Below are 60,386 nucleotides of genomic sequence, written 5' to 3'. Positions count from 1 at the left end.
AGAACCTCAACAAGTCATCAACATGATCATTGGAGGAGTCGATGTCCCTTAGGGACCAATGCGAAAGCGCACTAAGGTGTCCATCACAAGGGAAAAATGAACCCGAGATTATATCTCAGAAGGAACCATTTCGTTCAACGATGAGGACGCCGAAGGCATCGTACAACTGCATAATGATGCACCGGTAATATATGTACTTATAAATAAATCTCGAGTTAAGCTTGTGTTGATTGATCCAGGTAGCTCGGCCAACATCATCAGATCGAGGGTTGTTGAGCAATTGGGTCTACAAGACCAAATAGTGCCAACAGTCCGGGTTTTAAACGGATTCTACGTGGCATGCAAAACTACCAAAGGAGAAATAACCTTGCCAGTAAATACCGCCGGAACAATTCAGGATACCAACTTCTAAATGATCGAGGGGGACATGAGGTATAACGCCTTTTTCGAAGGCCTTGGGTTCACAACATGAGGGCAGTACCCTCGACACCACACCAGGCACTGAAGTTCCCTACATTGAGAGTAATCAAGACGGTTTAAAGAGAGCAATCAGCCGCAAAAAACACAAAGCCGGTTAGGAAGGAAGAAACTAAATAGTAATCATCGATATCGGCCCCGACCGAGCCGTAGAAGCAAGGAGCAGTCGGGGATGATGATTACGGAGTCCCTAGGTCGCTCATCGCCCCTGTTGATTCTGATGCCACCAAGTCAATGATCGAGGAGCTGGAGCAAGTCATATTGATTGAACACTTGCCCGATCGGAAGGTATACCTGGGCACGGGGTTAACTCCTGAGCTCACAAAAAAACTCATTGAATTCCTTAGAGCTAACATAGATTGTTTCGCTTGGTCCTATCTTGATATGACGGGGATCCCGCCAGAGATAACCACTCATAAGCTGAGCTTGGATTCAAAGTTCGACCCGGTTAAACAGAAGAGGAGGCCTCAGTCCGAAGTCAAGCATGCATTCATCAAAGAAGAGGTATCCAAACTCCTTAAAATAGGTTCAAGAAGTTAAGTACCTGGATTGATTAGCTAACATAGTGGTAGTGCCTAAAAAGGAAAATAAATTAAGAATGTCCGTAGATTACAAAGACTTGAACAAGGCGTGGCCTAAGGACTATTTTCCTTTGCCTAACATCGATCGCATGATCGATGTGATGGCCAGGCACGAGATACTCATCTTTCTCGACGCATATTCCGGGTACAACCAAATCCAGATGGACCCGGGCGATCAAGAAAAAAACTTCCTTTATCACTAAATTTGGCACCTATTATTAAAACGTAATGCCGTTCCGAATAAAGAACGTTGATGCCACTTATCAATGCCTAGTAAATCGGATGCCCGAAGAACAAATAGGAAAATCAATGGAAGTTTATATTGACGACATGTTAGTTAAGTCAGTGCGAGCAGAGGACCATTTGAAACATTTCTAGCAAACCTTTGACATATTGAAGAGATACTAGATGAAGTTGGACCCGGAAAAATGCGCATTGGGAGTCGAATCCGAAATATTTCTTGGATTTATGGTGTCCAACTGAGGGATTGAGATCAGTCTCGATAAAATCAAAGCTATAGAAAACATCATCGTGGTGGGCAGTGTCAAGGTCGTTCAGAGGCTAACTAGGCGCATAGCCGCCCTAGGCCAGTTTATATCGAGGTTCTTAGACAAAATCCATCGGTTCTTCTCATTATTGAAGAAGAAGAAGAAGAACTTTTCTTGGACCCCGTAGTGCCAACAAGCATTGGAAGAACTCAAACGGTACCTTTCGAGTCCACCCTTGATCCATACTCCAAAGGCGGTCGAGCAGTTGTACCTTTACTTGGCGGTATCCGAGGTAGCGGTAAGTGGAGTCCTAATCCGGGAAAAGGAAGGTACGCAATTTCATATTCACTATGTTAGTAAAACTCTAGGCGAGGCCGAAACAAGGTATCCTCACCTGAAAAAATTGATGCTCGCTTTGTTAAGCTTCTCCAGAAAGTTAAAACCGTATTTTCAATCCCACCTCGTATGTGTCGTAACCTCTTACCCACTAAGGAACATTATGCTCAAACCCGAGCTCTCGGGCCGATTGACCAAATGGGTCGTAGAAATTTGCGGGTATGATATCGAATATCGACCTCGAACTGCCATCAAATCACAAATTTTGGCAGACTTCGTGACTGAATTCATGCCGACCTTAATACCCGACGTCGAAAAGGAGTTATTGTTAACCTCGGGGACTTCCTCGGGAATCTAGAACCTCTTTACGGACGGTTTCTCGAACGCAAAGGGGTTCGGACTCGACATCGTATTGAAGCCGCCTACGGGTAACGTAGTTAGGCAGTCTATTAGAACTGTGAAATTGACTAACAATGAGGCCGAGTATGAGGCTATGATTGCAGATCTCAAATTGGCTAAAAGCCTTGGGGCTGAGGTGGTCGAAGCTAAGTGTGATTCCCTCCTCTTGGTAAATTGTAATGACCCAAAATGCCATCTTTAAATTTAATAATTAATTATGTGTTCTAAGACCTCAAAAAATACTATTTATCATTCCTCGACTTGCGTGCATAGTCCGTAAAATTTTCCGAAAAATTTTTATGTGAAAAAAATGGATCAAAATGTGAATTAGAGCTTTAAAACTCAACTGAGTTGACCTTGGTCAACATTTTGAGCAAATGAACTCGGATCAGTGTTTTGACAGTTTCGGTAGGTCCGTATCGTGATTTGGAATTTGGGCGTATGCCCGGAATCAAATTCCGAGGTCCCTAGCCCGAGATATGGAATTTTGATGAAAAATTAAAAGTTTAAATTCAAATAGTGATCGGATGTCGAATTGTGTGCAAACGGACCCAGAGTAGAATTTTGATGATTCCAACGACTCCGTATGGTGATTTTGAACTTAGGAGCATGATCGGAGTTTTATTTGAAAGTCCGTAGTGAAATTAGGTTTGAAATGGCAAAACAATAGGAATTTCAAATTTGAAAGTTTGACCGGGGAGTTGACTTTTTGATATCGAGGTCGGAATCCAGTTCCAAAAATTTTCATAGCTCTGTTATATCATTTATGACTTGTGTGCAAAATTTGAGGTCAATCGGACTTGATTTGATAGGTTTCGACACCGAATGTAGAAGTTGGAAATTCTTAAGTTTCATTAAGCTTGAATTGGGGTGTGATTTGTGATTTTAGCGTTGTTTGATGTGATTTGAGGTTTTGAAATAAGTTCGTATGATGTTTTAGGACTTGTTGGTGTATTGGGTTGAGGTCCCGAGGGTCTCGGGTGAGTTTCAGATGGTTAACGGATTAAAAGTGGGACTTAACTGCTGCAATTTTTCTGCTGGAAATGCTATCAAAATCGGGCTCCCTAACAGATCTCTAAGTTATAAAAATAGGGGACTTCGTCCCATTTGCCATTTTTGACAAATTGGAGCTTAAGCAGAGGCGATTTTGATATATTTTCAAGGAAAAACATTGGGGTAAATGATTATAACTCGGATTTGGTCAATATACACGAATATGTCATTGTTTTCACCATTTAAATAGTGTTTTGAGATAGAAATTTGGAAAAATTTTAGAAATCTCATAGAAATGAATTTTTGAGATTTCGGTGTCGATCCGAAGTCGAATTTGAGTGAAACTGGTATGGTTGGACTCGTAATTCAATGGGTTGTCGGATTTTGTAAGTTTCGCCAGATTCCGAGACGTGGGCCTCGCGGATAATTTTTGAGCTAATTTCGGATTTTATTGAAAAATGTAATATTTTCTTATGAAATTGATCCCTATAATTTTTGTTGACTGTATCGAATTAATTATGACTAGATACGAGTCGATCAGAGTCAGAAAATAGAGGAAAAAGTATATTACTTGGTTAAATTGGAGCAAGTCGAGGTAAGTGACTTGTCTAACCTTGTGTAGGAAAATTTTCTCTAGGATTGGTATTGATGTGATTATTGAAATGTGTTGAAAGTCGTGTACACGAGGTGACGAGTGTGTACACAGGCTAAATGTGAAAGATTATATTTTAAAATTGTGTAGATTACCGTTGCACATTTATTAAATTATTTTATCTTGTTATATTCTTCATCATTGATCTGAGATATATACTTTAAATTTGCTTGACTTTTTTCTGCTAATTATTTTACCTGTTTAATTAAAATTTAGTTTCTTTTATTATATGAAGGTTGATTATCTTTAAATTAAATATTACTAATATGAAGTATTTGATATTTTTAAACTTGATATTGAAGCAACGTATTAAAGATTTTGAAATATTATTTTCCTGAATTATTTTTTCCTGAATATTTTTGTAAGATTTTCATACTCATTTTGATGGATCCGTGAGCTCTTTATTGTGAAAAAATATTATTGATGATTTATTTTGGCATGAGCCGTGAGCTCTTTATTGTGAAAAAATATTGTTGCTCAATTACTTTGGCAAGTTAAATTATTTGAGTACTTGAGGTGCAGATTGTGATATATTGTGATATTGATACGCATGCGGTGGTATAAGGTCTGAGTATTGAAACGCATGCGGTGAGATAAGGGTGGCTTGATACGCGTGGCTAGTAGGGGGAACAACTAGAAGTCATGTGGTGTGATAAGGATAGCTAAAACGCGGGATGCTATTTCGGAAAAAATATTTTCTTTCAAATAAATTGTGAAGGCTCCCGCGGTGAGATAAGGAAATGAGATATTGTATATTTATTTATGATTTGGGACTACGAGGCGGTACCTCGGGAGTGCCCTTGTTGATATTGATTTATGGCCGCAGTTGCCTTTGATTATTGTTGTGATTTCCTTAAAGTTGAAAAGAATTCTGTTTTGTTTTCCGCGAGGTATTAATTGCCATTATTTGGTGTAATTAAATAGTGACACACTACTTGATTCATTTTTATTGTCATTTTATCTATTATATTGTTAAATATTTTACCATGCCATTATTTATTTTCCATTAGGGCCCGACCTGACCTCATCACTACTCTACCGAGGTTAGGCTTGGCACTTACTGGGTACCGCTGTGATGTACTCATACTATGCTTTTGCACATCTTTTTGTGAAAATTCAGGTACTCTTTACCAGCCTCGACTTCAGTAAGTTACCTGTGCACGGAGATTTTGAGGTATATCTGCCAGCGTCCGCAGACTCTGGATTCCCCTTCTATCATTATTATGTTGCTTCTTTATTTTTCTTTGGACCTTGATATATAGAGACATTGAGGATAAAATTCTTGGAAGCTTGTGACTTATTTCTACTAGTTTTTGAGAGTTGTAATTATGTAAAGTTTCAGATTTATTTATTTCAGATTTCTATTTTTATTCCGCATTGATAGGCTTACCTAGTTTTAAAGATTAGGTAATATCACGACATCCTACAGAGGGAATTTGGGGTCGTGACAAGTTGGTATCAGAGCTCTAGGTTCATAGGTGTTATGAGTCACAAACAGGTTTAGTAGAGTCTTGCGGATCGGTACGGAGACGTCTGTACTTATCTTCGAGAGGCTATGAAACTGTTAGAAAATATTCACTTCTTTGATTCCTTATCGTGCGCCTTTGTTGATTTCAAAGTTCTAAATTATTATCTTTTTATTCTCTCACAGATGGTGAGGACACGCACAACTGGATCCGATGATCAGACACGCGCGCCCCCTGTTAGAGCCGTAAGAGGCCGAGGAAGACCACGTGGTGCAGCCAGTAACTCCAGTTGGAGAGCAGGCACCCGAGATGCATGTTACTACTCTTGCACTTCATGAGACTCTTGCCCAGTGTTTGAGCATGTTTTGCACTTTAGCTCATGCAGGGTTAATTCCACTTGCTCCTGCCACATCTCAGGCCGGGGAAGGAGCACAGACTCCCACCGCCCATACTCTAGAGCCACGGGCCCAAGTTGACCATGACCCAGAGGTTATACCAGTGCAGCCAGTTGTCCCGGTTCGGCTTGAGATTAGGACAACAGTTTCAGAGGGGGAGCAGCTTATGCTCGAGAGGTACAAGAAGTACCACCCTCCTACTTTCAGTGGTTTAGCTTCAGAGGATGCTCAGGGTTTTCTGGAGGAATGTCACCGTATCCTTCGTACTATGGGTATTGTGGATTCCAGTGGGGTTTCTTTCATGACATTCCAGTTTAAAGGAGCAGCCTACCAGTGGCGGCGGGCATATGAGTTGGATAGTCCCGCTAAGGCATCTTCACTCACTTGGACTTAATTTTCAGATATGTTCTTAAGGGAGTATGTTCCTCAAAGTCTTAGAGATGCATGGCGCGCAGAGTTTGAGCAGATGTGCCAGGGTTCTATGACTGTGTCAGAGTATGCGATCCTATTCAATGATTTGGCGATGCATGCACCAGCCTTAGTTGCTACTGTTCGAGAGTGGGTTCACAGATTTATTGAGGGTCTCCGCCCTAATATTAGATACAATATGGCCCGAGAGCTAGAGATGGACATCACATACCAGCAGGTGGTGTCAATTGCTAGGAGATTGGAAGGTATGCAGATCTGGGAGAGAGAAAAGAGGGAAGCTAAGAGACCCTGAGATTCTGGCACATATAATAATCTCGTGCCCCAGTTGCAGCCCATCATGGTAGAGTTTATGTGAGTCGTCCTATTCATTTAGCACTTCCAGCTTCCAGTGGTATTTCGGCTACTCCCAGACCTCAGGTTCCATATTATGCACTGCTAGTGTCTTATGTACCTCCTGTACGAGGTGCTTTCAGTGGGCAGTCTAGTCGATCAGGCCCGAGCCAATCCTAACAGCCACGTTCTCCGAAGGCTTGTTTTGAGTGTGATGACACTCGTCATATTATGAGAGATTGCCCCAGATTTAGGAGGGGTGAACCTCCACAGATTTCTCAGGCCCCACCTATTCCACAGGGCCCTCAGGCTTCTCAGGCCATGATTACTGCACCAGTTTCCACTCCACCTGCATAGTCATCCAGAGGTGGAGGTCGCCCTAGAGGGGAAGGCCAGGCCAGATATTATGCCCTTCCTTCTAGGGCAGAGGACGTTGCATTCGATTCTGTTATCACATGTATTATTTCGGTCTGTCATAGAGATGCATCAGTCTTATTTGATCCAGGTTCCACTTATTCTTATGTGTCATCTTATTTTGCCCGTATTTGGGCGTATCACGTGATTCCTTGAGTTCTTCTATTTATGTATCTACACCCGTGGGTGAATCTATTATTGTGGACCGTGTGTATCGGTCGTGTTTAATTGTTATCAGTGGTTTTGAGACCAGGGCTGATTTATTATTGCTCAGTATGGTGGATTTCGATATTATTTTGGGCATGGACTAGTTGTCGCCCTATCTTGTTATTCTTGATTGTTACGCCAAGACGATGACGTTGACTATGCCAGGTCTACCACGGCTAGAGTGGAGAGATACCTCGGATCATGTTCCTAGCAGGGTTGTTTCATTTCTTAAAGCTCAACGAATCGTTGAGAAGGGGTGTGATGCGTATCTCGCCTATGTAAGAGATGTTAGTATTGATACTCCTACTATGGAATCAGTTCTTGTAATAATGGATTTTCCTGATGTATTTCCAACAGATCTTCCAGGTATCACACCCGACATGGATATTGACTTTGGCATTGATTTATTACCAGTACTCAGCCTATTTCTATTCCATCATATCGTATGGCCCAAACAGAGTTGAAAGAATTAAAAGAACAGTTACATGAGTTGCTTGATAAGGGTTTCATTCGGCCTAGTGTATCATCTTGGGGTGCTCATGTCTTAATTGTGAAGAAGAAGGATGGTTCTATGCGGTAGTGTATTGATTACCGCCAGCTGAACAAGGCTACAGTGAAGAACAAGTATCCATTGCCACACATTAATGATCTATTTGATCCGCTTCAGGGTGCCAGCGTATTCTCTAAGATTGACTTACGTTAAGGCTATCATCAGTTGAAGATTCGGGAGCCAGATATCCCGAAGACTGCTTTCAGGTCTCGGTACGGTCATTACGAATTCCTTGTGATGTCTTTTGGGCTAACCAACTCCCCACCAGTATTTATGTACATAATGAATAGTGTATTTCAGCCTTATCTTGATTCTTTCGTCATTATGTTTATTGACGACATTCTGGTGTATTCCCGGAGTTGGGAAGATCATGAACATCACTTGAGGATTGTGCTTCAGATTTTGAGAGAAAATAAGTTATATGCAAAATTTTCAAAGTGTGAATTTTGAGTTGGTCCAGACCGTCTTTAGTTACGGAAATCCGAAGTTTCCTTGGTTTGGCAGGGTATTATCGCCGATTTGTAAAGGGTTTCTCTTCTATTACTGCATCTATGGCCAAATTGACCCAGAAGGGTGCTCCGTTTAGGTGGACCAAGGAATGTGAGGAAAGCTTCCAAAAGCTCAAGACAGCTTTGACTACATCCCCAGTATTGGTATTACATATAGGTTCAAGGGCTTATATTGTGTATTGTGATGCATCGCGTATTGGTCGCGGTGTAGTGTTGATGCAAGACGGTAGGGTGATTGCCTACGCGTCCAGACAGTTAAAGGTGCATAAGAAGAATTATCTTGTACACGACCTTGAGTTAGCAGCTATTGTTCATGCCTTGAAGATTTGGCGGCATTATTTGTACGGTGTCCATTGTGAGGTCTACACCGATCACCGAAGCCTACAACATCTATTTAAATAGAAGGATCTTAATTTGCGGCAGCGGAGGTGGTTGGAGTTGCTTAAGGATTATGATATCACCATTCTCTATCATCCTGGGAAGGCCAATGTAGTGGCCGATGCCTTGAGTCGTAAGGCGGAAAGTTTGGGTAGCTTAGCATATTTACCGGTAGAAGAGAGGCCTTTAGCCCTGGATGTTCATGCCTTGGCCAACCCGTTTGTTAGATTGGATATTTTCGAGCCGAGTTGAGTTTTGGCTTGTGTGGTTTCTCAGTCTTCTCTTTATGATCGTATCAGGGAGCGTTAGTATGATGGCCCCCATTTGCTTGTCCTTAAGGATACAGTTCCGCACGGTTATGCCAAGGAAGTCACTATTGGAGATGAGGCTGTATTACAGATGCAGGGCATGCTATGTGTACCCAATGTAGATGGCTTTGCGTGATTTGATTCTCCACGAGGCTCACAGTTCGCAATATTCCATTCATTCGGGTGCTGCAAAGATGTATCGGGACTTGAGATATCACTATTGGTGGAGGTGGATGAAGAAATACATAGTGGAGTATGTAGCTCGGTGTCTAAATTGTCAACAGGTGAAATATGAGCATCAACGACTGGGTGGATTGCTTCAGAAGTTAGAGATTCCATAATGGAAATGGGAGAGGATCATTATGGATTCGTTGTTGGGCTCCCACGGACTCAGAGGGAGGTCGATACAACTTGGGTGATTGTGGATAGATTGACCAAGTCAGCTCATTTCATTCTTGTGGTTACTACTTACTCTTCGGAGCAGCTGGCTCAGGTCTATATTCGCGAGATTGTCAGACTCCATGGCGTACCGGTATCTATCATCTCTGACCGGGGTACGCAGTTTACATTACGGTTCTGGAGGGTAGTACAACGTGAGTTGGGTACTCGGGTAGAGTTGAGTACAACATTTCACCCTCAGACGGACAGGCAGTCTAAACGCACTATTCAGATACTGGAGTATATGCTTCGTGCGTGTGTGATAGATTTTGGGGGTGCTTGGGATCAGTTCTTACCACTTGCGGAGTTTGCTTACAAAAATAGTTACCAGTCAAGCATTCAGATGGCTCCGTATGAGGCTTTGTATGGTAGGCGGTGCCAGTCCCCAGTGGGTTGGTTCGAACTAGGCGAGGCTAGGCTATTGGGTACAAACTTGGTTCAGGATGCACTGGAAAAGGTTAAGTTGATTTAGGATGGACTTCGTACAACCCAATCTAGACAGAAGAGTTATGCAGATCGGAAGGTTCGTGATGTTGCATTCATTGTTGGTGAGCGGGTATTGCTCCGGGTTTCGCCAATGAAGGGTGTGATGAGGTTTGGGAAGAAGGGCAGGTTGAGCCCTGGGTATATTGGGCCTTTTGAGATTCTTGAGAGAGTTGGAGATGTGGCTTACAAACTTGCACTACCACCTAGTCTCTCTACGGTTCATCCGGTATTCCATGTTTCCATGCTTTGGAAATATCACGGTGATTCGTCTCATGTGTTAGACTTCAGTTCAGTTCAGTTTGACAAGGATCTATCTTATGTTGAGGAACCAATAGCTATTTTGGATAGGCAGGTTCGAAAACTGAGGTCAAAGAACATTGCTTCCGTGAAGGTTCAGTGAATGGGTCATCCGGTCGAAGAGGCGACTTGGGATACCGAGTATAATATGCGCAGCTGTTATCCACACTTATTCACTAGCTCAGGTACTTTTTCTAACTCCGTTCGAGGACGAACGTTTGTTTTAGAGGCGGAGAATGTGATGACCCAAAATATCATCCTTAAATTTAATAATTAATTCTGTGCTCTAAGACCTCAAAAACACTATTTATTATTCCTCGACTTGCGTGCATAGTCCGTAAAATTTTCTGAAAAGTTTTTATGTGAAAAAAATGGATTAAAATGTGAATTAGAGCTTTAAAACTCAACTGAGTTGACTTTGGTCAACATTTTGAGCAAACAGAGTCGGATCAGTGTTTTGACAGTTCCGGTAGGTCCGTATCTTGATTTGGGATTTGGGCGTATGCCCAGAATCAAATTCTGAGGTCCCTAGCCCGAGATATGGAATTTTGATAAAAAAAATTAAAAGTTTAAGTTCAAATAGTGACAGGATGTCGAATTGTGTGCAAACGACCCTGGAATAAAATTTTGATGATTCCAACAGCTCCGTAGGGTGATTTTGGACTTACGAGCATGATCAGAATTTTATTTGAAAGTCTGTAGTGAAATTAGGCTTGAAATGGCAAAACAATAGGAATTTAAAGTTTGAAAGTTTGACCGGGAAGTTGACCTTTTGAGATCGGGGTCGGAATTCAGTTCCAAAAATTTTCATAGCTCTGTTATGTCATTTATGACTTGTGTGCAAAATTTAAGGTCAATCGGACTTGATTTGATAGGTTTCAACACCGAATGTAGAAATTGGAAATTCTTAAGTTTCATTAAGCTTGAATTGGGGTGTGATTTGTGATTTTAGCGTTGTTTGATGTGATTTAAGGTTTCAAATAAGTTGGTATGATGTTTTAGGACCTATTGGTGTATTGGGTTGAGGTCCCGAGGGCCTCGGGTGAGTTTCAGATGGTTAACGGATCAAAAGTGGGACTTAGCTGCTGCAAAAACTGCAGCAATTTTTCTGCTAGAAATGTTGTAAAAATCGGGCTCCCTAACAGATCTGTAAGTTATAAAAACAGGGGACTTCGTTTCATTTGCTATTTTTGACAAATTGGAGCTTAAGCAGAGGCGATTTTGATATATTTTCAAGGAAAAACATTGGGGTAAATGATTATAACTCGGATTTGGTCAATATACACGAATTTATCATTGTTTTCACCATTTAAATAGTGTTTTGAGATAGAAATTTAGAAAATTTTAGAAATCTCATAGAAATGAATTTTTGAGATTTCGGTGTCGATCCGAAGTCGGATTTGAGTGAAACTGGTATGGTTGGACTCGATATTCAATGGGTTGTCGGATTTTGTAAGTTTCGCCAGATTCCGAGATGTGGGCCTCGCGGACAATTTTTGAGCTAATTTCGGATTTTATTGAAAAATATAATATTTTCTTATGAAATTGATTCCTATAATTTTTGTTGAATGTATCGAATTAATTATGCTTAGATACGAGTCGATCGGAGTCGGAAAATCGAGAAAAAAATATAATACTTGGTTAAATTGGAGCAAGTCGAGGTAAGCGACTTGTCTAAATTTGGGAGGGAGTGGGGGTGGGGGTGGGGGGATTTTCCCTAGGATTGGTATTGATGTGATTATTGAAATATGTTGAAAGTCGTGTAAACGAGGTGATGAGTGTGTACAGGGGCTAAATGTGAAAGATTATATTTTTAAATTGTGTAGATCACTGTTGCGCATTTATTAAATTATGTTATCTTGTTATATTCTTCATCATCAATATGAGATATATACTTTAAATTTGTTTGACTTTTTTCTGCTAATTGTTTTACCTGTTTAGTTGAAACTTGATTTCTTTTATTCTGTGCATTATTTGAAGGTTAATTTTCTTTAAATTAAATATTACTAATATAGAGTATTTGACATTTTTAAACTTGATATTGAAGCAACATATTAAAGATTTTGAAATATTATTTTCCTGAATTATTTATTCCTGAATATTTTTGTAAGATTTTCGTACTCATTGTGATGGAGCTGTTAGCTCTTTATTGTGGAAAATTATTATTGATGATTTATTTTGGCATGCGCCGTGAGCTCTTTATTGTGAAAAAATATTGTTGTTGAATTATTTTGGCAAGTTAAATTATTTGAGCACTTGAGGTGCAAATTGTGATATATTGTGATATTGATACACATGCGGTGGTATAAGGTCTGGGTATTGAAACGCATGCGGTGAGATAAGGGTGGCTTGATACGTGTGGCTAGTAGGGGGAACTACTAGAAGTCATGCGGTATGATAAGGATGGCTAAAACGCGGGATGCTATTTCGGAAAAAAATATTTTCTTTCAAATAAATTGTGAAGGCTCCCGCGGTGAGATAAGAAAATGAGATATTGTATATTTATTTATGATTTGGGACTACGAGGCGGTACCTTGGGAGTTCCCTTGTTGATATTGATTTATGGCCGCAGTTGCCTTTGATTATTGTTGTGATTTTCTTAAAGTTGAAAAGAATTCTGTTTTGTTTTCCGCGAGGTATTAAATGCCATTATTTAGTGTAATTAAATAGTGACACACTACTTGATTCATTTTCATTATCATTTTATCTATTATATTGTTAAATATTTTACTATGCCATTATTTATTTTCCAGTAGGGCCTGACATGACCTCGTCACTGCTCTACCAAGGTTAGGCTTGACACTTACTGGGTACCGCTGTGGTGTACTCATATTACGCTTCTGCACATCTTTTTGTGCAGATTCAGGTACTCTTTACCAGCCCCGACTTCAGTGAGTTACCTGTGCACAGAGATTTCGAGGTATATCTGCCAGCGTCCGCAGACTCAGGAGTCCCCTTCTATCATTATTATGTTGCTTCCTTATTTTTCTTTAGACCTTGATATATAGAGACATTGAGGATTAAATTCTTAGAAACTTGTGACTTATTTCTACTAGGTTTTGGGAGTTGTAATTGTGTAAAGTTTCAGATTTATTTATTTCAGATTTCTATTTTTATTCCGCATTGATAGGCTTACCTAGTTTTAGAGACTAGGTGCCATCACGACATCCTACGCAGGGAATTTGGGATCGTGACATAAATCAAGTCAATGGGGTATTCGAAGTAAAAGAGGAACGAATGCGAAGGTGTACAGCACGTGCCCCAAGATCAAAATAGCGAGGCCGATGCTCTGGCTAACTTGGGGTCATCGGTTAATGGCGATGAATTCATCTCAGGAACGGCCGTACAGCTCATGAAATCGGTAGTGGAAAAAGGTCATGCCGAAATAAACTCAACAAGTTTAACTTGGGATTGTAGAAGCAAATACATAGACTATTTGAAGACTGGGAAGTTTCCCTCGGATCCTAAAGAATCAAGAGCTCTACGCACAAAGGCCGCCAGGTTAAGCATGTCCGAAGGGACTCTATTCAGAAGAACATTTGACGGGCCGCTCGCCATATGCTTGGGGCCGGGAGATACCGAATATGTCTTGAGAAAGTTCACGAAGGCATAAGCGGAAACCATTCGGGGGCAGAATCTTTGGTTCAGAAGATAATCAGGGCCGACTATTACTGGATCGACATGGAGAAAGATGCAAAGGACTTTGTACAAAGGTGTGATGGCTGTCAAAGACATGTATCGATGATCCATCAACCCGAAGAGCTACTCCATTCGGTCTTGTCCCTATGGCCATTCATGAAATGGGGAATGGACATCGTCGGTCCCATGACGAGGGCACATGGTAAGGCTTAATTCATACCATTTATGAATGATTATTTTTCTAAATGGGTGAAATCTCAAGCGTTCGAGAAAGTCCGGGAAAAAGAAGTCATTGACTTCATTTGGGACCACATAATACGCTAGTTCGGGATACCAACCGAGATCGTGTGTGATAATGGGAAGTAATTCATCGCGAGCAAGGTAAATAAGTTTTTCGAAGACCACAAGATTAAAAAGCTACTATCCATACTCTATCACCCTAGTGGGAACGGACAAGCAGAATCTACAAACAAGATCATACTCCAAAACTTGAAAAAAAGTTTGACCGATGCCAAAGAGAGATGGAAGAAAATTATGCCCGAAGTCTTGTAGACATACCGTACAACTTCGAAGTCTTGTACCGGGGCCACCCTATTTTCATTGGTCTACAGTGCCGAAGCATTAATACCGGTCGAAGTGGGAGAACTGAGCCTCATGTTCCGATATGCGCCCGAAGAATCGAACGGTAAAGACATGAGTACGAGCGTGGAACTATTGGATGAAGAACGAGAGACCGCCCTAGTCCAGTTGGCCACCCAGAAATAGCGTATAGAAATATATTACAACCGAAGAGTCAACCTCCGACACTTCAAGATTGGGGACTTGGTGTTAAGAAATGTAACACTGCATACCCGAAACCCGAACAAGGGAAAGTTGGGACCGAAATGGGAAAGACCATATCGAGTCATCGAAATTACCGGCAAGGTCTCGTACAAACTCGAAGCGGGAAATTATGCACCGCTACCGAACAACTGGAACGTGACGCACTTAAAGCAATACTACTACTAAGGTACGATCTCATTTACTTTTTTATAATATTATTAATCAGGATAACACTTGCATGCAACAACCAAAGGAGAATGTGACTATTAGGTCTGAAACCACGCGTTGCACTCTTTTTCTCTTGAACTGGTTTTGTCCCAAATGGGTTTTCCGGCAAGGTTTTTAACGAGGCAACAGTAAATTGTGCTAACTTAGATTCGAAGATCGGTTTTAAATCGGAGTCGATGGGCGTATCAACAGTATCTGAGACCTCTCAAGATAGACCTCGAATACTGGGGGCCATCACCATCAGGTTAAGGTTCTTAGCAAGAAAAGAAGGAAACTGTGTACTTGAACAGTTTAGGCTCTGCGGTTAGGATTTATTGTAAGAGCCAAAAGGTCAAGTGAACCGTGTCCGCGTAGGCCACCTTAGACATAATACAAGATTTTACATGCTTTCAATCATGTACTTTACATACAGAAATGAAAGAAAAATTCTACCTTGCTATTACGTATTTTTGCCTCTTCAAACATCAAGCTTAAGGGCTACTCCTATTCGGGGACTATCGAGCTTAAGGGATATCCCTATTCAGGGACTATCGAGCCTAAGGGCTAGCGCTACTCGGGAACTGTCATCTGATATAAGTTCGGGTAACTCGGCTATCAAATCTCGGAGGCACAAAACCTATTAGGTAATGCCTAAACACGAAAGGCTAAGTCCACCCCAAAAAATGGCTCGGAGACGTCCAAAACTCGTAATCAGAACATAAGGCCTTTATAAAAATTCGAAACCTGCTAAAAGGTTACCCTCGGCAAAAGCATCGTCTAAAATCACTTAAACATCTTGGGAAAACTGCCGATCACACCGAGTTTTCAAGGCCTCGAGCAAATAAACTTGCATCGAAGTCGGGCTTTATTTGGACATATAAAAAACATACGACTTTTTACTACATTTGATTCTATGCTAAGACATCAAAAATATTTGCAAGAATAGAGATTATGAAAAGATGCTAAAAACGTAGACTTGAAATTGCTAAAAAGGGAAATTTAATATACTCCGGAATGTATTTACAAAGGCCCAACAAAAACGGCCTCAAAATAGACAAAAAATATACACAAGACAAAAACTAAAAAAGTTCTAAGGAATTCATGACTGATCTTCATCGGGGCCCGACTAGTCGCCGGAACCATCGGAGCCTTCGGACCCCCCAAAATCCTCGAAACCTTCAGTCTCAGAAAGTTTCTTCACCTCAGCCTCAAGCTTTATTGCGTCCTCGATCTCGACCGATAGGTCAAATCCTTGGCATGGATTTCTTCGAGGATCTCCCTTCGAGACATTCGCCTCACATATTCGGCATTGGTCTCTAGGCAGGACTCGATTGCTTCGACATCGGCCTTATATTGGGCCACCATCTCCTCAGCATCGGTAGAGGTTGTCTCCAGCTTGGACTTCATTGCCTCGTGCTCTCTACCGAGGGCGCCCTATTTTGCGACAGCCGAGCTCAACTATGCTCGGAGATCTTCATTTAGTTGATCCCGCTTGTCAGCTTTCTCCTTCACCACCCGAAGTTGAACCTCTACCGATGTCAGTGTTTCCTGGGCAGTTTCCTTTTTCGAAGCGAGTAGGTCCATATTGCTCTTCCACCATCGGCCATGGCTTGGATCTTGTTCATCTTCTTTCGGAGTTGGTCGACCTGGTCGATCTTCTGTTAGACCTGCGAGGTTTTGTCATTAGCCACTACGGCTAGTTTATTGGTTCTAACTTCAAAGACCTTTACCTTTCAACCAAGTCAGCATGTTCCCGTCTCAGGGTCGATGCTTCCTTCTGAGCCCTATCCAGCTCGGCCTTAAGGTCCTAGACGGTCCTGTCTTGTTGCTCGCTAAGGATCGTGTACATATCCCTCTTTTGAGCCTGCTCCTTGAGCTCGAGCTCGAGTTGATTGAACTCAAAACAGTATCGGAGGAAGCTCTCGTGGTAACGAACAGAGGCCTGTAAAATAATGAAAGTCGTGAGAGATATCTAAACCTAAGTAAAATTCAAAGAAGACGTTCAACGCCTACCGCGCCTCATTGAAAAGACACGCCACGTCCACCCCATTCATTTTTGCCTAGTCCTCCTCGGTCACTAGGTAGATAGAACCTGGGCATCCTCTAGGACAGTAAGAATAACCGATCTCTTATGACCGGGGTCCACACTCGGAGCGGGGAACTGATTAATCAATTTTGGGCTCGAACTTGGCCCACCAGCTTCCGAAGATGTATCCTTCTTCGGGACTTCGAGGTCGCGCAACCCGAAAAAATCTTCTAAAGTGGACAAGTCCAAACCATCAAAGAAAGAATGAAGGGGATCGTCCATGCCATGAACCCCTTCATTGGATTTCTCTTTTCCTGCTTGGGCCTCCTCAAGCATGGACTCGGTATAGGAGGGAGTCCCCATAATTTCTATTACACTGAGCGCTTCCTTCGGAGCGGAGCCGGCGTCCCGGGGGGTCTCATCCCCCGTCCCCGTATCGGCCTCTAGAGTCTAGGAAGGTCGGCCTCATGAATCTCCCCCTCGGTTGCCGATCCACGGGTAATAAAAATGTTGTCTTCTTTCGACTCATCCCTGAGCGGGAGAAGAGAGTCATAATCTAGCACTAGGGAGCTGGTACTCTTCTTGGGCTTGTGAGCCACCCTCTTCTTTGGCTTTACCTCGGGACCCTGAGAGCCTGAAGTTTTTCTTTTCCTCTTCTTCTTTTCCCCCGCGGCAACCCCTGACTGTCCCGTCACAAAGGGATCAACGGACAAAGATATGCCCTCATCCCCTTCCAAAAGCCTAAGCTCGATGGTCTTAGGCAAACCTATAAAAGAGAGAAGAAATGTCAGTATGATGTGAGTTAAGAACACGGTAATAGTTATTCGAAGGAGAACCTTACCATGAGAACAGATCTCACATAGGCCCTTCGAAAGCATGCTCCATGAGAGCTCGAATTATGACATTCATTTGCAGATGCCTTCGATCCACTACTTAAGCCGGGGATCCGCATTTGGAACCCGGGCAACAGCTGCATAACCATAAATATGAATGACGAGAAAGAAAATGAAGAAAAATTGATACTTAAGGAAGGGCTGCACTTACGAGATGCATTCCACTTCTCGGGGAATGGCATAAACTCGGGAGGGATCATATCTTAGGTCTTCACCCGAACGAAGCGCCCTTACTAGCCTTGGTCTCGGTCTTCGTCAATACTCGAGAAGGGGGTCTTGCTGGCCCGACGAGTAAGATTGATTAGTCCCCATCAGAAGATTCGGGGACTGTATAGATAGAACAGGTGGTCGATGGTGAACCAACGAAAGTAACGGAGGAGGATCACGATCCTCCAGAGAGACGGGTGGATTTTTCCAAGGCACACCTCGTATCTTTTGGAAAAATCCAAAACAACCGGGTCTACCGGGCTAAGTGTGAAAGGGTAAGTGTAAACACTTGAATACCCCTCCACGTGGGTAGTAATAGCATCCTTAGGCCCGGGGACTACTATGTCTTTGCCTTCCCATTTATATTCCTCTCAAACCGTGGGAAGGACGTCTTTGGTAATGGAGCATATATACCTCGATGCTCCTTCACCCCGGTCCTATTTGGATGAGGGTTTCTCGACCTTGAAGTCGTCTGCAATTGAACAGTCCCCGGGAATAAACATTTTCAAGAGGGGCTCGGGAGCCGGTTCAGTGGCAGTCGACTCAGTGGCAACCACTTTGGGAGCAGCCGTCTCGAGAACAACAATTTCGGGAGCGATCACCTCAGTACCGGCGGCCGGTTGGGAGGATGAAGAGGCAGCCTGCTGAGGGACTGACTTGGATGTTTTTGCCATTACTACTTGAGAATGTTTGAAGATTTAAAGAAAAAGTATGGGGGTTTGAAGGAACAAGTTTGAAGGCTGAAGAACACAATATGAAGGTTCGAAGAAAATCCAGGTAAGAACCGAAGAACAACTATGAGAATTTGAAGATCAAGGATGAAGATATAAAGGAAGTTGGTGATAGCTAGAGAATTCGAAGGTAGAAACTTGATCGGAAAGTGGAAAAAGAAAAAGGGATAGAATTTTATAGGGGAAGTACGCGACGCTTCACATTCGGAGGCAACTAACCGATGGTTGACATGTGTCCGAAGTCAGAGCGATGCGACTGATGGGACGTTTCGACTTCTTCGTCATTTTGGTTGTAACGTACGGAGGAAGGAATATGAGAACATCTATCGTTTCTCATCATTTCGGCAAACCTACTCTCTGAGAAACGAGGGGACTACATGTATACGGGTAAAATCGAGGATAATTAGCACCCCGATTTCTCGGTGGGGCAAACAAAGCAAGGACGTAACTACAAGGAATCAGAATCGAAGCTAGGAGCCTCTCGTATCAATGCCCGAACAAAACACTTGCCCTCGGAGCTATCGAGACCACGCCTCCCGGATCCAGTTCGAGCTTCAAGACCTCAGAAAGCATTACCAAACGTCCGCGCACTTTTAACAAAGGGCCGTGATATCCGTACCCAACCGGATATCACATCGTGGATCTCGGTTAGTATCGACAGCAGATCAGTGATTAGCGAAGAGGAAGATTTTTACTTTTTTTTGAATTCTACTTAGGGTAAAACTCTCCTACTATATAAAAGGGAAGTTTATTATTCAATGAGGACATTGTAACACGCATATTAAGGCAATATAAACTTTTTTTCTTTGTTTCTAAGCTATTCAAAGGCTCTTATTCTTGTTCATAACTATTCATATATATCTTGGCTACGAATCGAAGGCAGATTAATTGTTAAGCCCACAGCCGAGCCCGGATTAAATACTATTGCTGGTTTGGCTATTTATTCTATGTTTCATTTGCTTATCTAACATTATTAATCACTTGTATCGGATTAACCCGTATATTTTTAAAATCGCGTATAAATTTAATTCTTATCCATTTTAAGGGTGAATATGTATTGCACAATGTTAGAGTCGGTAAATTGCCTTTTCTCTTCGTTTACTTTAGTGGGTCAAATTGAATCTTCTACACAGCTTATCATTTAAATATTCTGTGTAAGTTACTTTATTAACTGAGCATGGTACCAGAAGATGGTCGAATTATTTCCTTTTGTATAAACTTCACTTATTTAGAACTTTGTAGTCAAAACACAACAAATTTTAACTAATGGACAATTTGGTTCTGCAATTTTTGATCGACTTTACACTAAGAGAAGCTTTATTTATGAAAGTTTAATCACGTTATTGACAAGGGGAGAGATCGAATTTAGATGATAAAGTAACACATCATGTCATATATATAGAGGGAGAATAAAGAGTTTTATAAGCAACTGATTTAAAAGGGAAAAGGGTGGGGATTTTAGGTAAGAGTTCCTTTTTAGGTTGACAACGTGACCCTTCTACTAACACATTTTATGCCTATACTGCAATGGACATTTAGTTTTTTTTTTTTTGGCTAAACTTATATTAGAAATTAAGTAACGTAACAATTATAGTTATTACAAGTTAAGACTGTTTGAACGTTCAAGTCTTCAGAACAGTCCTTATTAAAAGCTGATAAAACAAAGAGGGGAGATAAAGTAATATAAGGGATGCCATGGTTGTCGTCCATCTAAGGGTGTGAGGTTCATGCCATGCTTAGCCAAGACATCTGCTACAACGTTAGCTTCTCGGTAGACATGTCTAAGCTCCACGCGACCCAGTTCCAGCATCAATGACCTGCAATCAGAAATAATAAGTAAGTAAAGTTCATTGTCATGTACGATCACGGTGCATAATACATGAGAATCAATTTCTATTTAAATTGGCGAGAGGTTAAAGTCCTTAGCTAACTGTAAGCCTAGCCGAAGTGCTAGTATGTGACTCCACAGATCGAGTGATTAGTGGAGTTGCTTGATCGAAGGCTCCGACGATGTTAAGCTTAACAAAATTATTAGGTGTTGAGTATCATTTAATGTAAATAGTGCACATGTTAGCTTTTAAAATAACGGACTGGTGAAAGAAAGTAAAATTTTATAGGATGATACACAATAGCAGTTACAAACAATTCCTTATAGGGATTACGAAAAAGATTATGAAAATGAACATTCAGTTATGGATAAGAAGATTGTGGCTGGTACTAATAGGATCCACAAAAAATAAAGTTTGGTGGATAATTACAGTCTCCAAATTTCTTAGCCACAAAAGTTAAAGTTAAAGTTTGTAAGGCTAATTCCTCATGTTTGAAATTCATGTAAAAACGTCTAAAGTTGTGCCATATATTTGCTTGAAATTCATGTAAAAATATATTAAATTGTGTCATATTTGCATGAACTTTATGTAAAAATATCTTAGGGTTGCTTGCTTTTAAATTATTTGAAGTTAGGCTTTAGCAAGTCAAACATCATGTACAGAACTTCAGCCATAAGATTTTAAACCCATATATCTAAAGTTGTCTCGAAAGTGGCTAAATTTGCAAATTTTTGTGCACCGTAGATGTTGGTCAAAATTGCGTATATGTCCACTTCTCATTTCCCAATTGCAAAGCGGGAATTCAACTCAAAAAACTCAGTATCCACAGAGATCAACAGTAGCATCCTCCAACAATGAGAGGCGCCGGACGACGACGTACGAACTCTGTAGCACCGGATTGGCGACATCCACCGCCGACTCCGACCGCCAAGATGGCAAACGACCCAAGGCAATTTGTCGCCACCGGCGGCCGTGATTCCGACGCAAGCTTCGCCAGTAGTCGGCCGTCATCTGTCGGTGTAAACCCCCGGTCCGCCGCTATCCCTATCTCCGACCGCTCCTATCAACTCAACGCTATCCGTACGATCAACGCTTACCTTTCCTCTCACTCTCTCCCTTTTACTCTCAAACCCCCTCTCCCTTCTGCTAAAGATATCACCGAAACCCTAAAATTTATCCTCTCTCGCTTTGGACTTAACCCGTCAGAATCACAAAAACTCGACGATGATCTCCAAACCCTACTGAAAAGCCTAAACTGCCCCGTAAAAGTGAACAAATCTGCATTACGTGCCCCTGGGACGCCTCATTCTTGGCCTAGTCTACTTGCAGCGATTCACTGGCTTGTTCAGCTCGGTAAATTTGATGATCACCGGTTGAGTACCCGAGCTCAACAGCTTGCTTCGGAGAATAAGGTGTTTAGGTATACTGTTGAGAATTATTCTCATTACATTAGGGGAGAAGATAAAGAAGCAGATGACTTGGATAGTCAATTTATGCTGGAGTTGGAACAAGAAAAGGCCCGATTGGTTGCGGATGTGAATGCATCAGAGGAGAATTTGAAGGCACAAGAGGCAAAGTTGGAGGCGTTGAAGAATGGGCCGTCGGAGAGAGAGTTGTTGGAGAATGAAAAGAGTGCGTTGGAGGAAGATGTCAAGAAGTTTCATTCTATCATTGAACAGTTACAAGGGCGTATAACTACGGTGGAGAGGTCGTTGGAGGAGCAAGTGAAAGGGTTGGAGACTAAGGTTGCTGAGAAGGAGAGCATTTATGCGGAGAACGAGGAGTTGAAGAAGAAGGTGGAGGAGCAAGGGATTAATCCCAGGGATGCAGATAGGATGAAGAGGGAGTTGCATGCTTTGGAAAGGGATGTTGCAGATATTGAGAACCAGAGGATAGAATGGGAGGAGAAGGGTTGGGACCTCGACTCTGCCATTGGGAACATGTACAAGAAGCTTGAGGAGCTAATGATTGAGTGCAACCAATCTATCAGGAGGTTTTCATACTCTCTCCTGTTGTTTATTGTTGTTAGAGAAAGCATTGACTTAATTTACATTTGACAGAATGAAATTAAAACTTTTAGTAATCTAAGGTTTATTATTCTTTGGGCATGGATTTATTTTACTACTATGGCTAGTTTAGTTGGACTAAATGGAGCTCTAAGAGTATGAGTAAGTGTTAATAGTGGAAGTGTCCATTGCAACATGTTTAGCGTTCGATTGCTTCCATATTGGATTCTCAGCAGATAATTTAGGTGACTGATAAATGGATTGCAGTTTGCTTACTGTGATGTATGATAATCACAACTTAGCCCGTGTACTGTTTCCACCAACTTTCAGTTGAGACATGGATGAGGAACATTATGCTAGTCAGAAGCAGTGTTATCAAAGGGTCGCTTAAAGTGCGCTTAAGCCCTGAAGCGAGGCTTGAAACACGTTGAGCGCTTCGCCGTGTTTAGGAGGCGCTTCAGTGTTGTCATCAAGGCTCTAAGGCATACTTTTTCTTGCCAATGAGCGTAATCCTTGAGAGGCGACACTAAACAATTGATATTTCACTTTATAGTAAATTTTCTTCAATTTCTTTGTCTATATATTTTGTATTCATGCTTATAGATATTAGTATTGGACTACACAAAATATTTGTAGCTTTTCTCCATTTGCACTTTCTTCATTGAAGCCCGCGCTTTATCCGCTTTTTGCGCTTTATCCGCCAAAAGACTTTAGAGCTTTTTTGCATTTTTCGCCTTTGATAACACTGGTCAGAAGGCAATAAGGCTAATGGTTCTCGAATTTGATTTTTCCAATCACTCTTGCTAGAAATTAAGGCTGCATCATGCCTGATTGGAAATGCTGTGTTGGACTTGAATTTCATAATTACATCAAATACCCTGGTCTTTCATGAAGAATATCCTTTATAGCATATTCACATTTGATATCTTATATATTTTGTTGTTGGATTATGCGGCAATTATTGATGGTATTTTCTGTTGTTTTCTTGTTTTGTGTAGCTTCATCCAGATATGCTTACTTCTAATCCATTATTATGCCATTATTTAGAGAAATTAAGATCCTTGTTTCTCTTGTATAGCCACCTGAATTTGTCAGATTACCCTAGTTTTACTTGTGAAACAGATTTGAATTGTGGAAAGTTCAGGTGCATCATCTATTCTATTTAATTGCATCACTCTCTTTGGCCAATTTCATGGACCAAATATCCAGTACTTGTGAAAAAAGTTTAATGAGAGTGCCTATATGCAACAATTCGTCTCTCAGATTACCTGTGCGTTCTTTTTTGATTTTGCACCGGGTGTCCGAGTCTCTTTGAGCCCCGACTAATCCCGGGGGTGCACAGGCCCTCGGCAAGGAGTTTCCCGCAAGTGCACCACGGTTAATTCAGGTTTTACCCAGTCCGATGACCCTCAGAAATTGTTTGCACCCAGTAGGTTTCGAACTTGAGACCTTGAAAGGGAGCAAACCCCAAGGCTCAAGTCAATTGCCACCAGGCCAACCCCTGAGGGTTTACCTGTGCATTCTTGTTGCTGGTTGAAAAATTCTTTCCTCTTTTTTTTTACCCATAAGTTATACTACTTCCTTTGTATCTTTTTAAATGACATGGTTTAGTTCCTTTTTTTTTTTTATGAAATAAGATTATTCATTGCAAGGCATCAAGAAGATGCAAATTACAAAGAGGATAAGTGCTAGGTCCATTACAACAAAAAGCTTACTTTGCACAGGTAGCTAGCCACTAGACAAAAGTAGAAAGTAGCTAAGTTAGAGCAATTGAGCCAATGAAATCTACCAGGGGAGCTACATTATTTACAGGGTTTAGAGAGTTCCAACTAAATAGGTACACAAGGCATTTAGCTTTGAGAGTATGGATAGGAGTTGAAATGCCATTAAAACATCTGTGATTCCTTTCTTGCCAAAGGCACCAAAATATGCTTGCTGGGATCATCTTCCAGAGCTTCTTGATGGTTCTGTCTAACTTTCCAACTGCTCCAACCCTCCACTGCCTCCCTGATATCCTGTGGTTGTGTCTAGCTTATACCCAGTATAGAGAGAAACATATACCACATGTCTGCTGTCACTGGACAATGCAAAAATAGGTGATTGATTGATTCAGAGTTTTGCTGACACAGGTAGCATCTATTGACCAGCTGAAAACTCCTTTTACAGAGATTGTCTTGGGTGAGGCAAGCTTCTTTGAGTGCAGTCCAAGTGAAGCAGATAACTTTTGTAGGAAGCTTTGTCCTCCAAATAAGCTTCCAAGGCCGGGAGTCAATGATTCCATTGTGCTGGCACATGCGCCTGTAGCCTGACTTCACTGTATATGGGCTTGTACCACACCCTATCCAACTAAGCCTGTCTTGGGTCTGCTCATTTACGGTAAAGTTCCCTAATCTACCAAGCAGAACAAATAGACTATCCAACTCCCAGTCATGCATGTTCCTTCTTAAAAGTGGAGCCCAAGAGTTTCCTGATCTATTTTGACTTACTGTGGAGTTGGGGTCACTAGCAATCTGGAATAGCAGTGGAAAACTCTTTCAAGGGCCAGTTGTCTAACCAATTATCTTCCCAGAATCTTACATGCAACCCATTCCCAATCTTGAAAGAAATATTCTGAGAAAATTCTTCCCAAAGGTTACTGATGTATTTCCATGGCCCAACACCATGGGGGGATCTACTGAGTTTGGTACACCAGTGGCTCTGTTGACCATGCTTGGCTATCACCACCTTCCACAGGTTGGTGTCTTTCTCACCAAATCTCCCTAGCCATTTCATTAGCATGCTTTTATTGTGCTTTGCTAGGTCTTTAATTCCAAGTCCACCAAGGTCTTTAGGTTGAGTCACTTTGGCCCATCTAACCAGGTGAAACTTATGTCCCTCACTGTTCCCCTTCCAGAGAAAGTTCTTCCTGAGTTTGTCCAGCTGCTTGAGCACTTTGCTGGGCATAGGATATAATGACATGAAATAGGTTGGGATACTGTCCATTACACTGCTAATCAAAATTAGCCTGCCACCCATGGAGAGATACTGCATCTGCCATGTCGCCAATCTCTTCTCTACCTTCTCTAACACCCCATTCCACACTTCAGAGGATTTGAATTTGGCTCCCAATGGTAGGCCAAGGTATGTGGCAGGCAAAGAGCCAATACCACAACATAGAATAGCAGCTATAGCCTCTGAGTCGGGAGCTTCATTAACTGGGTATATTATGCTCTTTGCCATGTTGATGTGAAGTCCTGATATAGCTTCAAAAATGAGCAGAGTTAGATTAAGATATTGAACCTGAGATTTTTCAACACCACAGAAAACTAATGTGCCATCTGCATAGAGCAAATGTGAGACTGAGATTGGATTCCCTTGAGGTCTTCCAACACTAAAACCATCTAACCAAAGCAACTGCTTTGCTTTGTCCAACATCTTGCTAAGACCCTCCATAGCTAGGATGAACAAGAATGGGGACAAGGGGTCGCCATGCCTTAAACCCTTTTGGGGTGAGAAGAATCCTACTGGGCTCCTATTTATGAGAATTGAATATTTGACTGTAGTCAAGTTGTATTTAATCCACCTGATCCACCTGCTACCAAGTCTAAGAGTAAAACCTTTGAATTGATTATTATATTGAATTTCGTAAAAAGAGTTCACAATGTGAAAGTAGACAACTGGTTGAAAAGGCGTCACATTGAATATCTGAATTTGAACTGTTGGAGGGAAAATTCTACAATTTTATGATATAGATCATAATTTGGGAGGGGTTGAGATTGAAAATATGAAGCTAGGTCAATCAAAGTGAGATGAGCAAGTATATTTGTGTATGTTTAATCTGGTTTAAAGTAGAACTTCCTTCTATTTGTTGCCCGTCATATTTTCCTTGATGACTCTGATTACGGATGATCTCATTTGAAATTTCAGGTTAAAGCTAGGAAATGAATTTCAGTATAAATTGAATGCCCAAGGATCCTCACAAGCAGAGGTCTTAGGTATAGACTACAAAACAACATTAAAACCCATGCTCACATCATTTCAAGATGAGATGAAGAATAGTTCCATGATGAAAATGGAAGAGTTGATAACTCTCCAGCAACAATCAGTTGAGAAGGCTTCCAAAATAGAGTCGAAGAGGAATCGTCTAACTACTCTTCAGGGTCACATTGACAATGTAAGTGTATCTTTGCTTCAGCTATGGAGTACTAGTGTTTCTTTTCCTCTTGTACACATGTATGTGTCTTTGCGTAGCTGAACTATTTTGGCCTTTCGGCGATTGGATTTGAAAAATAACAAGGCACTGTTACCATTATTGACAAATTTAAATGACATAAGGTCTATCAGCTTGAAAGAGTTCTTTTATTGATCTGTTTGGGATGTGCAACGATGACTTTTGAGGCTTTGTTTTAGTTTATAGATCCATTCACATGAACTTATCAGGTTGAGACACCAATAGATTTTGTTTTCAAATAAACACAAGGCTAGTAATTTAGAAGGTTTCTATCAATGCTATAGTTATGGCATTTTAACAGCCTTGAAGCCTAACATGACTATTTCCAAATCGTTTTATGATTGATTTGTCAGCTGGAAGCGCAGTTGGACTTATTAAAGAAGGAAAAACAGGACTTCATATCTAGATGTGCAGCAGAAGCCAGAAGGATGGCTGAGGAAGTTGAAACAGAGACTCGAAAGTCAGATCTGGTTGAAAGAGAGGCAGCGGATTTTCTGAAAGTAAGGCTATATGCAATTCAGACAAGATTTATATTGATATGCATAACTTTACAAATGTCCTCTGACGGATGTGAACTTGTGGGGTTTTCTTATCTTAGATGTATAATCCTGATTCTGATTGGCTTATCTTTACTTTCAAAGGCATCAAATGCCAAATTGCAGGAAATAATTGCACAAACTGAGGAAGAGGTGCAGACTTGTGCTCTTGAACTCTTTGCTGTTGTTGATACAGTTTCAAAATATAAAGAGTTTGTTACATCAAAAATTGCCACGATGAAGAATGCTCTTGCAGAAACTGTGGGGGCTGTAGCAGATATGCACAAAGCCGGTTTGCCTGGGTCTGTTGCAAGCCGCTGATATTAAACCTCTTGTAACAATTACAATTATCTCTTAATTATCTTATGTGTCATAGTTACTAATATTTTGTCAAATATAAATATTTAGGTGTAAAGTGTAAACACACGGTGCAGGTAAGTATTTACCATCTTTACTAGCACTCTTGGTCTATGGTTTTGCAATGGTCTACTCGCTTCCCTGATACATTTGACCAATATCAAGATTGTCTGTGATCCTCTTTTTGGGATTGGGAATTTTATCGAACATTGTTGGAGTTGATGTGTAAACAAGGAGTGTTGATTGCATAAATAGTTCTATGCTTACAAGATCTAGAAGCATGTGTTCCTTGGTCAGGTCTTAGAAGGGTGAAGCAATTTATTAGACTATTGCCGATAAAATCTCATCCTTTAACCACTGGCTTTACTTTTCTTTTCTGCCAGCCGGTGAGGAGACTAAGATACAATTGACATCGATGTTTTCCCCTACAAGATTCTACTAGCACAAATTTTAAATTGGAGTAAACTTAAGGTTTCTGGCTTTAAGAGCAAAGTTATTTAGGATTAAATGAAAAGTTAAAAATTAAAAAGTTTTTAAATATAAAACGATGTAATTTTATTCAACATGTTAAAATGAAAATGGCGTCAAATAAAATGAAATAGGTGGAGCTCGTTGTTACCGTAGCTTGAAATGGAAGGGTTATGTAGGTAAGACCTTGTTAAATTTTAATTTCCTCACTCAAACCAAGTTGGCGAAAGAACAAAACAATGGAAATTGTAGGAATCACTGATGTGCAAAAACTGAACCAGCTAGATATTTTCTTCTAAAACTCTGGAGGAAATGACCTTCTGGATGGAAATGTGTGACACTCTATGATACTGTTTCTAAATTCTGGAGCTCAATCGTCTTGACAGCAAATTCTATAAAATTTTAATTTCAATTGAATATCCACTTTTGGGGGTACAATTGGTAACTAAATTGCAAAAGGTAAAGCACGATCTATGTTCTTTTTTTATTTTCGTTAATGAGTGTGAGTACTCATCATATATATATATATATATATGTATTGCAACGTTTTCTCAAGGTGAGAGATAACAAATTACATGCATCCAGAGAGGTTAGGTTATCTCAGGTAAATTATCACAATCCGATCATTTTTCTCAGTAAAGTTTAGAGAGAAAGGCAAAGCGGACGAATAGAAGAGTTGAAAAGCTACTCATAGGCGTGAGGCCAGATCCCGTATAGAAAGAAAGCTATCCATCCTATCCTCATTCTAATAAGAAACAAAAACAAGAAGCAATATCCTCTCGTTACTTCTGTGTATGAAATCCTAAAACCCACACAAAACAAACACTCCCGGACCAAAGAAACTAAGCACACATGTTTGTTCTCTATTACTCTTACTTTTAGACCATATCCAGCAAACAACTCCATGCTGAAACTCAACCCTTTGACAATTAATCTTGACATAGACCACAAATAAAACATCCAAATATAGGTGTCTCGGAAAAGCAGCTCAGTTTTCTTTTTCTTGGCCATAAATGTACCAATAAGACACTGAGCTAGTACAAAAATTGGAAGGTTTAATATAAATAAGGGTAATTCCTCAAAACCAAAATCGGAAGGACAACACATATACTAACTACCACAAACGCCAAACAAAAGGGAAATAACAGTTAAACACAAACTAAACCTTTAAAAGAGATAAGAGATTCATATCTTCTGCTGATCAATCTGTGTACTACCATTACCTGCTTCAACTTTTACAATTTCATCACTCCTCTGGTTATTATCATCCACGTCAAGCACATCATCCATCATATCGTCCTCTGCAACATTGATATCCTCAACATCCTCATCTTCATTGTTGCTAACACCAGGGATCTTTCTAGTCTTGGGTCCACGCTCAAGTCTATGACTCTCTAGCTCCTTGTCCATTGTCTCTTGGAGGTTTGCTGGATTTCTGTTGGCTCTCCTTTCCAAAATATTTTTCCACTCCCCTTCAGCATTTGCAACATATTGTTCAGCAATTTGTTTCTGGTATAGCGACAAATCCTCTCTCCTTGCAGCTTTCCATTCTTGGAATATCTGAAAAGAATAAAAAATGGGTTAAATGATCTGTGAACATGATAATATTTCCTCATATATGTCCAATAATTAATCAGTCTTGAGGTAATTTTGATGTAATATTGTCGTGAGGGTTGGGAAGAAGGGAAAATTCCCAACAAACACTGGTGCATTCCCAGAGGAATTCACACTAAAGCTTCAAGGTCACTATATTCCTGTATTCACACAAACATAATTGTCTGCCACCTCAACAAGGGCATTTGATGTGTGCAACTTTGGCATTAGAATGATTTTGCTGTGTACAATTTCACAAGTGAATTTTCTATAATGCAACCAACAATGTGCAGGGTGATATTTACCTGATCTTTTTTCTGCTCAACTAAGTTTGGATCTTCTTCCAATGGTTTGGCAAAAGAATAAAAGATCGGAGGCTCGGCTTTGGTCCTGAAAACATCAAGCCAAAACGATATAAAGAGAAGTTATGAACTGTTACCAGGATAGATAATTGATCACCCTACACAGCTGCATGTACGATTTTTGCAGTCATTTAGCAGCTTCAACATTCTGTACATGAACAGAAACTTATCTTCGCGTCAATAAAATTGTGAATATGGACATTTTGGACCAAAATAAGAAATAACCTGCAAAATGAAAACCCAAGAATTAACACGAAAAATTTACTGGTCACAGCATCTAAAATAGTGCAGATGAGGACACAGCCGAATAAGAGAGGAGGCCACCCTTAAAATATTTCTAATAAAGTTTAACTCCATGGTGATCTCAAAAATTTAAGGGGGTCGCATAAAAAAGGAATGCATCCCATACAGGTGCTTTCTCAGGCACGGCATCAACAAGCTTCATTGCTGGATGCATCTATATTTGAGATTTGATGTAGCCGACGCAACATACCTTATAAAATTGGCTAGTTTTTTATGGTGCTCACTCCACCGAAGAAACAGCAATTCCAACCTCTTTTCCTCAGCTTTAGCAGCAAGACGTGCTCGAAGAGTCTTCACATTGACAAGTAAAGAAAACAGGTGCAAGTTATGTTTCTCATCTAAGAATTTACCACAAAAGTTGATTGCAAGAATTGCTGGAAATGTTAAAACTGAGACACACCAGATCTCTTTTCAGCTTTTCATCACGCTGCTCACGCTCTTGTTGTCTTAACCTCTCACTTTCTTCACGCGCCCTTTGCTCAGCCTGGCATTATTTTGTGTCAAAGTACCTCGAGTAAGGTTTATGATCATTATAAAAACTGTTTCTTCCTCCGTTCTTCGAACTTTATGGAGGGAGGGGAAAAAGTAGTAGGTGTGGATTGTAAGAGAAAGCATGCATTCGTAGGATAATGGGCGGTAGAAGATTCAGTGTGTATTGAAGAGAAAACATGCACCCGTAAACTCATTATCATGTATCGATGCAGTCAACGTAGTGATGATAAAAACTACATGTCAAAGCAAAATATATCATACACCAGAGCCCTCATCCACACGGACACATAAGTATCCTAATTAAGATATATTTTTTTCAATGAGTACAGTGTCCTACTTAAGATATTTTTAGATGTCTCAAGGATCTTGGGAATTCATAAGGATTTTTAGGTTCAAATATATTAAAAAACCAAATTCATCGGGATAATCCTTGAATGACAAAGTTCAAAGATTACTAAAGTGAGAACCACTATAAAAAGAATGTTAGAATCAATTTAATCAAAAGGTTAATCCTCGTACATTCATAGGTAAACTCAATTTCCCCGGCTACTCAATATTCAAATTTGAACTCAAGCCCCCACCAAACTAGTACCAACAAATAATATCTACACTCAAAAACATATAATTTCATTATCCCAGCCAGTACCTTAATTTTTCACCCTCCAATAAAGTATACAACAACTACTACACCTCAATCCCAAACTCAAGTCAGGGTCGGCCATAGAATCCTCAATGAATATGTCATTCCATTTAAGCTCATCTCAGGCCAATATTATACAGAAATAAAAATAGAAACAAAAAATACATTCTCAAATAAAGTTATATTATATGTTAGAAAATAAAACATTCAAGTAGAGTCAGTAGAAAGATGATAAGATCAGAGTACTCACCCTTTTCAAAGAATCTGACCTCCGCATGTAAGCCTCGCTCCCTGAAAGCTGCATGTCTTCTTTTCGGAACTTCTGAAAGAATTCCATGCATATACAAATTCGAGAAAAGGTAGGTAAGCCAAGTGTCGCCACGCTAAACAGAATTAAGATTGTACAGCTCAAGTACTGAGGGTGTTAAATTGAGAATTGTCATATCCAGGAGATATTATCAAACTGATAAATTTCGAACAAAAGATGCTTAATCATAAATTATTGAGTCCCTTCTCTGTATTGATCTTGAAAAATCTTCTCCCTTTCTTTTACTTAAGTAGAAATCGAGTTTGGGTGATGAGTCCCTTCAACTTCGAGTTGGTCTGTAGCTACCAATTCAAGTTTAAGTGATAATATCCGGGAGATTTATAAGTAATAACACCATACCTCTACCTCTTTCCAGTCACTGAGAATAGAATTTTCTTTTCCTGTATGTGGTGCAAGGTTCGCGTACACACTACACTCCCGAGACTCCACTACGTAGTATTACACTGAGTTTGTTGTTGTATGTGGTGCAAGAAACACTTTCTTGTGCAATTATTAACAACTTCCCTGAGGGAAGAATTGCAAAACATTCACTACTCCAACGTCGCTTCAACAATATTATGTGGATAACTTATTCTTCAACTTAAGAAATTAAGCACAAACAATATCCCCAGGAAATGGCATTTATAGCAGTTCGACTATTAAAGGAACCAAATAGGCACATTAGAGCAAGTTGTAGGTTCAAAATACATAACCATGAAAAAGGAACTTAGTACTCACCTCCAAGGTCCCCAACAGCTGTCCCAACATTCTCTTATTCCTACTAACCAATTTAGGATCCTCGTTTTTTGGCAACACTCTCGGCACAGGTTCCGGTGGAGGAAAATCAGGATCCTACACACATTATTTAAAGCGAATGAAATTCAATGTCTTCAATGTGCAGAAACACACCATTGTCTATAAGAAGAAGAAGAATAAAGGACTAACAAAAAGAATACATGGCCCCCAAAAAGGTGTCCATCCATGTTTACCATTTTTGAGGGTCTTTGATTGCCATCCCTCCGAAGCCAATTGGATGGCTTTCTCTCATTCTGGCTGACATGTGCCTCCCTTGAACTTCCCTCCTCCACAGCTGAATCTTCCTTATTCGCATCCATTGGAGCTCCAGAGACATCGTCAGCAATCTCCCCCTCTTCAATCTGAATTCAAAAATCAATCCAATAAAACAAAAGATCTTGTTTTTCTAGTTGAAACAAAGCCAATAACAACAACCACAACAACATAACCTTAATCCCACAAAAATTGCAATTCGGCTATAAATTTTCCATATTTATCCCGCTCATTTCCATTCAACACGGTTAATAACTTGTTTTAAGAGCAAATTAGTAATTTTTGTGGAGTATTATCGAATATTCAGTTTTCACCTTCACAACAGCTGAAGAAATACGCCTTTTAGGTGCTGGCTGATCCTCTGCATCATTCCTCTCCGCCTAAATAACCAATTAGCCAAAAACACCAAACTCAATAAACAAAAACGATGTAGTTAACAGGAAGCTTCATCTCAAAGGATATGAGGAGAGAACTTACAGGTCTAACAAGGCCACGTTGGCGGCCGCCGTTGGCAACAAAACTCCGAGGACCACCGCCACCGCCGCCACCAGAGAATCCACCGCGGCGAATACCTCTTGGATCCTTAAGCCGCTCAGTTATCTAGTCAAGAGATAGTATAGTGGTTACAAAAAGGGGGGAAAACCTAGAAATCCAGCAAACAGAAAGAGATTGAATAAACAGAGAGAAATAGAGAGAAAACCTCGTGTTGTTGACGGTTGAGTTCAAAGAGTTCTTTGCGGAGCTCTTCCTCCGTCTTCTCCACTACGGCGCTCGCCATTATTTAGGGGTTTCTGCTTCTTCACTGTCTTTTCTTCTCCTTTAACCAGCGAACGATAGAGCCAGGCCAAGTCCGAAAAATCAACTTGAGAAATACTTTATTCAAAAGTATTTTTAAAAAAAAATATTTTTGGATAAAAATAGTTTGTCTTTGGCTAATTATTTTAAAAAATATTTTAAACAATAATTTATATTTTGGCCAACCTTTTTAAAAAGTATTTTTATGTGTCAAATTACAAATAAGGATATGAAAAGATTTGCTTAATAATTAATATTATATAAGTAGATAAATAATTATAAATTTTTATTATTAAAGATAGTAATTAAGTTTTTTATTTTATTTAAGTAAAATATAAAAATAAAATTGAAAAGTACTTTATTCTTTCAAGATAATTTAAATATATCAAAAAATCATTCAATAAATATGAAAGTTCATCCCAAAAGTCATTTTATATTACTTAATAGTTTAAACTAAGTAAGGTTATTTTGGTATATATAATATTTTGTAAAGGGTATTTTTGATAGGAAGAAAAGTCAAAACTGTTTCTGCTTCTGCTTCTGGGAGAAGCTATTTTTTTTTACTTCTTCAAAACTGTTTTTGCTTCTAGCTAAAAGCACTTTTTTTTTCCCTAAAAAAGTTTGGCCAAATATCTCAAATTGAGAAAACAATAATTTTGGCTTGGGAAGAAGCTTGACCAAACATGCTATAAGTAACTCGTGAACCGCCCCGGTTCGGTTTTGTTAGATTCTTTTTTCCATTCAGGAAAATCATACAGAATAAAAAAAAAATACTCCTATCAAGATAACTATTTGACACTCTAAAAAGAACTTTTACATTATTAAACAGCTAGTTAAATATGATTAATTACACGTAATTATTAATTTTAAGTAAAATTATTAACATAAAAAATAAAAAGTAACTTAATACAGCTGATTAAAATATTATGCATATAAGATCTTTTCTATTATCAATATGTTAAATTTAAGAATATAAAAATATATGAAGAGAACTCCAAAGTAAAGAAAAAGTTTTCTCGGTAATGAAATTAGAAAAATAGAGTATCCCAATGGTAGACTGTGTTAATATCGGAAAATATAAGTTTACAAGTCATTGTCAACTGTTTTAATATCGTGAAGTATCTTTAATTTTAACTAATAGAACGTGAATTTGAGTAACTATTTGCGTTAGGAATTGTCAACTGTTTTATGTTCCTTCTCTAAAAATACTAGATGGTTGGTGCCCGTGCACAGCACGGGCATAAGCAATACATCCACAATATTCTTGTACCAAAAATATTTGATAATGAAAAGATAATTTCTTACTTGTTTCATTTGAGAAACAAAGTTGTCCAAAATGTGAAATATACATCTGCAACAGTACATTCTTATGCCTACTTTCATGAGAAAGTAGAAGAGGATGCATTTCTTGTAGAAGTAAATCACCCCATACACCTTTGGTGCTGTAATTCTTCTTTTTTCAGTAGTATTGCAGCAATATTCAGCAAAGTATCAGAACCTGCTTACACGTCCAATTCCTAAATTTCAGATTCAATTTGAAAAAGAAGACGAAATAGATGTTAAGCCAGTATGAGTACCAACTCATTATGTTTCAAATAAAGAAAAAGATATACTACAAAAACTGATTGCTAGCGACCGAAGGAGAGACGTGCACATACTTTTGTATTTGCTAAAAGCTGAATACACATCAATTATTAGAATCCATTTACTTAAGAGTAGATAGATTCTTGTGATTCAGTTTTCAATGAACTCTACTTCAGATGCAGAAAATAAGAATCGAATGGCAGAAAAGTATGTGCAAATTCCAGAAAAATCCACCCAAAAGAAGTGCTGAAACTACTGAGTGCAGAAGGCATGAATAAGAATGTGCAGAATGCAGAAAGATAATGCAGAAACTGAAAAGTGTGAACAATGTAGGAAATCTGCAATATGCAAAAAGAAGATGGTGCATAAACTGGAAAAATAAGTGCAAAATTATGCAGAAAATATGGAGCAAAAACTGAAAATTAATACAGAATACAGGGTAAAAATGCAGAAAACCAAGGGAAAAAAGAGAGCAATATCTGAATTTTTACTGGAAGCTAAAATTGATTGGGGTTAATAGAATGGAAAAAGCTATGCTTGGAGAGTCTACTGGATTTTGCATTGATGGATACTTTTTCTGCTCCTCTTTCCCCAACTGATACTTGCTATGAAGTTAAGATCATATTCTACATATAAGACTCTCTATTAGAAAAAGTCTACACTAATATTTAGATAATAAGTTCTTGTTCTTTTACATGAAGCCACTGCCAACCACGGGTTCTATCAACACATAAGTTATGTTAAGTTAAGGCATAAGGAATACCAACTAACATAAAGTATCAATAATATCATGGTGCTTTCCTAAGGCATGCACTCCAAAACTGCAACAGGCAAAGGTCAATCCAACATAAGCTCTGCCAGAAATTTTTTAATATTGATACAAGATCACCTCATTCTTCACCATCTAAATCAAAACACTGGAAAATTAAACTATCGATTTCCTTCAACATTTTTCAAGGGAGTCATATAAAATGTGCAGATGAAATAGATCAGCTCTAGCACTCTTTATTAATTCTTCGAATCGGGGAATCTAATGAAACACAACTTTTGTGGGAGAATGCATGAAGTGTCGGCATCCATTTTTTACCACAACCAACCGGCAACCCAGTATTTTCCTTTAAGCTCTCACATTTTTTGTTTTATGTATCCACACCATTTCATAAGACACATGGAAAGCCAGTAGTAAACAACTTTTGAAATTTTCAGAGGATTTCAAGAAAATACAAACTGACCTTGAGAAATGCTTTAGTAGAGTTTTTACTTTTTACAAATATAAGATTCGGCAAAATAGGTTACATTATCCTGCCCTTAGTGGAAAAGTATTTTTCTCCCATTTCCTGATCTTAATGATACATATTAACACGTCAAAAGCTGCATCATATTCGCACATTGTCAAGCTAAAACACAAGTTGGAAGCAATAATCTACAGCCAGTATATCACTTTTAACTGTATTGACATCATTTTTAAGTATATGAACACGGAATGTTAATGGATGTGAATACTAACTAAACCAAATGCAATTAATTTCTGCAATTTGGAGATAAATGTCATTAGTAAGATAAAGGGAGAGATTTTGATGGTGCTTTTATAATGTCCTTGAACACACTGATGTAGATGATTTTGATTTTCAAGGATTTTACTGTCTGGAGGAGTGGCATGATAGTTTCACAGACACTTAGGCGGGGAGAAAAGAACTGAAAACCTTACCCAATTTATGTCAAGAACTCTTCTAAGTCATATTCAAGTCACTTCTTTTGCTCCAATGCTGGGATTTAGCTGCAAAAACAGAATAAATTCCCAGCCCTTCTTAGCTAAATTATAAGGCTAACAATTGCTTATTACCTTTCAGTAACTCAAATATGTGTACCGCATAAATAAGGCAAGACTTTTATGTAAGCAAGCTAGATTATACAGTAGCTTTAAAGTGAACTCCACAAAAGGATCTGACAGCACATACATCACCTAATGAACAGATTCAAGAAATAAGCAATCTCTATAATGTTCCCTTAGAGTAATCAAGATAAGTGATAATGTATAGATGTTAAAGCTAAACTATGCAATTTAGTATCTAGATTACCCAGAGCTTATTTATTCAAACCATAAATTAGCAGCCTGACAACTTCTCAAACTCATATGCTCATTCTGCAATTATAGGCTACATCAAACAATTGTAAGCCATGATCAATATAGAGAAGGATTCTTAGGGAATACGAAGAGAGATATCGAAGACAGAAATCTCTGCTGCTAGCTCACTCATAAAAAGAAATCCTTGCTTCAACACAAAAATATATTTAACTGTAGCTAATGAAATGCCTAGCTATATGAAGCATGATAAACACCGTCGTTGCTATTGTGATTTCTTATTTCATAGTGGAAACTCTAAAACAGATGTAAGTTTAATATGTTCCGGCTTCCTAGAAAAGCCCTTGAGTTCTCGCTTGTATAGAATATTTTAGCACTTCTAAAGCCATCGATGACAGCTTTACGAACCCAAGAACAAACATAACCTCAGTTACCGAAGCCTAAACAAAAATGTCTACATGACCTCATTCTCAACGAAAATAAGCGGAGATATGTAGTCCTCAATGATCTTTTGGCTCGATTAAATTTCATACGCTGATTCAAGTGCTTTGACAGCATGCATCTGTGCTATGATATCCCTATAATTTGACAAATCATAGTATAAATTGCTCCATCAATGAAAAATGTGCAGCTTAGTTCCTCAGCAGTACCAATAAATTTAGAAGAGGCACTTCTTAACACATCAATTTCAAGCTTCAGAAACATATGTGAATTATCATTTAACTTGGAACATTACTACAAGGTAAGCACGAGTAAGGTACTTTGTTGCTCGCTATTTAAATTATTAACATACAGTAAGTGACGACATCAATAGCTTAAATGATTTTGTCTCTAATTTTCTCCACTCCCTTTCACCTTATATTCCCCTTGTTTGCACATAAATAAGATTAAATGAGATGTTTTATTATTATGAAAGATAATCAAATTCCCACTATAACGATATTAAAGTAACTACTGCATCTGATTTCACATTAACTTTCATCTGTCAAATAGCTTCTTTTTCTTTTTTTCTTTTCCTAGGAGTGCGACCCTTGCTAAGACCCTGCATGAAAGTGGGATGATTCGTGCATTGGGCTGCCCTTATTTCCTTTTTGCTTTGTAATACTCATACTGTTTGTATTGGGTAGATAAGTACCTTTTCGTATTTTAAGTGAAGACAAGCACATTCAAGTTAGTTTGATCTATGTATGAATACTTTTTTCCAATCAAAAGTCAAAACTAAAATAAGTTAATTGAACCTTGGTAGAAATGAAAATGTATATAAAACTTACTCCCCCAACATCATCTAGTTCAGCATATCGAACATTAACTTTAAGGAGGCAATAGCCAAATTCAATCTAATAATACATATTAAACAATCAATATGTGTGGCAGCTAAAGTCTAATTCATAACTGTGACAATTAGCAAAATTACCTCAGTAAATTTCAGGATTTCTCTAAATCCATGATCATTTAGTTTCTTTTTGTTATCGTGGCGAATTGCTTCAAACTCAGCTAAAGCTGCTTAAGTTTGAAGATCCTTTTTCCATGACCTTCAATCCTGTAAAAGCCAAACCAGTCTAAATAACATCACATACATATTCCATTTCAACCATGATCTAGTGATCTAATAGTCAAGGCTAACAAAATTGCAGGCAACACAAACTAAATCTTTCTTAGGAAACGAGAATATTGCTTAGGATCAAAGGCGAAAAGCTCTAAAAGCACTCTAGGTCTATTCGGGTTTTAATCGCGAATCACAATTAAGTGTGGGCTTTAGTTTAAAAGAAAAAGCGCAATGAAGGGAAAATTAAAAATATATATAGTTTAAGAAAAAAGTAACAAATTCATTCATAATATTTTTCTTAACAACTAATACACTTAATTTGCCAATTATATTGTTGTTCAGTACCCATAGATTCAAGATAGAACTCATGGGCAATGGTTGCGCAAGCCTTGGTGCCATGCCTACATTATGAAGCGCCCTCCGCGAGTTTTTCTGAGTTTCAAGGTTTAAGCGCGCCTTTGACAACATAACCAACAATGTGTCATTTGTAGTAAAAGATGATTGATAAATTCCATATGTGTTAGGTTAATGGTCAACCCTTTATGATTAAAGCACGCTCTCGGGGTTAATTTCACTGATGGTCATTGAACTATCTTTCAATTTCACTAAAGTCATATAATTATTTTTTGTCACTTAAAAGTAACTAAACTTTATCATTGTCACTTAAAAGTCATTTTGCCTCAAACCCCTACCATAAATATGACATGGCATTAAATTTTATGATAAAAATCCAAAAATAAATGCACATAAGCTAATATGGGTCATACCCATTTTAGATCTATTTATCCTTTAATGTGATTTGATCCATAATCCAAATGAGTTTCGATAAAAAAAAAAATTAATTCCACATTAGTTTAAAATGATTATCCTATACTACAAAGTTTTGCCTTTTCTGTCACAGCACATTCATAATTATTCTATACTAAAATAATCTATGCTAGAAAATTCCTATCTTGTTTGTATGCCTCATCTGAGTCATTTTATAACTCTATTGAAGCTAAAATTACTACTGTATACAATAGTATTTTAAAATGACTCGGATAGGGTATACAAACAAAATAAGAATTTTCTAGCATAGATTATTTTAGTATAGAATAATTATGAATGACTCGGATGGGGCATACAAACAAAATAAGAATTTTCTAGCATAAATTATTTTAGTATAGAATAATTATGAATGTGCTGTGAGAGAAAACACAAAACTTTGTAGTATAGGATAATCATTTTAAACTAATGTGGAATTAATATTTTTTTTTAATCGAAACTCATTTGGATTATGGATCAAATCACATTAAAGGATAAATGGATCTAAAATGGGTATGACCCATATTAGCTTATATGACATTTATTTTTGGATTTTTATCATAAAATTTAATGCAATGTCATATTTATGGTAGGGGTTTGAGGCAAAATGACTTTTAAGTGACAAAAAATAGTTATATGACTTTAGTGAAATTGAAAGATAATTCCCATCAGTGAAATTAACCCCACGCTCTCGTATCTCGTATCTTTGGAGCTAATCTTACCACCAATGCAGAAATAAGTAAGATAAAAGGCAACCAAAATAATTAATAGAACATAAATGCATTACCAACCTTTGAGAGTTTTGTTCACAGATCCTTCTTCTATTCCCACTGAGTTCCTTTTAGTACCGTTGATCGCTACCAAATTGACACAAAATAGTCAATGAACACAAGCATGTGCAGAATCACTTTAAAAAAGAGCCAACGGCTCGAAAATTCTACAATTGCTTCAATAAATTTATTTTTTCTATTGGGGCCAGCGATGATGGAGTACGAAGTAGAAAAGGGCAAAATCTCTAGAACAATACCTCATTGTAGACCGCGTAGATCTCTAAAACATAGGGACCTCTCAGAGAACGTCCTTTGAAGCCATCTGGACAAAACCAAGAAATTTGGCACTAAAAATTCAAAACAAAACATGCATAAGTAGAATCAGTTATGGAAAGAGCTAAAGACACAGGTAATTCTAGAATAAACATCTGAAATTATGTCTACAGTTAGTGGATGCGGCAAATATAGTCAATGGAATTCAAAAAGGAAGAGGAAAAATCCCCAAATCGGGAACACTTACCTCTTAGTCATAAATATATACAGTAGCGCTAGAGCGAAATTTCCAACTAAAATTGACAATTTCGGAAACGAAAAACGAGTAGCATGAAGAATACGATGTAGAGAAGGAAAGAGAGAGAGCTTGAAAAAAATGGAACACATTGTAGTTTAACCCAAACTTGTTTTTTTTACACATAACACATTTACTTTTACACTTTATAGATAAGATATCTATTTTTCACACAAAAGAGATCTGAATAGGATATTTTTTAAATTTCAACATTTTAATTGGCCCCCATTCCCTCTATAACTTTTAGGTCCTACTGTTTTGTTTGAAGAATTAATCCAAATAGCCGTTCACCCAACCGTTTAAATTAAAAATGGTCAGTGGATATATAATATATGCATAATTTATATATTATATGTGTATAATTATGTACAATCAATATATAATATGTAAAAATCCCTTTTTGTTTTTAACGTGTCTGTTCCATGTTGGGCCAATTGGGCCCGTAACCAATATCCAGCTCATCTCGAACCCTATAAGTCAATAGTTGGGTTTTGGACTTTTGGTCTCTCAGTTTTGTAGAAATGACATCAAGAAGCTATTTTAGAGCGTTACTATTTAAAATTTAGCCGATGCGTCCTAAATTTTAGTTTTCTAGTTTAAATTTTCACGACATAAAGTCCTAAAGTTAAGATTTTTATTTCAAGCTTTCAGAACAAAATAAGTACTGGCTAATCCCTAAATAGCAGCTCTAAAATGGCTATTTGTGTAAGTTGCCCAAGCGCCGCATGTGCAAATATCAATAATAATAACTGATATTCGGCTTAATATATGCATATTTTGATGTATATTGCCTCACATTATGTTCATGTCTCGTAATTCCGGATGTATAATATAATAATTTGTGCTAATTTGTGGTATTTCTATGTTTATGAATCATTCGGATGCGATTTGGGACGAAAGTGCGCGAATTGGAGCGAAAATGGGAAGAAAAGGCAAAATGGCTCAGTTGAGCGCCACATGCAACGTGGGGAGCTACCTGTGGCGCACAAAATAGACTATTGAAAAGTTGAGCGCCAGGGTCAGCGCCCTACGCTGCCCTGGACGCTCAAAACGTGAACATGTCCTATTTCGACCAAAACTCGGTTATTTCGACCCCAAGACTCCCCCAACTCATATAAAAGCTAATCTAAACCTATTTTGAGGGGGAGGGCGTGACTTTGAGAGAATAACAAAAGTACGAAACACTCGGGAGCACGGATTTGATCAATTCTTCCATTCTTCTTCTAGTATTCATTGATTTTATGTTTGAAAATATTATTTTTGATGATTGTATGAACATGAGTGGCTAGGAACCCTATTGTTCTGAGGTCATAAGTGCTACATGAATGTTGGCGTTTGAAGTTTAAATTGACGAGTTTGATTTTATCATATTGGGGTATTTATTTAATTTTGTCCTTAATTATTTTGTTGAGTAGCTAACAGTGAAGTACTATTCACGAATCTAGAGTTGAACTCGAAAATAGAAATTCTAGATTGCATATAGAATTAAATAGAGCAAGTTCTTGAACCCGGGCATCGGGGAACGAATTCGCAATTAGGATAAACATATACCTAATTGTTTTGTTTGGTTAAAATACAGGAAGTGTAAATGCATTCTTGTAAATCTTAATTCCATAGGCATATATGCATTAAGTTAGCTTGAATAGGCGAGTAAAAACTCGACAGATTCTTATGAGTAATATCAACCTTGTCAATCAACAACCCAGATAAATTAATTAGTCATTGTAAGCCAAGAACGCAACATGATAGTTAGCTAGCCTATGACCCTGGAATATCCTCTCATACTGATTGTTAACCGAAATTACTTAAGTGTTGTGGTTGATTTATAGTTATTTCATTGCTTGATAGTTTCTTAGGTAGTAAATTAGACACTTACACACTTTGTGAGAAATTTTTTGAATCGATAAGTTGTTTGAGTTTGAATTAGTCAAAAGTTAAGCATAAGTCTTCGTGGGAACGATACTCTACTCACTACTCTATTACTTGACAACCATGTATACTTACGTGAGTGTGTTTGATCGCAACAAGCTTTTGGCGCCGTTGCTGGAGACTTAGAAATTAGCTACTTGTCTGAGTTAAGCTTTTATTAGTTATTTGTTCAAGTTTTAATTTTCAATTTATCTTGTTTGTGTTAACGCATGCTCTTCTCTTAAATGCGGAGGAGTAGAAACGCAAACAACCTCTTTCCTCTTGATCCTGAAATTGAATGAACACTTCACAGAGTGAGGAGGGAAGTCGAAGCTAGAACTAGAATAGAAAGAGAGTTAGACATCGTAGTTCAACCGCAGCCAATAGAGATGGCAGGTAATGAAGAGCGCCCGGTGATAGAAGCTACAAGGCCCAATCTTGCTAATATGACTCAGGCTATTGTGAAGCCTGATATCACGGGTCACTTTGAACTCAAACAGTACATGGTACAGTTGATTCAGTCCATAGGGCAATATGTGGGTCTATCTCATGAAGACCCGCAGAGGCACATTCAGAACTTCCTGGAAATTATGGAAACTTACAATTATCCGAACATTTCCAAGGACTATGTCAGGCTGACATTGTTTCCCTTTTCACTGCTGGGGGAAGCTAAGGACTGGTTGCAAAAGGAGCCTACGAACTCAATCCACACTTTGGATGATCAAGCAAGGAAATTATTAATCAAGTTTTTCCCCACTAAGAAGACAAAGTCGCTGAGAAGCCAGATTCTTGGGTTCGAACAACGAGATGGCGAGACTCTTCGTCAAGCTTGGGAAAGATACAATAAGCTTCGTTGATGGGCTAGACGAGACATCAAAGATGAATCTTGACTCAGGTTGTGGGGGTAGTTGCATGGCGAGGCCGTATAGTGAAATCCAGCTCATGCTAAACAACTTCATTGCTAATGATCATAATTGGCAAGGAGATGGGGAATCACGAAGAGTAATTAAATAGAAAGCAGCCTGTGTAATTGAGCTTGATGACTTCTCAGCTATGAGAGCAGATATAGCAAAATTGGCAAATCAAATGAATAGAATGACAATGCACCAAACACAACAAATGCAACATGTACAACAGTTGTCGACTTGTTGCGAATTATGTGGTGACAGTCACACGAGTGATATGTGCCTCATGAATCCTGAATCTATCTACTATGTGGGGAAACATAACAGAGGTCTGATAAATCAGCATGCACAATATGGGAACGTTTACAATCCAAATTGGAAGAATCATCCTAACTTCTCCTGTGGTGGAAATCAGCCAACTCAGAATCATTATGGGCCCCAAGGAAATTTTAATCAACCTTAGAAGCCACCCCAGCAAATAGAAGAGAGTACGAATGACTTGTTGAAGAAGTTGTTGCTTGACAATCAACAACTCAAGACCGATTTCAGAAATCTTGAGAGACAAATGGGACAGCTAGCGTCAAATCAAATACTAGGCCAGCAGGTGCTCTTCCCAGTGATATAGAGAAGAACCCTCAAGTTAATGCAGTTACACTCAGAAACGGGAGAGAATTAAAAGAAGTGCCAAAGAAGGGAAAGGACAAGCATATACCTGAGGGGAAGTGGATTCCTAAGGCAACACATGAGTCAAAGAAAATGATGCAAGTTCAGAGCCAGTGAATGCTGCAAGGCCGCCACCGCCCTTCCCCCAAAAATTGTAGAAGAAAAATTATGATCGCATGTTTAACAAATTTCTCTCCATGTTAAGCCATGTTCAATTAAATATTCCATTGGATGATGTACTTCGCGAAATTCCAAAGTATGCTAAGTACATCAAAGATATAGCGGCTCACAATAGGAGATTGAATGAATTCGAGATAGTCGCACTTACTGAGGAGTGCACTTCAAGGGTCCAAAATAAGCTTCCTCAAAAGCTTAAGGATCCTGGTAGTTTCACCATCCCTGTGCGGATTTGTAATATCGATATGGGTCGTGCTCTTTATGATTTGGGGGCGAGCATAAATTTGACGCCCTTGTCCTTGTTCAAACAATTGGGTCTGGGAGCTCCAAGACCAACCACTGTGATGTTACAACTAGCTGATAGGTCTATAGCCTACAATGAAGGAGTGATTGAAGATGTGTTGCTGCAAATCGGGAGATTCATCTTCCCCGCGGACTTCATTATCCTAGATTATGAGGCTGATGAACAAGTTCCAATCATATTGGGACGACCACTCTTGGCTATAGGTGATACAATTATTAAAGTGAGAGATGGAAAAATGATTATGAGAGTGAACAATGAGGAAGCAATTTTTAATGTCTACAAGGCAATCCAACTTCCCCACCATTATGAGGATATCTCTATGATATCTGTTGTGGAGGTGGATGAGCAACTTATTGACACGAGTGTATATCTAGACGATTCTCTAGAGAAAGCACTCATGTTGTTCGATAGCTTGGAGATTGATGACGAGGTTGAGGAGATGATGCATATCCTAGATGCATCATGTGCTTACATGCATGGATTAAACTCATTTGACCCCCTAAATAGGCCAAATAGTCCTCCTCCGAAGCCGTCGATTGAAGAAACTCCAAAACTGGAACTTAAACCCTTGCCTCCTCACCTTCAATATGCTTATTTGGGTGGTTCTGACACTTTACCTGTTATTGTTTCTTCTAACTTTTCTAAATTACAGGAAGAAAAGCTGTTGAGAATGCTACGTGAGCACAAGCGAGCAATTGGGTGGATGATGTCTGACATTAGAGGCATTAGTCAAGCTTTCTACATGCATAAAATCCTCATGGAGGAAGGGCACAAGCCAAGTGTAGAGCAACAACGCCGTCTAAATCCAATCATGAAAGAGGTGGTAAGAAAAAAAGTGATTAAGTGGATTGACACAGGCATTGTATTTCCAATCTCTGATAGCAAATGGGTAAGTCCCGTCCAATGTGTGCCTAAGAAAAGGGGGATGATTGTAGTGGTTAATGAAAATAATAACCTAATTCCCACAAGAACTGTTACTGGGTGGAGAATTTACATAGATTATAAAAAATTAAACAATGCCACCCCAAAGGACCACTTTCTCCTCCCCTTTGTTGATCAAATGCTTGATAGATTAACTGGACAGGAATATTATTGTTTCCTAGATGGCTATTCGGGGTATAATTAGATTGTTATATCCCTAGAGGACCAAGAGAAAACTACATTTACGTGTCCCTATGGCACGTATGCGTTTAAGAGAATGCCTTTTGGTCTCTGTAATGCACCTGCGACTTTTCAAAGGTGTATAATGTCTATTTTTAGTGTTATGGTTGGAAGATTTATAGAAGTGTTCATGGATGATTTTTCTATGTTTGGGTGGTCTTTTGATAATTTTTTAATGAACCTTTATAAAGTGCTTAGTAGGTGTGAAAAGACAAACTTGGTGCTAAACTGGGAAAAGTATCATTTCATGGTACGTGAAGGTATAGTCTTGGGGCACAAGGTGTCCAAAAATTGTTTACAGGTGGACAAAGCAAAGGTTGAGGAGATTGAAAAATTACCCCCACCGACATCCGTTAAGGGCATTCGTAGTTTCTTGGGCCATGCAGGTTTTTATCGTCGTTTCATTAAAGACTTTTCGAAAATTTCTTTTCCTTTGTGCAAGCTTCTTGAGAAAGATATCATGTTCAAGTTTGATGATGTCTGTCTGAAAGCATTTGAGGAGCTGAAGGGAAGATTAGTGACTGCACCAATTATCATTGCCCCGGATTGGGCGCAACCATTTGAGTTGATGTGGGATGCAAGTGACATAGCAATCGGAGTTGTTTTGGGGCAAATGAGAGATAAAGTTTCACTCCATTTATTACGCGAGTAAAACTCTGAACCCAGCCCAGATGAACTACACTGTTACTGAAAAAGAGTTGCTTGCAGTGGTGTGGGCATTTGACAAGTTCAGATCTTATCTAGTGGGAACCAAAAGTCATCGTCTACATAGATCACTCATCTATAAGGTACTTGTTTGAAAAGAGAGACGCCAAGCCAATTCTAATTCGATGGTCCTCCTATTGCAAGAATTTGGCTTGGAGATCCAAGATCGAAAAGGAACAAAGAATCAAGTGGCTGATCACTTGTCCAGATTAGAAAATCAAAGCCATATAGCTGAAGGGGGGTCGGTAAAAAAAACATTTCCTGATGATCAATTATTAGCAATCACCTCGAATGAAGCCCTATGGTATGCAGATTATGTGAATTTTATTGCAAGTAGGGTGATACCATCAGAATTAACACCCGATAATAGAAGAAGATTGCTACATGATGTGAGACTCTACATGTGGGATAATCCATTCCTACATAAGCAGTGCGCAGATCAGTTGGTACGAAGGTGTGTCCCTGAGGAGGAGATGAATGCAATATTGCATGACTGTCTTGCTTCTCCATATGGAGGTCACCATGGTGGGGACAGAACTGCCCAAAAAGTGCTGCAATCAGGTTTCTATTGGCCAAAATTGTTTAAGGATGCACTCGCCTTTGTTAAAAAGTGTGACAAGTGCCAAAGAACCGGAACAATCACGAAGAAGCACAAGATGCTCTTGCGAAATATTCTAGCAGTAGAGCTCTTTGATGTTTGGGGGATTGATTTCATGGGTCGTTCCCATACTCTAATGGTCACAGGTACATCTTGGTGGCGATCGACTATGTGTCTAAGTGAGTGGAGGCCATTGCTCTTCCTACTAATAACGCAAAGGTAGTGGTAAACTTTGTAAAGAAGCACATCTTCACACGCTTTGGGACTCCAAGGTTGCTGATAAGTGACAGAGGAACTCACTTCTGTAACAAATTGTTGAATAATGTTCTAGCAAAGTATGGAATTAAGCACAAGGTTGCCACCGCTTATCACCCCTAAACGAGTGGTCAAGTGGAAGTGTCAAACAGAGAGGTGAAACAGATTCTGGAGAAAACGATATGTGGAAATAGGAAAGACTGGGCCGGAAAGCTTGACGACGCATTATGGGCATATCGAATTGTATATAAGACCCCCATAGGTACTTCTTCGTATAAGTTGGTTTATGGAAAAGCGTGCAACTTACCCGTCGAGCATGAACACAAAGCCTGTTGGGTGATTAAAAAGCTAAATATTGGGTGATTAAAAAGCTAAATATTGATATGGACTTAGCCGGCGAGAAGAGGTTGTTACAACTCAACAAGCTTGATGATTTTCGGTTGCACGCGTATGAAAATGCCAAATTGTATAAAGAGAAGACTAAGAGGTGGCATGACAAGCACATCCATCATCGCGAGTTTGAGGCAGGTCAAGAAGTTCTCTTGTTTAATTCGAGGTTGAAGCTTTTCCCTAGAAAGTCTAAGTCTTGATGGGTAGTTCCTTTCGTTGTGGTAAGTATGAGGCCTCATGGAGCGGTGGAATTGCGTGATATGAGCTCAAGTGGTACCTTCTTGATAAATAGGCAGAGAGTAAAACATTATTGGGGTGGTGACATTGAACGTCACAAGACCTTGGTGGACTTAGCCGATGCTTGAAAACGTGTTGAGTCATGCCGCGACGTTAAATCAGGCGCTTGTTGGGAGGCAACCCAATTTTTAATGCTTTTGTAGCTTAGCCTTTTGTTTTCTTTTAGTCAGAGTAGACTAGTTTTGTTGTTGTTGTTTTCTTTGTAGTTATAGAAATCATAGGCGGGAATGGTGTGGGTGTGTATAATATATGTATTAAATGCTCAACAAGGGTTGTTTTTTTAAAAAAAAATAGCGAACGAGCGGCCACACCAGCGCCCCACGATGCCTGGGGTTGTCACGACCCAAAATTCCCACCTTCGGGACCGTGATGGCGCCTAATATTTCAATTGCTAGGCAAGCCAACGTTAGAATATAATTAGCCATTTAAACACAATTTTAAATTAATTAATAACAAAGTAGACAAATGCGGAAATAAAGTCTGAAATAAGGTGAATAATCCATAATAGACGCGATATCTAAATACCATCCTAGAATTTGGAGTCATAAGTGCATGAGCTTCTAGAATAATACAAACAAAGGTCTGAACGAAATAAAGATGTCTGAAAGAAAGCATACAACTAAAATAAAGTAGAAGGGGACTTTAGAGCTACGAACGTCGTGCAGCTATACCTCAAGTCTCCATTGGTAGCTGAATTCGAGAAAGTCTATGGTACACCGCTGGGATTAACTCCGAAATCTGCACAAGAAGTGCAGATTGTAGTATCAGTACAACTGACCCCATGTATTGGTAAGTGCCGAGCCAAACCTCGACGAAGTAGTGACAAGGCTAAGGCAGGTCACATACATTAACTTGTACACAATAACAATAATAACAACAATAATAGAAATAAAATAAGTATCTTTTTTCAATAGTTGAAGCCAGCTCGGCAGTCATAATCAATTATTATTTCAATCAGTTTCCGTTGCGACGTGCAACCCGATCCCACAATATATTCATATTCAATTCTGTTGCGGCATGCAATCCGATTCCAACATATCTTTTCAATCAATTCTGTTGCGGCGTGTAACCCGCTCCTCCAATATATTCATTTCAATCAATTCTGTTGCGGCGTGCAACCCGTTCCTCCAATATATTCACTTCAATCAATTCTGTTGCGACGTGCAACCCGTTTATCCAATATATTCACTTTAATCAATTCTGTTATGGCGTGTAACCCGTTCCTCCAATATATTCACTTTCATTTATCAATTCTTATAAAAAAAATATCTCCAATAAATGCAATAATTAATATAAAATTATAAGACAACAAGCATACAATAATTATGATTTATTAGAAATAAGTGATGACAAGTAGCAATTAATTATGAAAATTAAGGATATAATAGGCATTTTAATAATTAGTATGCTAAACGTTAAATGACAATCAAGTCACATACATCAAATAAGCATGTAGCAATTATAGCATGGATTCAAGGCATGATATTGAGCAAAGAATACGAGAGAAAAAATTAATATAATAATTAATTCAAGATTTAAAACGATTTATGATTTTTTAAGTAATTATGCAAATAATTAATTTGACAACGTATAGACACTCATCACCTCGCCTATACATCATTCACATGCATTTCACATAACAAATAATTTAAGGGTTCTATTCCCTCAAGTCAAGGTTAACCACGACACTTACCTCGCTTTACAACTAAATTCAAGAATCCAAGAAACCTCTGCCTCGCGAATTCGTCTCCGAAATCCTCAAATCTAGTCATAAACAATTCAATATACTCAATATAAATCGTAGGAATTAATTCCATATGAACTTACTAATTTTTCGAATTAAAATCCGAAATTTATCTAAACAATCATCAGTGGGACCCACGTCTCGAATCTCGAAAAAACTTACGAAAATTGAATATCCGTTCCGAGATGAGTCCAACCATACAAAAATGATCAAATTCCGATGTCAAATGGACCTTTAAATCTTAAATTTTTATTTTTGGAAAGTTTTACAAAAATTCCAATTTCTCCCATTTAAATTCGAAATAAATGATGAATATAGACTTAGATTTATGAAATATAATCACTATATGATAAACAAAACTTACCCAGTTTGAAATCATGAAAAACTTCTTTGAAATCGCCCCTAAACCGAGTTCTAATTGAGGTTTTGTGAAAAATGGAAAAAATCCCGTTTTGGTTCTGTTTTAAGGTCTGGGCGTCAGGCCTTTTTTGCGTTCACGAAGGGTCTGTCGCGTTCGCGATGAGCAACAACCCGAGTGGCTTTCGCGTTCGCGAGTCATCCTTTGCATTCGCGAAGGCTTCTCCCCCGGGCCTTCGTGTTCGCGTAGAAGAAACAACAATTCCCCCTCCCTAGATCACAAGTCTACCCCCCATTGCTTCGCGTTCGCGACCTAGCTATCGCTTTCACGATGAAGAAAATTCCCTTGTCCCAAATTCCTCTTCGTGTTCGCAATGAAGGCGTCGCGTTCACGAAGCACATGACACTAGAAACCAGCAGAAGTCCCCAAACCCAGATTTTTCAAAGAATTAAGGTCCGTAGGCTATCCGAAATCCACCCGAGCCCTCGGGGCTCCAAACCAAATATGCACACAAGTCCAAAAAGCTTATGCGAACTCGCTCGCGTGAACAAAAAACCAAAATAATGCCTAGAACTACGAATCAGACACCAAATCAAATGAAATTTTTAAGAAAACTTTAAAACTTCTATTTTCACAACCGAACGTCCGAATCACGTCAAATCAACTCCGTTTCTCACCAAATTCGATAGACAAGTCATAAATGATATAACAGACCTATGAAAATTTTCAGAACTCAAATCCGACCCCGATATCAATAAAAGTCAATTTGTGGTCAAACTTTAAAATCTTTAAGCCTTTAGGCTTCTAGTTTTCGTCAACTGGCGATAATTCAAGCTAGGGACCTCCAAATTAAATTCCGGGCATACGTCTAAGTCCCAAATTACGATACGGACCTACCGAAACTATCAAAATATTGATCTGAGTCCATTTGCTCAAAATATTGACAAAGTCAACTCAGTTGAGTTTTAAGGCTCTATTTCACATTTTAATCAATTTTTCATATAAAAACTTTCCGAAAAATTATACGGACTGCGCATGCAAGTCCAGGAATGATGAATAGTGCTTTTCGTGGTCTTAAAACACTGAATTAATTATTAAATTTAAAGATGACCTTTTGGGTCATCACATTTCCACCTCTAAAACAAACGTTCGTCCTCGAACGAAATTAGATAAAGTACCCGAGCTGGTGAAAAGGTGTGGATATTTACTCCTCATGTCCGACTCGGACTCCCAGATAGATGTTTCTACTGGCTGGCCTCTCCATTGTACCCGAACTGAAGGATAACTCTTAGACCTCAACTGTCGGACTTGCCGGGCTAGAATAGCTACCGATTCCACTTCATAAGTCAAATCTTTGTCCAATTAGACTGAGCTGAAATATAACACATGGGACAGATCACCATGATATTTCCAGAGCATAGACACATGGAACACCGGATGAACTGCTGCTAAACTAGATGGTAATGCAAGACTGTAGGCTACTTCGCCCACCCTTTCAAGAATTTCGAAGTGCCATTCTTTCCAAACCTCATTACACCTTTCATAGGTGAAACCCGGAGCAATACTCTTTCTCCAACCATAAATGCAATATCACGAACTTTACGGTCGGCATAACTCTTTTGCCTAGACTGATCTGTGCAAAGTCGAACCTGAATAACCTTGACCTTATCCAAGGCATCCTGTACCAAATCGGTACCCAACAACCGAGCCTCTCCCGGTTCAAACCAGCCAACTGGCAATCGATATCGCCTTCCGTATAATGCCTCATATGGAGCTATCTGAATGCTCGACTGGTAGCTATTATTATAAGCAAACTCCGCAAGTGGCAAGAACTGATCCCAAGAACCTCCAAAGTCTATAACACAAGCGCGAAGCATATCTTCCAATATCTGAATGGTGTGCTCTGACTGTCCGTCTGTCTACGGATGAAATGTTATGCTCAACTCAACCCGCATGCCTAATTCACGCTGTACAACTCTCCAGAAGTGTGAGGTAAACTACGTACCTCGATCTGAAATAATAGACACGGGCACCCCGTGAAAGCGGACAATCTCACGAATGTAAATTTCAGCTAACCACTCTGAAGAATAGGTAACTGCCACTAGAATGAAATGTGCTGACTTGGTCAACCTATCCACAATGACCCAAACTGCGTCAAATTTTCTCTGAGTATGTGGGAGCCCAACAACAAAGTCCATAGTGATACGTTCCCACTTCCACTCAGGAATTTCTAACTTCTGAAGCAAACCACCAGGTCTCTGATGCTCGTACTTGACTTGCTGAAAATTTAGACACCGAGCTACATATACAACTATATCCTTCTTCATTCTCCTCCACCAATAATATTGCCGTAAATATTGATACATTTTGGCGGCACCTGGATGAATAGAATATCTGGAACTGTGGGCCTCTTCCAAAATTAATTTACGAATCCCATCCACATTAGGCACACAAATACGACCCTGCATTCGCAGAACTCCATCTTCCCCCACATCAACCTGTTTGGCATGCACCGTGTCTTTAAGGACAAGTAAATGAGGATCATCATACTATCGCTCTCTGATGGGCTCATATAAAGAAGACCGAGCGACTGTGTAAGCTAGAACCCGACTAGGTTCTGAAATATCTAACCTCACGAACTAATTAGCCAAAGTATAGACATCTACAACTAACGGTCTCTCACCAACTGGAATATAAGCAAGGCTGCCCATACTCACAACCTTTCTACTCAAAGCATCGGCCACCACATTAGCCTTTCCGGGGTGATACAAAATGGTGATATCATAGTCTTTCAACAACTCCAACCATCTTCTCTGCCTCAAATTAAGATATTTTTGTTTGAACAGATATTGAAGGCTATGATGATCAGTAAATACCTCACACGAGACACCGTAGAGGTAATGCCTCCAAATCTTCGGCGCATGAACAATGGCTGCCAATTCTAAGTCATGAACAAGATAATTCTTCTCGTGAACTTTCAATTGTCGTGATGCGTATGCAATCACCCTGCCATCTTGCATTAATACTGCACCAAGCCTAATGTGAGATGCATCACAATATACCGTATAAGATCCTAAACCTGTGGGTAATACAAACACTGACGCCGTAGTCAAAGCAGTCTTGAGCTTCTGAAAGCTCAACTCACACTCGTCTGACCATCTGAATGGGGTACCTTTCTGGGTCAGTCTAGTCAATGGGCTTGCTATAAATGAAAACCCTTTCACGAACCGACAATAATAACCTGCCAAACCCAGGAAACTCTGGATCTCTATAACTAAAGTGGGTCTAGGCCAATTCTGAACATCCTCAATCTTCTTAGGATCCACCTTTATGCCTTCTGCCGATACTATATGCCCCAAAAAGGCAAATGAGTATAACCAAAACTCGCATTTTGAAAATTTAGCATAGAACTGATTATTCTTCAAATTGTGAAGCACACTCCGGAGATGCCGCTCATGCTCTTCTCGACTGGTGGAGTAAATCAAGATATCATCAATGAATACAACTACAAAAGAATCAAAATAGGGCTTGAACACTCGATTCATCAAATCCATAAATGTTGCTGGGGCATTTGTCAACCCAAAAGACATCACTAGAAATTCGTAATGCCCATACCAAGTTCGAAAAGTTGTCTTAGGGACATCAGATGCCCTAATCTTCAACTGATAGTAACCATACCTTAAGTCGATCTTTGAAAATACCTTGGCACCCTGAAGCTGATCGAATAAGTCATCAATTCTTGGCAGTGGATACTTGTTCTTGAACCATCTTTCTTCTTTACAAATAATACTGGTGTACCCAGGGCGAGACAGTGGGTCTAATGAATCCCTGATCAAGCAAGTCTTGTAACTGCTCCTTTAATTCTTTCAACTTCGGCGGGGCCATACGGTATGGTGGGATAGAAATGGGCTGAGTGCCCGAAGCTAAATCAATATAGAAGTCAATATCTCTGTCAGGTGGCATCCCCGGCAAATCTGAAGGAAATACTTCTGGAAATTCACGAACAACTGGTACTGAGTCCATAGAAGGAACATCCGCACTGGGAATGCGAATATAAGCCAAATAGGCTAGACACCCTTTCTCGACCATACGTCGAGCCTTCATATAAGAAATAACCCTGCTGGTAGAATGACCAAGAGTTCCTTTTCACTCTAACTGAGGTAACCCCGGCATGGCTAGAGTCACCGTCTTGGACTGACAATCCAATATAGCATGATACGGTGATAGCTGATCCTTACTCAAGATGACATCAAAATCTACCATATCAAGAAGTAGAAGATCCATACTAGTCTTAAGACTACCAATAGTAATCACACACGAATGATATACACGGTCTACTACAACAGAGTCTCCCACCGGTGTAGATACACACACAGAAGCACTCAGAGAATCACAAGGCACAATCAAATATGAAGCAAAATAGGAGGACACATAGGAATAAGTAGATCTTGGATCAAATAGAACTGAAGCATCTCTATGGCAAACTGGAATAATACTTGTAATCATGACATCGGATGATTCGGCCTCAGGCCTAGCTAGAAAAGCATAAAATCGGGGCTGGGCCCCACCACTCTGAACTGCGTCTCTGGGATGGCCTCTAACTAGCTGGCCTCCACCTCTAACGGTTTGACCTCTACCTCTAATGGCCTGACCTCCACCTCTAGCCGCCTGACCTCTACCTCTAGCTTGCTGAGCAGGCGGTGAAGTAACCGGTGCCGGTATAATGGCACGAGAATCCTGCCGAGATCTGTTACTCGACAACCTAGGGCAATACCTCCTGATGTGGCCAATGTTCCCACACTCATAACACCCATCCTGATGTCGTGGTTGCTGAAGCTGAAGCTGGACCGAATGGATCAGATAACCACTGTAGTAACTCTGGAGTGGTGGTGCACTGATAGGAGCTGAATGTGCACTAAATGTTGGCTGCCCAGAGTAAGGCATAATAGGACCGTGACTCCATGAAGCACCGGGAGATGCATGAAGTGCTGAATGAAATGGTCTGGGAGGATGACCCCTACCAAAATTACCTCTGCCTCCAGACGAGGCACCACTGAAACCACCGAACTGATGAGGCCTCTTATCAGACCTCTTCCCTCTCTCCTGTGCAAGAACCATCTCGATCCTCCTCGCGACATTAGCAGCCGCCTGAAAGGAAATCTTACTTCCGGCCTCCTTGGCCATCTGAAGCCTGATAGGGTGAGTGAGTCCCTTAATAAACTTCCTCACTCTCTCTCCCTCAGTAGGTAGTAAAAGGAGAGCATGACGGGCTAAATCCACAAAACGGGATTCATATTAAGTAACAGTCATACCGCCCTGTTATAGACACTCAAATTGCCTGCGGTAATCCTCTCTCAATATTGTAGGGAGGAACTTCTCTAGAAATAGATGTGAAAACTGCACCTAGGTTAATACAGGTAATCCAACTAGTCTGGTCAATGTATAATCTCTCCACCACCTCTTAGCAGAACCCGTTATCTGAAATACAGCAAAATCGACCCCATTGGTCTCAATTATACCTATGTTCCATAGCACCTCATGGCAGTGGTTAAGATAATCTTGTGCGTCCTCAGAAGGTGTACCACTGAAGTGAACTGGAAAGAGCTTGGTAACCTTATCCAGTCTCAATAAGGCCTCAAAAGACATGACACGCCTATCACCGGCATGTGCCGCAACAACTGGATGAACTACCCCAACTGGCGGGGCTGCTGAAGCCTGATTCTGGGGAGCCATCTGCTCTGGAGGGGGAGTAGTGGGAGTTTGTGCTCCTCCCCCATCATGCGAGACAGCTGATGCCACTGGAAATGTACCATTCTGGGCCACGCCGACCATAAGACTTACCAAACAGACTAGAGTGTCCTGAAGCACTGTAGTAGCTATAAATCCTTCCGGGACCTGAACTGGTCCAACTGGTATAGTCTGAACTGGAACCTCCTCCTGAAGATCCACCTAAGGTTCTATAATGGGTGCGGTTACTCGAGCTCTAGACTGAGCACTACCTCTGCTTCGGCCTCTAGCACGACCTCGGCTTCGACCTCTACCCCTGTCCATAGTTGCCACCGAGGGCTCTGGTCCCTGTCCATCGGTAGATGTATTACGTGTTCTCGCCATCTGCGAGAGAATAAGAATAGAATGGTTCAATTATCGATAATAGAATAAAATCGTATGACAAGATAAGAATGAAGTGATATTGTTCCTAAACTTCATAGCCTCTGAAAGATAAGTACAGACGTCTCCGTACCGATCCTTCAGACTCCACTAAGTTTGCTCGTGACTCGTGAGACCTATGTAACATAGTGCTCTGATACCAACTGTCATGATCTGAAATTCCCACCTTCGGGACCGTGATGACGCCTAATATTTTACTTGCTAGGCAAGCCAACATTAGAATATAATTAGCCATTTTAACACAATTTTAAATTATTTGATAACAAAGAAGACAAATACGTAAATAAAGTCTGAAATAAGATGAATAATCCATAATAGATGCGATATCTAAATACCATCCCAGAATTTGGAGTCACAAGTGCACGAGCTTCTAGAATAATACAAATAAGGGTCTGAACGAAATAAAGTTATTTGAAAGAAAGCGCACAACTAAAATAAAGTAGAAGGGGACTTCAGAGCTACGAATGTCGTGCAACTATACCTCAAGTCTCCACTGGTATCTTAATCCGAGCAAGTCTATGGTACGCCACTGGGACCAACTCCGAAATATGCACAAGAAGTGCAGAGTGTAGTATCAGTACAATCAACCCCATGTACTGGTAAGTGCCGAGCCTAACCTCGACGAAGTAGTGACGAGTCTAAGGCAGGTCACACACATTAACAATAATAACAACAATAATAAAAATAAAACAAGTATATCTTTTCAACAGTTGAAGCCAACTCGACAGTCATAACCAATTATTATTTCAATTAGTTTCCGTTGCGGCGTGCAACCCGATCCCACAATATATTCCTATTCAATTCTGTTGCAGCGTGCAACCCGGTCACAATATATCTTCTTAATCAATTCTGTTGCGGCGTGCAATCCGCTCATCCAATATATTCATTTCAATCAATTCTGTTGCGGCGTGCAACCCGTTCCTTCAATATATTCACTTCAATCAAGTCTGTTGCTGTGTGCAACCCGTTCCTCTAATATATTCACTTCAATCAATTCTGTTGCGGCGTGTAACCTGTTCCTCCAATATATTCACTTTCATTTATCAATTCTTATAAAAGAAATTACTCCAATAAATGCAATAATTAATATAAAATTATAAGACAACAAGCATACAATAATTGTGATTTATTAGAAATAAGTGATGACAAGTAGCAATTAATTGTGAAAATTAAGGATGTAATAGGCATTTTAATAATTAGTATGCCAAACGTCAAATGGCAATCAAGTCACATAAATCAAATAAGCATGTAGCAATTATAGCATGGATTCAAGTCATGATAATGAGCAAAGAACACGAAAGAAATAATTAATATATTAATTAATTCAAGATTTAAAATGATTTATGATTTTTCAAGTAATTATGCAAATAATTAATTTGACGACGTATAGACACTCGTCACCTCGCCTATACATCATTCACATGCATTTCACATAACAAATAATTTAAGGGTTCTATTCCCTCAAGTCAAGGTTAACCATGACACTTACCTTGCTTTGCAACCAAATTCAAGAATCCAAGAAACCTCTGCCTCGCGAATTCGTGTCCGAAATCCTCAAATATAGTCATAAACAATTCAATATACTCAATATAAATCGTAGGAATTAATTCCATATGAACTTACTAATTTTCCAGATTAAAATTCGAAATTTATCTAAACAATCATCAGTGGGACCCACGTCTCGAATCTCGAAAAAACTTACGAAATCCGAACACCCGTTCCTGTGGCTAAGGTCACGTTCGCGAAGAAAAACGCAATGTCACGACCCAAAATTAACCCCTGGCGTGATGGCGCATATCGTGGAACTAGGCAAGCCGACACATTTCCAAAACAAACCGATATTTTTATTTTAAAGATAATTTCAAGGTTATTTAACATAAAACCTCCATTTAAAGAGTTCAAATCAAAGAAAAATAGAAGTGCGGAAAAGAAAAGCCCGACATTGGGGTGTCACTAGTCATGAGCATCTACTACAATCTGTCTAACAATATCAAGGCTAACTCAGCCCAGAAAATAGCTAAATACAACTAGAGGAAGATAAGAGGGAGAAGAGCAGGGGCTGCGATCGCCAAACAGCTACCTTGCTATCTCCAAGAAATTCTGCAACCAGAATACTCAATAACCGCTACCGTGTCCAACTACACATGAATCTGCACACAAGGTGCAGGGAGTAACGTGAGTACGTCAACTCAGTAAGTAACAACAATAAATAAAGACTGAGCAGTAGTGACGAGCAATAAAGCATATAACGTTCATATCAATAATTTTAGTAAAATACCACATGCTTTTAAAATCAGGATTTGAATCAAACATCTCATTTAAACCCAATTCCAGTAAAAATCATTTAAAGATATTTTTCCAACAGTTTTTCAAACAAAGGCTCAATGCAAAGGTGAGCAAAAATGATGAAATCATAAACAGCCCCTCGGGAAAAACATCGCTCATATACAGCCCCTCGGGCAAACCTCACAGTCACTCTTAACACCCGGGCATACCTTACAATCACTCATGCCTCCCAGTCACTCAGCACTCGGCACTCGCACTCAGTAGGTACCTGCGCTCACTGGGGCTTTGTACAAACTCCGGAGGGGCTCCTTCAGCCCAAGCCCTATAATCTGCACGGACAACTCACGTGCTATAATAGTAAAGTACGCTGCAGGCGGGCAGCCCCGATCCACATCATCCTCACAAATCAGGCCCTTGGCCTCACTCAGTCATAAATATGCTGCAGGCGGGCAGCCCCGATCCACACTCATCCTCACAAATCAGGTCCTCGGCCTCACTCAGTCATAAACCTCTCAAGCCACTCGGGCATTTCAGTAAAATAGGGCATTCAGCCCAAAACATTTATATGCATCAAAATAGAGTCATAAAACTGAGTTATGCGGTAAACAAGAATAAACATGACTGAGTATAGATTTTTAATCGAAAACAGTGAGAGGATGGTAAGAAACAGCCCCTAAGGGTCCAAACAGCTTTGGCGCAAGGCCCAAACATGGCATTCAGCCCAATTTACAGAAATTCTTTCTAAAATATATAAGTATCAAATGGTTTCAACAAAGTATGAAACTTTATAGTTGCTACGAGATGGACCAAGTCATAAATCCCCAACAGTGCACGCCCACACGCCCGTCACCTAGCATGTGCGTCACTTCAAAATAGTAGAATGATACGAAATCCGGGATTTCATACCCTCAGTACTAGATTTACAATCGTTACTTACCTCAAACAGGTCAAATCTCTAACCCGCAATGATCTTGCCTCTGGACTCGGCCTCCAAATGTTCTGAATCTATTCACAATCAGTACAATACCATCAATACGCGCTAATGGGATGAATTCCACATGAAAAACTACAAAATTAGACCAAAACCCGAAATTGGCTCAAACCCGGCCCCCGGGCCCACATCTCGAAATCCGACAAAATGTACAAAACTAGAAAGCTCATTCACTCACGAGTCTAACCATACCAAATTCATCAAAATCCGACATCGTTTGGTCCTTCAAATTCTTAAATTACTCTCCGAAAATTCTAAGCCCTAACCCCTCATTTTCACTAATTACCATGATTAAAACAACGGGAAATCACCATATATACAAGTATTAGGGGTCAAGTAACTTACCTCAACGAAATCCCCTTGATTCCCTCTTCAAACCCCTCCAAAAGCTCCAAAAAACCGAGTTGAAATTGTGAAGAATGACCGAAATTCGTGAAGGGTTCTATTTATGGTTTCTGCCCAGGTTTTTCGCACCTGCGGCCATTTTCTCGCACCCG

At 39.4% G+C, this 60,386-nt stretch overlaps 2 protein-coding genes across 5 annotated transcripts; one reads left to right on the top strand and one right to left on the bottom strand.

Moving 5' to 3' along the window:
- Positions 1-20,983: 20,983 nt before the first annotated feature.
- On the top strand, positions 20,984-27,699 carry LOC107768847 (kinetochore protein NDC80 homolog). Its single transcript, XM_016587996.2, has 4 exons — positions 20,984-22,480; positions 26,400-26,646; positions 27,057-27,203; positions 27,345-27,699. Exons 1-4 carry the CDS (start codon positions 21,342-21,344, stop codon positions 27,558-27,560), a joined length of 1,749 nt encoding a protein of 582 aa, XP_016443482.1. The 5' UTR covers positions 20,984-21,341; the 3' UTR covers positions 27,561-27,699.
- Positions 27,700-28,985: 1,286 nt separating this feature from the next.
- On the bottom strand, positions 28,986-41,071 carry LOC107768853 (uncharacterized). Of its 4 annotated transcripts, none has more exons than XM_075238696.1 (16): positions 40,932-41,071; positions 40,669-40,733; positions 40,433-40,498; positions 38,706-38,831; positions 36,917-36,985; positions 34,930-35,141; positions 33,530-33,646; positions 33,307-33,429; positions 33,144-33,209; positions 32,751-32,918; positions 32,500-32,613; positions 31,705-31,776; positions 30,723-30,806; positions 30,513-30,613; positions 29,963-30,047; positions 28,986-29,624 (listed from the first exon to the last, which is right to left on the bottom strand). In XM_075238696.1, exons 7-16 carry the CDS (start codon positions 33,605-33,607, stop codon positions 29,250-29,252), a joined length of 1,266 nt encoding a protein of 421 aa, XP_075094797.1. In that variant the 5' UTR covers positions 33,608-33,646; positions 34,930-35,141; positions 36,917-36,985; positions 38,706-38,831; positions 40,433-40,498; positions 40,669-40,733; positions 40,932-41,071; the 3' UTR covers positions 28,986-29,249. The 4 variants fall into 4 exon arrangements, with proteins under 4 accessions (XP_075094797.1, XP_075094794.1, XP_075094795.1 ...); XM_075238693.1 differs by having other exon boundaries at positions 40,669-40,758; positions 40,932-41,069; XM_075238694.1 differs by having other exon boundaries at positions 34,930-35,122; positions 40,669-40,758; positions 40,932-41,069.
- Positions 41,072-60,386: the final 19,315 nt, after the last annotated feature.

Source organism: Nicotiana tabacum, chromosome 19 (assembly GCF_000715075.1).
Source record: "Nicotiana tabacum cultivar K326 chromosome 19, ASM71507v2, whole genome shotgun sequence".
Classification (NCBI taxonomy): Eukaryota; Viridiplantae; Streptophyta; class Magnoliopsida; order Solanales; family Solanaceae; genus Nicotiana; species Nicotiana tabacum.
The sequence above is the reverse complement of the archived record's forward strand: the minus strand, read 5'-3'. Positions and strand labels throughout refer to the sequence as shown.

What these genes read in the sequence shown, in the direction of transcription:
- LOC107768847 (XM_016587996.2), top strand. Translation starts at nt 21,342, where the DNA reads ATGAGAGGCGCCGGACGACGACGTACGAACTCTGTAGCACCGGATTGG. An exon ending in TTCAGGGTCACATTGACAAT is followed by an intron (nt 26,647 to 27,056) that starts GTAAGTGTATCT and finishes TTGATTTGTCAG; the next exon opens with CTGGAAGCGCAGTTGGACTT. An exon ending in AGGCAGCGGATTTTCTGAAA is followed by an intron (nt 27,204 to 27,344) that starts GTAAGGCTATAT and finishes TTACTTTCAAAG; the next exon opens with GCATCAAATGCCAAATTGCA.
- LOC107768853 (XM_075238696.1), bottom strand. Translation starts at nt 33,607, where the DNA reads ATGGCGAGCGCCGTAGTGGAGAAGACGGAGGAAGAGCTCCGCAAAGAA. An exon ending in TCAACCGTCAACAACACGAG is followed by an intron (nt 33,430 to 33,529) that starts GTTTTCTCTCTA and finishes TCTCTTGACTAG; the next exon opens with ATAACTGAGCGGCTTAAGGA. An exon ending in AACGTGGCCTTGTTAGACCT is followed by an intron (nt 33,210 to 33,306) that starts GTAAGTTCTCTC and finishes TTGGTTATTTAG; the next exon opens with GCGGAGAGGAATGATGCAGA.